Raw genomic sequence first — 62,374 nt, 5'->3', positions numbered from 1 at the left:
GTCCCCAGTATCAAATTTTCTTTTCTAAGGCTAGATTAAATGTGCTACAATCGAGGGAAACTATCTGGCAGGTTTGCAGGGGTCCCTTTTCCTGAGAAGCTTTGTGATTGTGAATCTGGAAGACTTGATACAATTTGGCATTTCGTTATAGATTGTAACACATATGCTACTGCTGGAGAGAAGGTGGATCGCAATGTACATTCAAAAATGGACCCCAGCTATTGTGCTTTGGTCACATTATGAGAAAACAAGCGTGCCCGGAAAAGACAATAATGCTAGGAAAAGTTGAAGGCAGCAGGAAAAGAGGAAGACCCAACATGAGATGGATTGATTCAATCAAGGAAGCCACGCCCCTCAGTTTGCAAGACCCGAGCAAGGCTGTTAACGATCGGACATTGATTCATAGGGTCACCATGAGTTGGAAGCAACTTGACGGTACTTAACACACGCACACACAATAATAAAAAAATCAACTGATAAGAAAGGGATGTTATTAGTTGGCCTGGAAAATAAACAGAGAGAGGAAGGCTCAGGAGGAAAGAGGAATAATTTGGTCTAGGACATGTAGAGGTTGAGAGGGTGATACAATGCCCACATGAAATGCACACCAAAGATCAAAGTTTTCCCTGTGCTCTTGTCTCTTCCACAGGCAGCGGTGCCCACGTCCTGGATCATCTCATTGGGGTGAGGTGGAAAGAATCATCATGCAGCCTGCTCAGGTAAACAGGGTTGCACTGATCTGTAACCACTGTTCATCGAGTTGTCTTCTGTACAGGCACACATTGGGACAGTGCTTGTACAGGCCGGCCAGCGGAGGATTGTTCCAGCATTTTCTTTAAGCTTAGAAACACTGGGTGAGCCCCTTCCCCTTGGAGTGTACCCGTGACTGTTTCCCCGGCCAACGGCCACATGCTCAAGGGTGGGGGGGTTTGCTCCCCTTTCCCTCAGTTCATTCTTCACTGCCACAGTAGCAGGTCGAACTTCCAGCGTTTCTGTCAATCTCCTCAGTGAGTTCTTCACTTTGATCCTTCCAATCTCTTTAAAAGCTCAAGTGCAGTACAAAGATGACGCGATCTGACAAACATTCACTTTATCTTCTGTGCCTGTTTATTCTGTAAATTCTGAACCGGTGTGGTTAAAGTGTTGGAGCTGGGCGGCCCTGTTTCAAATCCCCACTGAGCCACAGAAGCTTGTTGGGTGACTTTGGGGGCAGTCCCTCTCTCTCTCCACCTAACCCACCTCGCAGGGTTATAATGAGGAAGGGAGAATCATGTATATCACCTGGTTCGCTTTAGAGGAAAGGCAGGATGAAAATATGCTCTCCAGGGATTGAATCTGGGACCTTCTGCATGCCAAGTAGATACTCTACCACTGAGCCACAGTTTCCTGTCTCTGCCCTGTTGTTTTTCCTGCTGCCAGACATTAACATTGCCTGCTTGGAAGGCCATGAAATCCACTGTTGTTCTGGCATGAAGAGATGATTGGGGTGCTGATCCGTTTACTACCCGGTTATTATAAATTGCTACCTGTTATTAGATGGCCATCACACTTTGGTAAGCATTCCATGAAGTCCAGGCTGCTGATGTCTGAGGGGCTGTCTGTCTTTTTTCAGAGGAAGGGGCCGCAGCTCAGTGGTGGAGCATTTGCTTGGCATGCAGAAGGTTCCAGGTTCAATCCCTGGCATCTTCAGTTAAAAGAACCAGGCAGTAGGTGGTGTGAAAGACCTCTGCCTGAGAACCTGGAGAGCTACTGCCAGAGTAGACCATACTGACCTTGATGCACCAAGGGTCTGATTCAGTGTAAGGCAGCTTCAAGTATTCATGTCCCATTCAGTCATTTAACAGAGATAGAGCTGTTTGCTTCTCCAACCTTGCAGGAGTCAAGGTAAAAAAAAATCCAGAAGTAATCTGAACTATGTTTTTAATTTCTCCCTTAATGTCTGCATCAAGGAAAATTGTTTGAAAACATGTATCCTTTGATATTTCCCCCCGGTTAGATAAGTTAATAACTGCCATAATAGCCCAGGCTCACCTGATCTCATCAGAGCTTGGAAGCTAAGTAGGGTTGGTTGGATGGGAGACCACCAAAGAAGATGGGAGCTGCTATTCATAGGAAGGCAACGGTAAACCACGTCCATTTGTCTCTTGCCTTAAAAACCCCATGAGGTGGAACTTCATGGGGTCACCATGAGTTGGTTGGAATTTGACAGCACACTGTACCTTAGATGTGCTACAGTCTCTGGTGAATCTAATTTTTTGGAAATGGGACAAAGTTAAGAGGAACTTTGCTGTATGTGTAGTGGAGATGAGCGATAGTCCAGAGTTGAGTTCATTGTAGATTATGCGTTTATGTCCAGTAACACATTTGCTGGGCAGCACATTGCTTCAGTGAAATATCTCCAGAAAAACAACAGTGGTTAAATAGGTTTGGGTTCATAATGCCCATAGGTAAGGTCATTTACCTGCATGTTCATGTGGTCACGGAACATGCTTGGACATATTTTTGTTATATTCTGTGATGTGATTATGATGGACATTTATTTTGATAGAATTTTCTTAGGGTTGTTGGGATGTTCTTAATTGTGTTTATCAGGGTTCTCCAACATGGTGCCCATGGGCACGATGTCACCTGTTTAGAGAAAGTGGGCAGGGCCGGGGGGATTGCCCAGCAGGGCTTCTGATTGGCCATTGGAGAACTGATTGGCTATGCTGATGTCTAAGAAGTTGCTTTGGCAGCAGCTGCCACCACGGCATAAAGATCTTCCCTATATGAATCTTCCCTATATGAATGAAGATAAACCATAAGCCTGAACATGTTTTTAAACAATAAGTTCATTTTAATAGACATCCTGCTGAACAGAGCCTCACTCAGAAATGTTGAAGAGTTATGCATGACCTCATTCCAGAAGATTTTGCAGATGGATCTGCCTCTTATAGCAGAAGTTTTGTGGTTGTGTCCATAACCCCGTGTCAGAATTCCAAAAGTGCCCGGAGGCTCAACAGTGTTGGGTACCCCGGTGTATATTTTATGTGTGTGTGTGTGTGTGTGTACATGCTTTATATAATTATTTACTTTTGAAAATAGTAATAAAAATGGGGGGCAATCACATTTCAATTTAGAAACATAGGGAGAGAGGAGAATAAATTGAACAACGGCATTTTAAAATACAGAGCAAAACATCCTCCAGAAATAAAATCTAAACCAACAAAAATCATTATTCACGTGGAGCCCATTTAGATTACTTTGAACATGGGCGAAGACACTTTTTGTTTTGTTCGTCATTCCCTCAATGATTCTTCCATCCTAACCAATGTTTAATGTTTTATATGTATTTTAACTCTGTTTTTTAAACTATTTTTAAAATGGTTTTAATGACATATGTTTGGATTTTAGAGGTTTTATAATATAATTTTGTCTTATATAATTTTGTCAAGTATAGTTTAAACTGTTAGCTGCCTTGGCGGCCCTTATGTTGTAAATAATAATAACAAAATGGGGGGAGGAGAAGGGGGCATTCTGAGCTGATGCAGGGGCAAGCCAGCAGCAGCGTCGCTACATCCTTCCTTTCTTCTCCTGGCTCCTGCGTATAGACTTGGCTAGCATTTAACTGTCTTCCAGGAAAATGCCGTGTTCTTGCTCCTTCTCCTCTCTTTTATAAATTGCAAGCTACTCTTACGTTATGCGTGTGGTGTGTTTATGTGTGAGAAGGTTGATGCTTTCTTTTTCTTCCAGGAGATTGTGACATTTGAGGAAGTGTACGTGTATTTCACCGATGAGGAGTGGGCTCTGCTGGATCAGGACCAAAGAGCCTTATTCATTGACGTCATGCTGGAGAACTATGGGATCGTGGCCTCTCTGGGTAAGACAGCCAGTGTTATGTAGTGGTTAAGAGCGGTGGACTCTAATCTGGGGAACCGGGTTTGATTCCCCACTCCTCCACATGAGTAGCAGACACTAATCTGGTGAACTGTGTTGGTTTCCCCACTCCTTCCGATGAAGCCTGCTTGGTGACCTTGGGCTAGTCACAGTTCTCTCCAAACTCTCAGCCTCACCTACCTCACAAGGTGCCAGTTGTGGGGAGAGGAAGGGAAGGAGATTGTAAGCTGGTTTGAGTCTCCCTTAAGTGGTAGAGAAAGTCGGCATATAAAAACCAAACTCTTCTCCTTCTTCATTGTCTTTGGCTGATAGATGGTGAAGGCAGAAACCACCCAACTAGCCAGCACAGACATGTGAGAGTCCTTTATAACTGATGTGAATGTAATTGTCCCATTTTCCTCTTTGCTCGATTTCGGGGGTGGGGAACCTTTTTTCCGCCAAGGGCCATTTGGATATTTAAAACATCATTCGCAGGCCATACAAAATTATCAACTTAAAAATTAGCTGACCAAGCCCCAAGCAGGCAGCTGCTCCAGATGACCCCCCCCCCCGCGCACGCGCGGGCAAGCAGGCAGGCATCCAACCAGTGGTGCAGTCGCCCACCTGGTGGCACAGGATGGTCTGTTGCACCAGTTGGGCATAGCCATCCAGCTGCACACATGGTGTGGGGCCGGATTCTATAGACAGCTCCTGCTACCTCCGCCTGCAGGGATGAAATGAGGACACACTGGCTAAGAACACCCCCCCCCCGCTTATTCTGGCCCTGCCTCCTTTAACCCCTCCATTGTCGCCATTTCTGCCCCCAGCCCTCTTGTACAGAGGCAATATGTCTCTCCATAGCCCAGGTGGGAAAGGGTTAATACAGTTTCTTGGGCGGTCCTAGCAGCTCCATAGCTAACAACTCTTCTGCAAGGGGGGAAAAGGTTCATTTTCTCGGCAAAACAAATTCACATCCACCTTGAATAGAGGCTATTCCTGTCCGCAGCAGGGGGCAGATCACCAGTCTTAGATCCTTCTGAGCTAGAGATCTGCCACAACCCATGAAGGGCCAGACCAAATGATTTCACTGGTGGTCGAAGGCTTTCACGGTCAGAGTTCATTGGTTCTTGTAGGTTATCCGGGCTTTGTGACCGTGGTCTTGGTATTTTCTTTCCTGACGTTTCGCCAGCAGCTGTGGCAGGCATCTTCAGAGGAGTAACACTGAAGGACACTGAAGGAGACACTGTCCTTCAGTGTTACTCCTCTGAAGATGCCTGCCACAGCTGCTGGCAAAACGTCAAGAAAGAAAATACCAAGACCACGGTCACACAGCCCGGATAACCTACAAGAACCAATGATTTCACTGGCCTTAAACAGTCCCCAGGCCTGACGTTCCCCACCCCTGCTCTATCTTATCCCATTTTTGTAGCCTGTTAGAGTTAAAAGCTTTGACTGGGGTGGCCCAAGCTAGCCGATCGCAGAAGCAAAGCAGGGTCGGCCCTGGTTAGTACTTGGATGGGAAACCACTAAGGAAGTTCAGGGTTGCTATGCAGAGGCCAGGAATGGCAAACCACCTCTGTTGGTCTCTTGCCTTGAAAACCCCATGAGGGCTTGCTATGAGTTGGCTGCAACTGGACGTCACGTCTCACAAACAAAACATGGTCAAAAGGGATATTGTGAATTTTGACCGTCCTTCCACTCTCCACTGGGAATCTCGATGTGACTTGGCCACATTAACTTATTTCATTTCTCTCCAGTGGCTTACATCATTCTCCTCACTCCCATTTTATCCTCACAACAGCCCTGTGAGGTAGGTTTATGATTGATCTGAGATCTAGTAGCGCTGTTGAGCTTGTGAGGCCCACAAAACCCTATCCTGCTTTTGTGCAGAAACTGCCTTTCTGTCCTCTCTGTGAATGCAAGAATTGGTTTTTTTTAAAGTGCTTTGAATATTTTGTAGCCAAAAGTAATTGGTCTGTCCTTTATTTTTAAAGGGTTAGTTCCAAATCCTGACCTGGTTTTTCGGCTGAAAGAAGAGGAAGATCAGCTTGGTCACCTTGAGGAAGGGGGGAGTTCAGCAGGTAGGTATCTAAGTGTTTGTGGATCTGAGTGTTTTGGATGTTGCTTGGAACACTGAACTTTTCTGATAGGGTTTAATCTTACTATTTTGTCATTGCACAGTATCCCCCCTCAAGTCTCTCCCCCCCCAGAATGCCTTGATATCTTTCCTTCATAAGCAGAGATCATGATGGACACCTGCCTTACTTGTGTGCAAGAATTAAAAGCTTGCCTTTCTGTCCCCTTCCTTAGAAACATAGAACCATAAACTTGGAAGGTACCTCAAGTGTCATCTAGTCCAACCCCCTGGACAATGCTGGAAATGCATAACTACCTCCCCCGCACTCTCTCAGTGACCCCTGCTGTATCCCCAGAGGAAGGCAAAAACCCTCCAGGATCCCTGGTCATGCTGGCCTAGAGGAAAATTCCTTCCTGACCCCAAAATGGCAAACTGCATTACCTTGGGCATGTAAGAAAGGATCCTGAAAGTCAAGCACTAGCTCATCCCTTCCTGCCCTCCCTGTCATGACCTGCCTAAGTTCACAGAATCAGCATTGCTGACAGATGGCCATGTCGCGGTTCGTGCGTTTCAGTGCCTATGCTCTTAGAATGGACCCCTTCCTGAGAAGGAATATGTTATCTTATTCAGATAGACACCTACTAAGCAGGAATCACTGCTTCTTACCGGAGTAAGCTTTCTTGTGAAGTGCGCCAATAAATTATGAAAAGGGACTTAAAAGTATATAAGATTTATTGTACACAACGTAATATATGCAAGAAATGGTTAAAAAGTCTTAAAATGTTACATAGGCTCAGACATTATAAGTCTTGAACATGTTCATGTTGCAAGCAATCTTTAACAGTTTCTATGTCTCTATATGAGAGTTCAAACCTTAAAATAGTAATTATATTTCATTCAGGAAATAAATCAGTTTACAGAAATCTTGTAAAATATGGTTAGTGCAAAGTATTAGATATGAAATATTTAAAAGCATCTTAATTCAAAATACCTAGCACATTATAAAACATACTTTACCTAGTCATGTCTTTTGCAAACCTCCCCAGCAGGGCTTAGAGAGATCTGAAAGGTTCCCAATTAATGTTAAGGATGTTTAAACCTTTGTGTTGCTTTATGTGTTGTTTTAGTATTTTAATGTCTTTGGTGTATGCAGAGGTCAGAGAAATCTCTGGTTCCATGAGTTCATGTCAGAGCTGAAGTTAAGAGCCCTTATAGCAGTCCATGTCAGGACCAATGTCATGAAACCATAGAGAACTCTCTATATGTTACCAGCCTATGAAAAGGCCTCTGATCTTAGGATCAGGGAGGTCTATGTGTGTATGCAAAGCTAAAGTGACAGCTATGCAAAACTGAAGTCAGTCTGTGGCTATGTGAAAGCTTATCTGTGGCTATGTGAAAGCTTAAAGCTGCGTAAATGTTCAAGAGTTCTATGTAAGACTCTGTTCTGAAGTCTCTCTGGTTGTGCCAATCTTAGAGAGATCTGTGTGTGAACCTTTAGTTCAATGTAAGAGCTTAAAAGCTCCATATAGACTACAGAGGTCTGCGTAAGAACTGAGTGCAGAGGAAACCCTCTGACTCATGCTCCAGTGGATATGCTCCTGGTTTCCTCAATCCTTTGAAGGGTTGCAGTAACCTGTGTGAAGAGAGCTATAAGTTTTACAATCTCCATGTCTGTCAAGACTGGGAAGCCAAACAAGGCTAGATAGATCTTTAGTGAGAACCCATTAATCCCTGCTAGAATCAATGAGCTCTCAGTGTTTCCATTTCAAACATGGAAGGATCCAAACTCCTAGACTCCACACCAAGGTTGATGGATTCTAGGAGTCCCCATCTTATTCATAAGATGGAGAAGTCTGCAGGCATTCAGTTCAGACATCCAGTCCTTTCAAGGGCTGGCTATCCTGAAAGGAATCCCCCTTAGGGAGTTCTCCAATCTCACAGGAAGATTTGTAAATGTTGAGGAAATCTGTAAATATCCAGCATCCTTAAAGGCTGAACACTTAGAGAAATCTTTTTAGGTAAAAAGGTCTTGAAGCCTCAGTCCACGCAAGAATCAAGGCTCAAAGTCTTACATCCCAGGTAAGGGATGGAGAGATCCAATTCAAGTCAATGGGTGTCAACTTTTAGGAACTCTGGCTACTGGCTAGGAAGCTCCTCCTTATATACTTTTCAAGATCAGTATCGGTTTCCTGCCCTTGTCACTTTGGCAGGATTTGATTCTTGAGATTGTCCCATTGCCTTTGAGAATTAACCAGCTGCTATTACCTTATAAGGAGTTCCTGCCTTCAGCAGGTCATGTGCTGATAAAGCACTTAAACTAAATAGTCAGTATGATATTTCTTATAATATAACATCTCCCAGCATTTACTTTGTGCTACGAATACAGTAATTTATAATACAGTATAAGCCTTTATAAGACTTTAACTTTAAAAAGACATAAACATAACATTACATTACAGGAAGTATTACATTACATCACTGTTATCAGAGCACTGTTATCGAAATACAGTTATCAGTACAAAGGAAAGTCCGTTACTGTCTTTTTGGAAGTCATCCTGTCAGCCCTCGTTAAGGTCGTTCTGTATCTCTTAAGCATCTTTCTAAGAGGACTCCTTGACTAAAAATAGCTGAAGAGCTGAGACAGGCTGTTAAAAACCTTGTCACTAGCTGTTTATATGGATTTCAAATGGGCAAATGTCATGAATTCCTTCCATTTATGTAGATTTCTGCAACAGCCATCTAACCTTTGCTTAAAAACCTCCAAAAGAAGGAGAGCCCACCACCTCCTAGGAAAGCCTGTTCCACTGAGGAATCGCTGTAACTGTCAGGAAGTTCTTCCTAATGTTTAGGTGGTTCTGGTCTGACCTTCTGAGACAACAGAAAACAACTCTGCACCATCCTCTGTATGACAGTCTTTCAAATACGTGAAGATGACTGTCATATCTTTGGGATTGGGGCACAAAAAAATTCTTTGAAATGCCTGAATTGTTTTCTAGCCAGGTCTTTCTTTTTTCTTGGAAGAAGCTTTCAAACATGACCTGATCTCCTGTCTCAAAGAAGAGGAAGATCCCTCTGTCCTGGATTGCACAGAAGGAGAGACAGGTAAGGGCTCAGAGGTGGATGGTGACCCTATATTTGGGAACTGGGGATGCTGCTTGGAAAACCTGCCTTTTTCTGGTATTGTTTAATCTCCTCCACAATGCACTCTTAACTTGTCAGGCTGCCTGTTCTGATGGTGGGCATCTCACATGGCTTTATTCAACTCCAGTAGCACCTTAAGAGACCAACAAGATTTTTGGGGTAAGATAGAAATAGATAAGAAAAAAAACTTACATTGGTGATTACTGTTATTATTTTCTGACAGTACTTCCCAAGTAATAAAGGTTGATTTTACATATTTTACATCAGGGGTGTCAAACATATGATCTGTAGGCTGGAATCCTGCCCCTTGAGACCTCTTATCCAGCCTGTGAGCCAGCCAAGGCAGCCACACCCACCCCCTGTCCCGATCTGGGCTGGCGAGCCCGCTGCAGGCTCACCAACTGAGGCAGCCACCACTACCCTTTGCTCTCAATCCGGGTTGGCGAGGTATGGCCCAGCCCAACCAAGTGACATTTATGTCATATCCAGCCCTTGTAACAAATAAGTTCAACACCCCTGGTTTACATAATTTACATAACTGATAGCTTAGCATAAATCATAAAATTCCCTACATACATGATAGAAATAGACAAGGAAAAAAATCTATGTAATCGTGATAATTAGGATAATCACCATCACTAATATTTATGTCAACAATTATTGCTAACATCATACAATGCTTATTGCTTACGATACTATGTTTGTTTAGTTGTATGTATAATTTCTATATTTTTCCCTTTTTTGATGTAATTGTAATTTGTGCAGAGATATGGATCTTATTTTCTTCTGTTCTGTTTATATACCAAATAAAATCTTCATTAAAAAAAATTGGGGGGGCAGTATGAGCTTTTGAGAGTCAGAGCTCCCTTTGTCAGATACCATTTCATCCAAAGAGCTTTGACTCTTGAACGCTCATAACCCCTCCCCCAAATCCTGTTGGTCTCTCTGTTGCTGCTGGACTTGAATCTAGCTTTTCTGCTGCAGACCAACACAGCTTCCTTCTGAAAGTGTTGACGTGGCTTTATGGTATCAGCTCATTTCCACATGGTATCTCACAGTATCATCCTCCTGAGGACTTTGTTATTTTCAAGAGAACTTAAAATAAGATGTGCCACTTCAAAGGGTCTCTTCCTCGATGGTGTTGGAGACACATTTTTCTGAGAGACGCTGTCCTTCAGTGTTACTCTTCTGAAGATGCCTGCCTCAGCTGCTGGCGAAACGTCAGGAAAGAAAATACCAAGACCACGGTCACACAGCCCGGATAACCTACAAGAACCTATACACCTTTTTTCTGTTTCCAGCCTCTGGGATTTCCCATCTTCCTTGCTGGAACAGGAAAGTAATTGTCACAATTCTTCAGCCATTGAGTCTGAAGAAGAGGAAACAGACAATTCTCAGTGACTACATAAAAGACTAGCTAGATTTGAGTCCTAGATTTGAGTAGCACCATAGAGACCAACAGGATTTTGGAGGTATAAGCTTTTGAGAGTCAAAGCTAACTTTGTCGGACACATCAGGGACTCTTTGACTCTCAAAAGCTTATACCCCCAAAATCTTGTTGGTCTCTGAAGTGCTACTGGACTTAAATCTAGCGGTTCCTCTACTGACCAACACCATTGCTCTCTGAAATTAAAGACAAGAATGAGGCTTGGCCCGGCAGATCCACCATGAATACTCCATTCATGACCTTGTTCAGGTAAACCTGGTGAATGAGGGAGTGAGGGGTTTCCATGGGTAAAGGTTGATCATTAGGGCTGATTACCTGATTAGATGCTCAGTTTGTCTCCCGAACAGATTTTCTCTTTTTTGTCCAGAAGGTGGTGGGCCAGGCAGTGGAAATTCTAGGGAGCCATTTGTGGCTTCGGTAACCAGAGACAATCCTGGAATGAGGGAAGAAACCTTTGAGAGTCAAACAGTAGCAAGAAGGCAGGATGAAAACCAGGGTGGGGAGAAACCATATAAATGTCTGGAGTGTGGGAAGACCTTTTCTGAGAAATCCAGCCACAAGAGACATCAAACAGTTCATTCTGAAGAGAAGCCATACGAGTGCTTGGAGTGTGGGAAGACCTTCAGGTGGAGCACAAACCTCACTTCCCATCAAAGAACCCACACAGGGGAAAAACCGTATGTGTGTTCAGTGTGTGGAAAGAGCTTCAGTCACAACAGAAAACTTACTTACCATCTCCAAGTGCACACTGGGGAGAAGCCGTATAAATGTTTGGAGTGTGGCAAGAACTTTGGAAAGAAGGACCACCTGGCTGCCCATCAGAGAGTGCACACGGGGGAAAAACCATACACATGTTCTGAGTGTGGGAAGAACTTCAGGTGGAGCACTGATCTGACTTCGCATCAGAGAATCCACACAGGAGAGAAACCGTACACATGCCCAGAATGTGGGAAGAGCTTCAGCCGGCGCACAACTCTGACTTTGCACCAAGTAATGCACACAAGAGAGAAACTGTATCAGTCCTTAGAGCGTGAGAAGAGCTTCAGCCACAGCTCAAGCCTTCCTCCCCATCAAAAAATCCACATGGGGGAGAAACCTCATAAATGCCCAGCGTGTGGCAAGGATTTCCGGAAAAAGGACCACCTCACATCACATCTAAGAATCCACACTGGGGAGAAACCTTATACGTGCCTGGTGTGTGGGAAGAGCTTCAACCGGAATGGTACCCTGACTTTGCATAACAGAATCCACACAGGGGAGAAACCGTACCAATGCTCCGAGTGTGGAAAGAGCTTTAATCAGAAAGTAAACCTTACTTCCCATCAAAGAATCCACATGGGAGAGGAACCGTTTGCATCTAACCAGTCTCCTCTGATCTTACGCCAGCTGTTGGACAAGACTATGTACTTCCAAACTGCTACAGAACCAAGCATGATGCAAACTGAATACCCAGCTGGAACCTTGTAAAGCTGCCAGCGGAGGAAAGAGCTCCTGTTGGTTCAAGGAAGCTAGCTAAGCCACGCTGCATAGGGGAAAGAAAAAAGCCAAGTTCTTGTAACAGTGGACATATTTATAAACCTTTGGGTAAGCAGGAAAGATGGAGTAATGTTCACTTTATGAATCACGTGTACAATACCAGACTCCGAGGTGAAGCTAGGGAAAGGTTGCCATTGTGTTGTATACCATGTATTGTAAATCACTTAGGGTCCCTTTTTGGGGTGGGAGGAGACTGAGTACAAATGTTTTTGTAATAATTGTTATGCCATTAAAGGTCTATGATGATGAGTACAAATGTTTGTTAAAAATAAGTGCATTGAGAGGGCTAGGGCTGCAGAGTCATAGGTTCAAAATTCCTGCTTGACACTCTTTTGTGGAAGCTTGCTGGGTGACCTTGGGCCAGTCACTCACTCTCAGCCTGTCCTACCTGTTCTGGGTGATGCAGGTCAGGCCTGATTCAGATATAAGCAAGCACTTAAGAAGCACTTAGTTGTCTAATTAGCATTCCTTTTTCAGTTCATTTCTCTCTGGGCAAGAGGTACAACTCAACAATGTTTTGCAGCATTGTACACAAGTAATACTACTAGAGAATCTTTGTTTCCATGTCTGTTTTCATCTTAAAATTGACTAACTGAAAAGAAAACAATGCCATCTCTTATTTCTGAGGGAGAGTATTGGTGCTTTAAAAGAAGAAGAAGAGTTGGTTTTTATATGCCGACTTTCTCTACAACTTAAGGGAGACTCAAACCGGCTTACAATCACCTTACCTTCCCCACAACAGACACCCTGTGAGGTAGGTGAGGCTGAGAGAGCTCTTAATAGAACTGTAACTTGCCCAAGGTCACCCAGCTGGCTTTGTGTGTAGGAGTGGGGAAACAAATCCAGTTCACCAGATTAGCCTCTGCCGCTCATGTGGAGGAGTGGGGAATCAAACCCAGCTCTCCAGATCAGAGTCCACCGCTCCAAACCACCGCTTTAGTCCATTAAAGTATCTTATCCAAAGGTAAGCAGGTCACAAGCAAGCAGCCTTTTCTAAGAAGGAGCTGATGATCAATGCAAACTCCCATAATCATATTCCTACAATACCATCATCCTAGCTTGATAAGGGTGCACATTCTTAGCTAGCTGTCTCATGACATCAAACACCATGGAAAGTTAATCAATATCCAAATACCTTCTTAAGAGACACAAAAGATTCTTATCATAACAAAGTGGGTTTTAAAACTGTGGTTACAAGTTTCTCATACATATGAATATTTATTGGCCAGTACACAAACAGACAATATATAAACATGAACAGATAAAACAGGAGTTTTACACAGCACAGTTCTAGTAAGTGGAGAGATGAACCATAAGGTGGAGGCCTTGAAGGACATCATTCTTCCCACTTTAGATGGAGTTCAACTGACCCTTGCTCAGGTAAAAGCCTTGGGGTCATGCTGGATCCAGCTTAATTACTGGAGAAGTTAATGCAGCTGCAAAAAAGGCTCTCTTCCAACTCAACCTAGCCCTTAATACCTTGATACACCTGACCTGGCCACCTGGACCCACGCCACAGTAACACTGAGACTGGACTACTGTAATGCCCTGTACATTGGTCTTCCCTCAGATGCTCCATTGGCTGCCCATTTGTGTGAACATGTAATTTATCCTCATTTATTGTTTACTTTTTTACCTAGAGGACTAAATGTCCCTTTCCCATAACATCTTCCTGGTATCCCAAAACAATATGCCAGTCTGATTTCTTTTTATCAGTTATGAGACTGATCTTGTTTGTCAGACTTGCAGGTGTGTACCTGTGTCCCAGGGACTTTTCACTTTTTCAGCAATCAGCAGTGCATTCTGGGGTCTTCCAAAGAGCAGTTTCAGGCTGCAGTTCAAGGAAAAGTATGGTATGGGGGAAGGGGTCTGTTCCCCCTTATGCTTGGAACCCAGTCCTATGCAATATGATCCTCATGGCATCTCAGCAGTTGCTTATCTTAATGCAGTTGGTGAAGTTAATATTTCACTTGACATGCCAATTTCTGGGCTCCTTCAAATTTCCTAGGCTTCCACAAATTTTCTCAAAGCCATTGGGATAATTGCACATTATAAGATTTTTAAAATCTCACGATCTATACCTCTCCTCATACCACAAATATGTAGAGTCAAACCAAGTTGATGTTGTCTGGTGGGAGGGGTCTTTTGATTGTAAAAATCCATTTGAACAAGAGTCAGTCAAGTGGCTGCCCCCAAATGAAAGTTTCCTCTCAATATTAAGGTTTTTCCCCAGTGTTATACTTAAATGTTCATCATGGAATGCACAACAATCACCCAGTGTTATACTGTAGCAGTCTTAGCAAAAGTCACAATTTAACGCAAATAACACAAAGTCAGGGTCCGCCATCCATTTGGTCAAAGATGGAGACTGTAACTGGGCCAATGAACTACCAGATGAACATGCCAGTGTAGTATTGTAGTATAGCCAGCATGGTTAAGAGCAGTGGTTTGGAGCGGTGGACTCTGATCTGCAGAACCAGGTTTGATTCCCCACTCCTCCACAGGAGCAGCGGAGACTAATCTGGTGAACAGTATTTGTTTCCCCACTCCTACACATGAAGCCTGCTGGGTGACCTTGGGCTAGTCACAGCTCTCTTAGAGCTCTCTCTCAGCCTCACCTACCTCACAGGGTATCTGTTGTGGGGAGGGGAAGGGAAGTTGATTGTAAGCTGGTTTGATTCCTCCTTAAATAGAGAAAGTTGGCATATAAAAACCAACTCCTCCTCCTCTTCTTCCTCTTCTGCTGAACTAGGAAACCCAGGTTTGAATCTCCGCTGGCCTCTCATGGTTGCAGAATGTCTCCCCAGGCAGAATGGCGGGGAATAAACCAAGTAAATAAATAAATGAATAAATATCATTTTAGGCCAGGAGTTGTGGCTCAGCGTTGGAACATCTGCTTGGCATGCACAAGGTCCCAGGTTCAATCCCTGACATCTCCAGTGAAAGGGACTAGTCAAGCAGGTGATATGAAAGACCTCTACTGGAGACCCTGGAGAGATGCTGCCTGTCTGAGTAGACAATACTGGCTTTAATGGGTCTGATTCAGTATAAGGCAGCTTCATGTGTTCATGTGTGTGAACCATAATCTAAAATACCCCAAAGCCTCTGCGTTTAATTGGTATGTAGGAAGAAGCAGAAGAGAGGAACTTGCCTAAGCTGGAGACAGCCAGACCATCTACGAGATAGCCAGGGGCTGCGAAGGGAAGTGATTAGCACAGCAAAACTAGAAACCAGGTTTCCCATTAACAAGCTCAGAGAAAAGGAAAACTGCCATCTTAGTGCAGACAGAGGGAGCCCCATATCCTAGTCCCTCTGATGAAAAAGCTTCATTGGTGGCCCTTGGGCACAACTTCATAAGAACATAAGAAAAGCCATACTGGATCAGACAAAGGCCCATCAAGTCCACTAGTCTGTTCACACAGTGGCCAACCAGGTGCCTTTAGGAAGCCCACAAACAAGACGACTGCAGCAGCATTATCCTGCCTGCGTTCTACAGCACTTCGTATAATACGCGTGCTCCTCTGATACTGGAGAGAATAGGTATGCATCATGACCAGTAGCCATTTTGACTAGTAGCCATGGATAGCCCTCTCCTCCATGAACATGTGCACTCCCCTCTTAAAGCCTTCCAAGTTGGCAGCCATCACCTCATCCTGAGGCAGGGACTTGCACAATTTAACTATGCGTTGTGTCAAGAAATACTTCCTTTTATCTGTTTTGAATCTCTCACTCTCCAGCAGATGACCCCGTGTTCTGGTATTATGACAGGGAGAAAAGCTTCGCCCTGTCCACTGTCTCCATACCATATACATTGTATAAACCTCTATCCTATCTCCCCTTAACCGCCTTCCTTCTAAGCTAAACAGCCCTAAGTGGTTTAACCATTCCTCATAGGGCAGTTGCCTTCCAAGGAGGCTGGATTCTGAATGATGCTGCCTGCCCAGCAGACTCCTGGCTGCTTTTCCTGGCCAGGAAGGCCATGGGCTCCTATCAAGTGAAACTGACTTCTTGAGGAATATTTGTTTTATTTGGTTTGATTTATACCCCGCTCTTTCCAAGCAAAGCCAGGCTCAGGGCGGCTAACAACATATAATGCACACACTTATAATATAAAGTTAAAATATACAAATAAAACAATAAACCTAATCTAAATTTAATAGGTGTATACCTTATAGGCAGATGGTGCCTTACCTCATCTGAAAGGGAAGACGTTCCCATGTGGTGACAGGCCAAAAAGGTCAATGGGAGGCCATCAGCTAGAAGCAGTCCCATTGCTTCTGTGGGAAGGAGGCAGAAAACTAAAAAGGAGGGGGGAAAGAAAAATAGGAAAAAGAAAGGAAAGAGGATAGGAGGGGGGAGGGGAGGGAGGCCAGCGAATATGTAATATCATTGCTACCTTCAACCATAGGCCTGGTGGAACATCTCTGTCTTGCAGGCCCTGTGGAACTGGAACAAGTCCCTTGGAGACCAGGCCAGGGCTGAAAAAGCCCTGACCCTGGTGGAGGACAGCCAGACAGTATTGACTGAAAGACTGATACTCCCATCATGGTGGGTTCCAGGATAGTCCTTGCCCCACTAACTCTCTAACTCTTGCAACTTCCAGGGTGAGACCAGCAAGGCAAAGTTTTTGCAGGCCATAAATATGGTCTGCCTGATCCCAAAGAGGAGGCGGCAGAGGTCCACTAGCTCCCCTGCCCCCAAGAAGTGGTTGCTGAAAACAGCAAAGTGAGTCATGTTCAGCACATTTTCCAAATGGGTTCCCCTCCCTCTTGCCAGCCACTACTCCCATATCATCCATGGTGGTGTGGGCTGTCCAGCATGTCCTGAGCTGGAGTTCAGGCGAGGAGGGCCCTGAAAGCCATTCCAGTTGGACTTCCTTTTCAAGAGAGTGGCCAAGAGGCTTGCCACTCATGTGGCGCTGGTGACCTCTGGACTCAGCATTGGGCAGAACCATCTTCCTCAGCCCAGGAGAGCTGGTTTGCAACAGCAGCAGACCGTGCCTTTGGGGCTTTTTCCAACCTACTTGGGGAGGGAGGGGGCAATTCAGCCACCCGCCACCTTCCTTTCAGACTGTGCAAGCCAAAGCGGACAAGGTCACCCAGCTGGCTTCATGTAGAGGAGTGGGGAAACAAATCCAGTTCACCAGATTAGCCTCTGCTGCTCATGTAGAGAAGTGGGGAATCAAACCCGGTTGTCCAGATCAGAGTCCACCACTCCAAACCACCGCTCTTAACCACTACCCCATGCTGGCTCTCCCAACAAGGCTAAGACTAGGATGAAGCGTCTTTCTTTTTGGCCAGCGACCCACATTGGCAGGCTTCTAGTTGACCAATCAAAGGTATAGCCATGTAACTTAACTAATTAGATATGTTGCTACCCAGGTGACCTTAACCAATCGGGTGTGTTGCCACAATGATTACGTGTACCTTGCAACTGCACGGGACCCAATGAAGCAAGCGCCTTCTCCCACCCAGGGGTCCTTTCATTAACGACATGGAATGTGTAGGTGCAACTCCCACCCAATACCGTTGGCCTGGAAACCGCTAGGCCTTGTGATCTGCCCAGCACCTGCATCCCCCTCCCCATTTCCTTATCTTGCTCTTGAAAGCTGCAGTCATTTTAACCTCAGACTCAGAGAGTAACTTCCATGATTTTTGCTAGGCCTCGGCAAGAACCTAGGTTTCTGCAAAGTAAGAGGCTAGTGGATAGCCACTCTCTTGACTGAAAATTTCCCAGCCTCTCCAATGTAGTGATCATTTTAAGGTAGGTGATGTGAAGGACCTCGGCCAGAGACTTGGACAAGCAGAAGGACAAAGAATTCACTGTGAAGTTTATGGCATCTCTATTGTATAGTAGGGTTGCCAGCCCTCCTGGATTGGCTGGGAGTCTATTGGAAGCCAAGATCACTCACCCAATGTGTATTGAAAGCAATCCAAGACACTGTGGAGATCTGCCCTGAAGCATAAATGTTGAAGCACAGCTGGATTGACCAAAAGTAAACAGGTGATCTGGAGGTTATGGTGACCCCATAATGCTGTGCAAAGTGGGTAATGACCACTGAGCCTCATCCCCTCAGCGGGTGGGGTGGGTATTATCCGGCTTTCACCTGGAACAAACAGGCTGTGGGTGATTTTTGAAAAACCTGCAACTTCTATTTGGCTACAGGGAGAAGAATGAAATGTCTGTCTGCTGTGAAAAGATGAAAACCTCTCAAACCACTTCCTATCCCCTTTTAAAGAATTTGTCTTTCCAGTTTAGACCTAAACCAACCTCCTTTCTAAGAATGACAAGCGGATTTCCCCAACCCCATGCACATCCCCATCTCTGATGTCAGAGGCTACTTTTACCAATCAGAGCCGTATGCAATACAGTCCCACCTCCATCAAGCACAGGGTAATGGCTCTGAACATCCATGACAAATAGATGGCCTGGTCCAAACTACATTGTCCTTTGTCCAAAAGGGGTCCAAGATCCCAAACATTTTAGGTGGCACTCTTCAGCCTTACCAAGTGTTAGGATTTCTGTCACAAGAACACACTCTGTCTTGACTGGGTCCTCATGCCTCCAGCTCAGTTGCAAGCCTGGCAACGCCTACCAATAGAGGCCCAGTGGTTGGGGAGGCCCACCCCAGTTTGAACACCCCCAGACCAGGGCTGGGGCAGCCAAGGAGGGCCTTGACTTCCCTGGCAGAAAATCCCACAGCCAGAGATTTGCTAGTAGACAAGTGGGCATGTCCATCATCGCCACAAAGGAGAAAACAGCAGCAGAATCTGCCGACTTGCATCCCCTCCCAGGTGTGAAGTCAGCATGCAGACTGACGAAGCTGACAGGTCATCTCCCAACCACTTTTTGAGAATCGGGTCCCATTTAAACGTGATGCTGGTGGGACAGAAAAAGTTACCTGTGCAAAATGGGCGTCCAGGAAGAAGATTCTGTCTTCTCCTGCTTGTCTTATTTGACTGTCAATCCCACCACAATCCATGCAGCTGTCTGTACCTACCAGTCATTTGTTACAAAGCAACCCACCTTTTATTCAACATACCACAAAAGACCACCCTTGAAACACGGCAAGAAGAATTACGTATTATCTGTTGAATAAGCTATGAGTATAGCCAAACTTAGGGCAAAGTGGACCCTAGTCAGATGACCCATGACTTCCAATCAGGGATGATGATATGGAGAAGTCTCTAGATGGTTCAGACTGGTTCCGGCCGGACTGGGTTCCTAGGAGTGAAGAGTGAGATCATTCCCCCCTCCCAACTTTCCACAGATGAAACAAGCTCCCAATTAGGCTGGTATTTTGGCTCGTCCTTGAAGGGGTCTTATCGGCCTGGTAACAGGCTGCAGGTGCATCTTGTTATCCGTGAGCTCCGCTAGGCCTCCACAACTACAAAGCAAAGGGCCTTGCTGTACCTGGGCTGAGATGTGGCTGTAGAGGGACCTCTGGTGGCTTCTCTGCGACCCTTTTGTTCTCCTCTGATTCTAGAGACAATAGGTATGCATCATGACTAGCATCAATTTTTACTAGTAGCCACGAATAACCCTCTCCTCCTTGACCATGTCCACTCCCCTCTTAAAGCCTTCCAAGTTGACAGCCATCACCACATCCTGGGGCAGGGAATTCCACAATTTAACTATGCGTTGTGTGAAGCAATACTTCCTTTTATGTGGTTTGAATCTCTCACCCTCCAGCTTCAGTAAATGACCCAGCGTTCTAGTATTATGAGAGAGGGAGGAAAGCTTCTTCCTGTCCACTCTCTCCAAACCATGCATAATTTTATAGACCTCTTTATAGACCATGCATAATTGTATAGTCTCCCCTTAACCGCCTTCTTTCCAAGCTAAAGAGGCCTAAACATTTTAACCTCATACAGCAGTTGCACTTGCCCCATGATCATTTTGGTTGCTTTTTTCTGCCCCTTCTCAAGCTCTGCAATATCCTTTTTTTAGGTGTGGTGACCAGAACTGTACACGGTATTCCAAGTGTGGTCTCGCCATAGATTTGTACAAGGGCAGTATGATAGCAGCAGTTTTATTCAATATTCCTTGCCTAATTATGGCCAGCATGGAATTTGCCTTTTTCACAGCAGCTGCACACTGGGTTGACATCTTCATCAAGCAATCCACTACCACCCCAGATCCCTTTCTTGGTCAGTTGCTGCCAGCACAGATCCCATCACTGTATATGTGAAATTGGAATTTTTTGCTCCAATATGCCTCATGTTACACTTGCTCACATAGAATCTCATTTGCCATTTTAATGCCCATTCCTCCAGTTTGTAGAGATTCTTTTCTCTTAACAGTCTGATTTTGTTTTAACCAGCCTAAATAATTTGGTGTCATCTGCAAACATGGCCACTTCACTGCTCACCCCCAACTCCAGGTCATTGGTGAACAGGTTGAAAAGATGTTCTATGGTTTTCTTTGGGTTTGTCTTGAGCAAGCTGTATGCAAAACACAAATGCCCATGCATTGAATAAAGCTACAAAGAAATAACAATGCTCTGGCTCATTCAACAAATTAATTATATTAGCCAATAAACACTTTCAAAACAAGCACCAGCAGGATATTGTAGTTGCAAAAATGCTCACTGTAGCTCCTTCAAGTGAGTATCTCTGTCTGAGGGGTTGGAGCAGATGTGACTATAGCGTAGGGCTTGGCTATAGACAATGGACAGTTTGATATAGTTGGGGTGGTACCTGGAGGCTTGTAAATCTGTTTGCTGATCTTAATAATTCTTAATAAACACACAAATACATGCTAGCAAACATGAACAACGCCCCGAAGAATCATGGAAATTGTAATATGATACAACAGGAAGGTAGGACAGGACTGTGCTTCAGCTGCCGCTGTAACTGAGCCCCTCATGTGGGCACTGGTTGCCTGGGGAGGCTCAGCCCCCCCTGGCCAAGTTGGGGGGGGCTTGAGCCCCTCAGCCCTGCCCCATAGTTTACGCCTATGGTGGGGATGGTTGGGAAGAAGGTGCTGATGGACCCCGTGGTTGATTGACATGAGGTCCTGAATGAGGAAGGACGTGGTCAGGCTCTCTGCCTGGGGCCCAATGGCTAATCTCTGCCACGTTCTGTGACCATTCCTGTGATGTGGGAGGGGTCCTGGGCTCTTCTTGCCGAGAGCGAAAGAGCCCCAGCCTGGAAGGGCTGTGTTTGGACCAACATGAGACGGCATAGAATCATAGAATCACATGGTTGGAAGGGACCACCAGGGTCATCTAGTCCAACCCCCTGCACAATGCAGGAAATTCACAACTACCTCCACCCCACACCCCTAGTGACTTCGTGCTCAGGAGATGGACAAGGTGTCCTCCCTCTCATGATCTGCCTACGGTCATAGAATCAGCATTGCTGACAGATGGCCATCTAGCCTCTTCTTAAAAACCTCCAGGGAAGGAGAGCTTACCACCTCCCGAGGAAGCCTGTTCCACTGAGGAACTGCTCTGTTAGAAGATTCTTCCTAATGTCTAGATGGAAACTCTTTTGATTTAATTTCAATCCGTTGGTTCTGGTCCGACCTTCTGGAGCAACAGAAAACAACTCGGCACCATCCTTTATATGACAGCCCTTCAAGTACTTGAAGATGGTTATCATATCACCATCGGCAGAGGTGCCAAGGGATGCCCTCTCTGTAGAAGGTGGGGGGGCGGCCTACACGGGGGCTTCCCTCACAGTCTGGGCCTGGCCTCACTGGGACTGAGATATGGCAGTAGAGATAACTCTGCCGCCTTCTCTGCCACTTAGTGATCAGCTGGCATTTCCATCTGACCTGGGAAAAGTATAGGGTCAGTTTCGAGGTGGCTTTGAACTTTTGCATTTATGGGCATGCTGAGGGACCCTCATTTTGTTTGTTTTCCCTATTAAACAGGAGCTCAGATGGCCAAACCTGACCTCATATCCTGGCTGAAAGAGAAGGACGACCTGTTTCTCCTGAACGGTGAAAAAGAGGAAGGATTTGCAGGTAGCCGCTTAGATGTCAGTCTTGGGCCTGCACTTGTTTCCAAGGGCTGGTGGTTCTCTGTGGCCTTGTTTATCCTCACAGTTTCAGTTTCTTCAGTGATTCTGAAGGTTCTAGCAGATATAGAGTGCCAAGGTAGAATCCAGCCTCTTGCAGAGGAAATCCTGGTTTTCCCTACATATCTGAAACCCCAGCCAGGATCCGACTCTTCTGATTAACAGCCAATTGCATGCTGTTTAGATTAGCCACCCAGGAAGCTGATTTTGTACCCCAGGAAATGTGCAGGAGTAGTCTTAGCTGGGGGGGGGGGATGGGAGCCGGGCAATTGTGGATCCATTGTGGATTGGAGGGGCAGCCAGGCTGGGCTAGAGCTGAGGGGGATGTGCCCCAGATTCTGGGTGAACAGCTGCCTTTTCTGGGAGGCAGGAGTGCTTCTCCCTTTGATGTGAACTTTTTGTTAGTCTTTAAGGTGCTACTGGACTCTTGTTCTTTTCTACTGCCACAGACAGACTAACAGTACTACCCATTGTGATTTACCATTATGATGATGTTAAAGTAAAATAAATCAATAGTTTCCAACTTATTGTTCACATCAGACTACCACTTTCTCTGGCTGCCTGGCCACCTCTCTTCAGACACTCTGCCATATGCGTTAAAGCAGAGTTAATGATTTTTCCCCTCTGGTAGATCGTTTTTTCTTTCTTTTTGGAACAGTTCCCCAAAAAAACATAGTAAGATTGAGAGCATTGTTATTATCCAAAGCTCAAGGTTGCAATTATTCAAAGTTTTAGATGTTAAGGCAGGTTCCACAAGAATATTGAACAGATAGGAAATAAGACCTAGGCTGACTTTCACCACAATGTTTGTTTGTGAGCAGAACTCCTAAATGGCTCTAGATGCTGTCTGATCTTCAAAACGGGTGAAAGACCTCCTCACGAAAGCCAATTGTAGACCACTAATCAGTGAGCCTTCTGTTTCAGAAGGGCCTAGGGCTAATCTGATAGCCCTCTCTGGCAATTAATGCCTCCGAACAAGAGCTGCAAGAAGGCACAGTTTGGTAAGCAACTTCACTCGGTCACAATGACAGCTCCTCCTTACAACTGCATCACTATGAGCAGGAGGTCTCTATTGTATATTGTCTCTCTTTGTTCCTCTTGCTGTGTTCATTACTGATTGGCTGTTCTGTCGACTTACCTCCCTTGAAATTTAGAGTGCAAACACAACCACAGTTCCAGAAAATTCTGACACAGATACTTAGGAAAAATGTCCTCTCCTCACAGCAGGTTTTTCTTTTTTTCAATAGGTGGCGTGTGGAAGTCAGCAAAGGAAACATCTGAGCATCCAGTCGTGGAGACAGAAGATACCTATTCAGATGTGAAAGAGAAAGATGACTATTGTGATCTACTGAGGAAAGAGGGGCGGAAACACACACCTCAAGGGAAAAATGCTTCTAGTGTTTCACAGAGGGGTGACTCTCTTCTGCAGAAAATAGACCAAGGAGACAAAAGAAAGGAGCCCGCGTCAAGCAGAGAAAATATTCCTGAAAAAGCAGATATTAATATTCACTGGAGCACCTATAGCAGAAAGGAAAAATATAATTGCCTGGAATGTGGAAAATGCTTCACTCAGAGGGGACACCTTACCGTCCATCAAACAATTCACACAGGGGAGAAACCACATAAATGCCTGGAGTGTGGGAACAGCTTCAGTCGGAGAGACAGTCTAACTTCTCATCAAAGGAGTCACACAGGAGAGAAATCATATAAATGCCTGGAGTGTGGAAGCAGCTTCAGCAATTGTAGAAATCTTACTGTTCATCAAAGAATTCACACAGGGGAGAAACCATACAAATGCCTGGAGTGTGAGAAAAGTTTCAACCACAGAGGACACCTTACTATCCATCAAAGAATTCACACAGGGGAGAAACCATATAAATGCCAGGAATGTGGAACATGCTTCAGTCGGCGAGACAGTCTAACTGCCCATCAAAGAAATCACACAGGGAAGAAACCACATAAATGCCTGGAGTGTGGAAGCAGCTTCAATAATAGTGGACACCTTACTGTCCATCAAAGAATTCACACAGGGGACAAGCCATGTAAATGCTTGGAGTGTGGGAAAAGCTTCAGTGATAGTGGAAGCCTTACTTGTCATAAAAGAATTCACACAGGGGAGAAACCATATAAATGCCTGGAGTGTGGAAAAAGTTTCAGCATCAGTGGGAACCTTGCTCGCCATCAAAGAATTCACACAGGTGAGAAGCCATATAAATGCTTGGAGTGCGGAAGAAGTTTCAATCGGAGAGGATACCTTACTTCCCATCAAAGAATTCACACAGGGGAGAAACCATATAAATGCCTGGAGTGTGGAAAAAGCTTCAGTCACAGTAAAAGCTTGTCTTTGCATCAACAAAATCACACAGGGGAGAAACCATATAAATGCCTAAAGTGTGGAAAAAGCTTCAGTGACAGTAAAAGCTTGTCTTTGCATCAACAAAATCACACAGGGGAGAAACCATATAAATGCCTGGAGTGTGGAAAAAGCTTCCGTCACAGTTCACACCTTACTGTCCATCAAAGAATTCACACAGGGGAGAAACCTTCAAATGCCTAGAGTGTGGAAAAAGCTCCAGTGATAGTGGAAACTTTACTGCCCATCAAAGAACTCACACAGGGGGAAAACCATATAAATGCCTGGAATGTGGGAAAAGTTTCAGCCTCAGGAAAAGTTTGTCTTCACATCAAAGAATTCACACAGGGGAGTGACTGGAGTGTGGGAAAAGTTTCAATCACAGTGGACACGTTACTGTCCATCAAAGAATTCACACAGGAGTGAAACCATTTAAATGCTTGTTGTGTGGAGAAAGCTTCAGTGAGAGAGACTGTCGAATTTCCCATCAATGCATTCACACAACACCAGCTCTAATAGGTCGGGGAAGTTCTTAACCATAATTTGTTCTGTAAAGGAGGTGATATTTTCCACCTTCACTGTCCCTTCCCCAATGTGGACCCAAAACCACTTACATTGCTCTCCTTCCCTCCCTTATATCCTCACAACAACCATGTGAGTTAGATCTGATGACACTGACTGGCCCAAGGACCCTGAGCAGATTCTGTGGCAGAGGTGACATTTGAACCTGGTTCTCCTAGATCCTAGACACACTAATGACTATACCACACTGGCTCTGATATCTCAGGTTTGTTAAATCTCCTTTGTTTTGTAAAGGAGAGGAATATGTTCCACCGTCCCTGTTTGTGCCCCCTTCCTCCACACTGGGGACACAAAGGGGCTTATGTATAGTTCTCCTCCTGTCTATTTTATCCTCACAACAATGCTGTGAGGAAGAGCTGAGTAAGAGTATGTGAATGGGACAAAACTCGTCAGCAACTTTCCATGGCAGAGTGGGGATTAGGGTTGCCAGGTCCCTTTTCACAACTGGCGGGAGATTTGGGGGGCGGAGCCTGAAGAGGGCGGAGTTTGGGGAGGGGAGGGACTTCAATGCCATTGAGTTCAGTTGCCAAAGCGGCCATTTTTCTCCAGGTGATCTGATCTCTCTCGGCTGGAGATCAGTTGAATTAGCAGGAGATCTCCTGCTGCTACCTGGCAGTTGGCAACCCTGGTGGGGATTCAGATCTGGGTCTCCTTGCTCCTACTTCAGCAGTACCATTGCTCCCCCCAGGCTCTGATAATCAGGGAGGTGGTTAAGCCCCCTGAATGTGAACAGACTGCTGGACTTGATGGACCTTGGTCTGATCCAGCATGGATTTTCTTAGGCTTTTTCATATAAGGGATATTTTCCACCCTCTCTGTCTGTGCTGCCAGCACTTTACTGGCTTCTCCATGGTAAACAGCTGAGGGATGATGTGTGTGTGTGTGTGTTAAGTGCCATCAAGTCGCTTCCGACTCATGGTGACCCTCTGAATGAAAGTCCTCCAAAAATGTCCTATCTTTGAGGGATGATGTAGAGCTTTATATATGCCAGGATATTCCAGTTCTCTTCATGTTTGGCACTTCAAATCCCATTATCCAAATGTAGGTGGCCAGTTTTGAAACTCTTAATGTTCTAATGAGGTATGGCTGACACAGACAGAAAGTGTTTTAATAAATAAATACCCCCTTGAATCATGTGGAAAGGAGGGATATGATTTTACATAAACAAACAAACAAATCTTTAGCTTTCATTGGAAATAGCACATGGAGAGGGGAGTGTTCTGGAGATAATGGGGGCCATTATGTTCCCTTCATTTTTAGCATTGCAACTGCCATGATTCTGCAGCTGGTTGCCAAGTTTGAAAGGCCTAGGTTCTCAAAGATGGCTAGTAGAAGTAAGAGTGTGTGTGTTAAGTGCCGTCAAGTCACTTCCGACTCATGGCGACCCTATGAATCAGTGTCCTCCAAAATGCCCTATCTTTGACAGCCTTGCTCAGATCTTGCAAATTGAGGGCTGTGGCTTCTTTTATTGAGTCCATCCATCTCTTGTTGGGTCTTCCACTTTTCCTAGCATGACTGTCTTTTCCAGTGACTCTTGTCGTCTCATAATGTGATCAAAATACAATAGCCTCATTGGTTCTTGTGGGTTATCCGGGCTGTGTGACCGTGGTCTTGGTATTTTCTTTCCTGATGTTTCGCCAGCAGCTGTGGCAGGCATCTTCAGAGGAGTAACACTGAAGGACAGTGTCTCTTTCACTGTCCTTCAGTGTTACCCCTCTGAAGATGCCTGCCACAGCTGCTGGCGAAACGTCAGCTAAGAAAATACCAAGACCACGGTTACACAGCCCGGATAACCCACAAGAACCAATGAACTCTGACCGTGAAAGCCTTCGACAATACAATAGCCTCAGTTTAGTCATTTTAGCTTCTAGGGTCAGTTCAGGCTTGATTTGATCTATAACCCACTGATTTGTTTTTTTTTGGCAGTCCACGGAATCCGTAACACTCTCCTCCGACACCACAATTCAAAGGAAGCTATTTTCTTCCTATCAGCTTTCTTCACTGTCCAGCTTTTACACCCATACATAGTAATAGGGAATACGATGGCATGAATTAATCTTGTCTTGGTGGCCAGTGACACATCCCTACACTTCAAAATCTTTTCTAGCTCCTTCATGGCTGCCCTTTCCAGTAAGAGTGCTTGCTACTTATTTTACCTTCAGTGTATTCCAAGAGATGCTGGTAACTCCCTGCCCCATATCTACTTAGTTCCATTGGCACTGAATGTTGGGGCAGAAGTATGTGCATTAGTTGACTAGCCAGGTCCTGGCGAGATATTGTAGGGAAGGATTGTTAATGGTTTTCAATACATTTATGGTTAAAAGGTATAGATTATCAACAACCTACAGCATTGATCTAAAATCCAAGTTAACACTTGAGCCGGCAAATAGAGATAGACACTTGAGCAAACCATGTTGTTTGTGAGACAGCTGGATTGACCAAAAGTAAACAGGTGATCTGGAGGTTATGGTGACCCCATCTTGCTGTGCAAAGTGGATAATGACCACTGAGCCACATCCCCTCTGCAGGTGGGGTGGGTACTATCCTGCTTTCACCTGGAACAAACAGGCTGTGGGTGATTTTTGAAAAACCTGCAACTTCTATTTGACTGGAGGGAGGAGAATGAAATCTGTCTGCTGTGAGAAGATGAAAACCTCTCAAACCACTTCCCATCCCCTTTTAAAGAATTAGCCTCTTTCCAGCTTAGACCTAAACCAACCTCCTTTCTAAGAATGTCAAGCAGATTTCCCCAACCCCATGCAAATCCCCATCTCTGATGTCAGAGGCTACTTTTACCAATCAGAGCCGTATATAATACAGTCCCACCTCCATCAAGCACAGGGTAATGGCTCTGAACATCCATGACAAATAGATGGCCTGGTCCAAACTAGATTGTCCTTTATCCAAAAGGGGTCCAAGATCCCAAATATTCCAGGTGGCACTCTAAAGCCTTACCAAACGTTAGGATTTCTGTCACAAGAACACACTCTGTCTTGACTGGGGCTGCAGCTCAGTTGCAAGCCTGGCAACGCCTACCAATAGAGGCCCAGTGGTTGGGGAGGCCCACCCCAGTTTGAACACCCCCAGACCAGGGCTGGGGCAGCCAAGGAGGGCCTTGACTTCCCTGGCAGAAAATCCCACAGCCAGAGATTTGCTAGTAGACAAGTAGGCATGTCCATCATTGCCACAAAGGAGAAAACCGCAGCAGAATCTGCCGACTTGCATCCCCTCCCAGGTGTGAAGTCAGCATGCAGACTGACGAAGCTGACAGGTCATCTCCCAACCACTTTTTGAGAATCGGGTCCCATTTAAATGTGAAGCTGGTGGGACAGAAAAAGTTACCTGTGTAAAGTGGGCGTCCAGGAAGGAGATTCTGTCTTCTCCTGCTTGTCTTATTTGAGTGTCAATCCCACCACAATCCATGCTGCTGTCTGTACCTACCAGTCATTTGTTGCAAAGCAACCCACCTTTTATTCAACATGCCACAAAAGACCGCCCCGAAACACGACAAGAAGAATTATTATCTGTTGAATAAGTCCCCACTTTTACAGCTGCAGAAGTTAAAAGGTATTGTTATTTATCAAAACAAAGCAAACCTTGGGACAGGGTTTCTTGCCAAAGGCCAGGAATTCTTGAGCTTTTAGATGACTTGGCATTGATTTATTTGTGGAACTGACCAAGGTTACTGGCAGAGACGTCTGAAACTGCCCAGACACAAGAACACGTGTCCTTTCCTTTTGGGGCCAAGGGGGCCCTTTGAGTGGGAAGGCAAAGCCCAAGTGGAGAAAAGCAAAGCAAAAAGAGAGGGGTAGGAGTCCCGCCCCTCTATTAAAAGGCAGCTAACGGGCTCCCAAAAGCAAGACATCTGTCTACGTTGTGGCACCCCTCTCCCCCCTCCCCTGATTATTTTAGGTTTTGGGGAGATGTTTCCATTTCGAGCTTCACACCTTCCCATTAAAAGAGGCACAATATAGATCCCTGTGGGATCTCGTGTGTCTCTATTGGATGCTGGGGGAACATCTTCCCTTGCCCTTCCGTCAGATGCCCTCTGCCTGCCTGCCTGGTCTCGCCTGGGTCTCTTGCACGGCTCTCAAAGGTTTAGGGGGGGGGCAATCCTAGAGAGTCACGTTGGAAGGGGCGGGTGAAGCCATTTCCTCCCCCCCCCACCTCCTTTGTCTTCCCAGGACTGCTGCATGGATGGCTGCAGGGGATCTGGTGAGTGCAAAAAGGAAGGGCTTTGGAGGGGGAGAAGGGGGGACATGATGGGTCGGGGGCTGCAATGCAAGACCTAAACACCAGGGAAAGGAAGGGGAGAAGAAGCGGGGGGGGGGATAGAGGGGAAAACCTCCCCCCCTCGTTTTGCCCCCCCCCTTTGGCCCCAGGGAGCACCCCTTTATGCAGAACCACGAGTTCCCTGTCTGGGCTGGAGGGCAGGATCCGAACCCGGCGCCTTGGGAGCATCAGAACATCAGAAAAGGCCCTGCTGGATCAGACCCATAAGAACATGAGAAAGGCCCTGCTGGATCAGACCCAGGAGGCCCATCAAGTCCAGCAGTGTGTCCACACAGTGGCCAACCAGGTGCCACCAGGAAGCCCACATGCAAGACGAGTGCAGCAGCACCATCCTGCCTGTGCTCCACAGCACCTAAGAGAATAGGCATGCTCAAGTGGCCTGAGGTTCCGGGGGCGCTTTTAGGCAGGAGAGGCAGGAGAAGGAGGGGGCGAGGGGCTGCGAGACTTTTGACAGTTTGTTCTGGGCTTGAGGTTTCCGGAAGTATAGTTTGGTTCCTGCTTCCCCCCCCCCTCCCCAGTATTGTGGAGTATTCAGGCTCCTCCTGGAGTTTCCCTCCGATCTTTCCCAAACCTGCTTTGCTGTGGTGCTGGATTTCGCACCCAAGCCCCGTGGCTGCCTTTTCCCATTCCACTGCCCACCCCCACCCCAGATAGCATCCAGTTTCCTTTCCCCTGTCCTGGAAAGGTGAGGGGGAGATGTATTTTTTGGTGCTCTAACCCGCAATTGAATCTTGTGGTATCCACACAACCAGGCGTCTATTATCACAGAGGTCCCCACCCTTCTGGTGCCTGCGGGCAAATTTGGAATTCCGGCACGGCGTGGAGGCTGCCCCAGGGGGAAGAGCTGCAGTTTAACTTTGTTACGTTGAGTTTTGAGGTACCAGGATCGTGCCTTGGGGCCTCTTGGACCAATAAGCCACTACTGTTGCGTCTAAGTAATGCATTCAGACATACCTGCATCTCACAGGCAATCATGCTTGCAAGAGCTGGTAAATTAGCAGAAGCTGCTCCTCAGTAGCCCTTTCCCCCCACTTGGCTGCATGATCAACCCGCTCGGACTAAACACAGCCTGGTCAGAAAGATAACACACACACACATTCCAGAGGCTGGAAGACCTTCGTTTTCCTTGGTCACGATCTGATCTGCATAGAAGGGCTATTCATTCAGATGGTGCAAAGTAGAATACTGATGCGTAGACTCTTGACACCCACAATGGGCTGTTCTGAGAGAGCATCTCCTGATGCGTGGAATGTGAAATGTCTGTATAATGTTTACTGTAACCACGCCTCGGGGTGACACAGATCTCAGCAATTTCGGATGTGGACCTGGTGTCACCGGCTTGCCTTATTGATCAATAAATCTGCTGTTAGCTTATCCAACCTCCTCTTAATTGTCTGATTGGACTTAAGGTAATTAAGTGGACACATCACTACAAGGGTGAAACGGTATAAAACTTTGGTTCTTGTAGGTTATCCGGGCTGTGTGACCGTGGTCTTGGTATTTTCTTTCCTGACGTTTCGCCAGCAGCTGTGGCAGGCATCTTCAGAGGAGTAACACTGAAGGACAGTGTCTCTCAGTGTCAAGTGTATAGGAAGAGTAATATATAGTCAGAAGGGGGTTGGGTTTGAGCTGAATCATTGTCCTGCAAAAAGTAACAAAGGTAATGTGCTAATCGTTGTCCTGTAAGTATCCAGATAAGGTGCTAATGAGGGTGTGGTATGTTAATATGGAACCATTGTATCCTGAAGTGATCTGTTAATGTGTGAAATCCAAAGCTAATCTGCATGGCTATTGTGGACTGTAGCCTTTGTTAGTCTGAAGGTTTTCAGGACGGGAAGCCAAGCCTTATTCATTCTTAAACTCTCTTCTTTTCTGTTAAAGTTGTGCTGATGTTTATGAATTTCAATGGCTTCTCTGTGCAATCTGACAAAATAGTTGGTAGAATTGTCCAGTCTTTCAGTGTCTTGGAATAAGACCGTGTGTCCTGTTTGTGTCAGTCCATGTTCAGCCACTGCTGATTTCTCAGGTTGGCCAAGTCTGCAGTATCTTTCATGTTCTTTTATCCTTGTTTGTATGCTGCGTTTTGTAGTCCCGATGTAGACTTGTCCACAGCTGCAAGGTATACGATATACTCCTGCAGAGGTGAGGGGGTCTCTTTTGTCTTTTGCTGATCGTAGCATTTGTTGTATTTTCTTGGTGGGTATGCTACAAATGCTACGATCAGCAAAAGACAAAAGAGACCCCCTCACCTCTGCAGGAGGTGGCATCTCCCATCTTCAGCTCTGAGTCACAAAGCCCAGAATGAATTTGTAGAGTTGGGGAGAAAGCATTTCAAAGAGCGGAAGGGACCTCCCCCTCCCCAGAGAATGGCTGTCAGAGCAGAGAGAGGCTGGGGAAAAAATTTCATTTATCCTTCATTGATCAAATCCAGTTTCTTATATTGTGTCCCCAATCCAGCCTGGATAGATGTTCCCTACAGAATGGCACAGAAAATGGCACAGAAAATGTGTCTAGAAAAACGGGTTTCCCATCCTTTTCCTTCCTCTCCTCCCAGGCAGCACCGGAAAGACTCTCTTGGTGGCTTTCTCTGCCATCTCCTCTGTGTGGTGAAGGAAGAAGAGCAGCCATGCAGCCGGCTCAGGTAAGGGAGTGTCCCTGGGGAGACGTGCAGCGGAGGGCAGGGAGGCTTCCTTCTCTGTGGGGAAGCTTAGAGGAAGGGGCTCCTGGCCCTTGGCTCTGGCGCAGCAAGAAGTTCAGTCTGCCCACTGAGGAGGCAGGAAAGTGGCCACCGGCCTGTCCAAAATGGCACCTGCTGAGAATCCTACAAAAGAATCATAGAGCTCGAAGGGATCCCAGGGGTCATCCAGTCCAACCCCCTGCACAATGCAGGAAATTTACAATTCCCACCACACACACCCCTCAGTGACTCCTGTTCTATGCCCAGAAGATGACAAAAAACCCTCCAGGATCCCTGGCCAATCTGGACTGGAGGAAAGTGCCTTCCTGACCTCAAAGTGGTGATGGACATGATCCTGGGCATGTAAGGAAGGGCCACCATGAGAGCTGAGCACTGGCTCCTCTCTCCCTCCCCTCGCTCTGACCATGTGCCTAAGTTCTCAGAACCGGCCTTGGTGTCAGATGGCCACCTAAACTCTGCTTTAAAATGGCCAAAGAAAGAGAGTCCACCACCTCCCGAGGAAGCCCAAGCAGGGACTGTGAAAGAATACTGGCCCAAGAATATCCCACAGAAAACCATTGGGTCCTCCCTTCCCTATATGGACATCTCTGGCCACAAGAAGCACCCAAGGAAGACCCGCTTTCTAGTCATGTAAAGAAATGCCTCCCTCTTTTTCTTCTTGCAGGACGTGGTGTCCTTTGAGGAGGTGGCTGTGTACTTCACCCAGGGGGAGTGGGCCCTGCTGTGCCCCGCCCAGAGAGCTCTGTACAAGGAAGTCATGCTGGAGAATTTCGGGAACGTGGCCTTTCTGGGTGAGGATCCTTTTCTCCTGGGCTATTTCTCTCCTTGTTGCTGTGGGGAGTGACTGTGAGGAAGGTGCTCATGAGCCCTATGGCTGATTGTCATGAGGTCCTGAGTGAGGAAGGATGTGGTCAGGCTGCCCAGGGCCCAATGGCTGATCTCTGTCACTTTCCATGACCATTCCTTTGTTGTGGGAGGGGTCATGGGCTCTTCTTGCAGAGAGAGAGAGCCTGCCTGGAAGTGCTGTGCTTGGACCAACGTGAGAGGGCATCGGAAGAGTTGCCAAGGGGTGCCTGGTCTGGAGAAGGTGGGGCAGTTTAAGCCGGGGCTATCACGACTGGCTGCCCTCTCCTGAGCAATTAACTCATAAAAGAAGGTAAAGGTCCCCTGTGCAAGCACCGGGTCATTCCTGACCCATGGGGTGACGTCACATCCCAACATTTACTAGGCAGATTTTGTTTTATGTGCACCAAGAATACTTACAATTGTGTTCTTTTTCCTGATAGAAAGACCTCTGATTGCCAAACCTGACCTGATATCCTGGCTGGAAGAGGAGGAAGACCTGGTTCTCCTGACCTTTGATGAAGAGGATGGACTGGCAGGTAGTTGCTTAGATATCTGTCTTGGGCCTGCACTTCCTTCCAAGGGCTGGTGTATGTCTGTGGGCTGAATCAGGTTATCATCATATGATGACATTCATTTGCTGATTTTATAGGCCAATTAAAAAAGCCCCAATAGGATATTGGGAGGGGGTGGCCACTGCTGGGATTGTGGGGCAGGAAGAAGGTGGGGAAACCTGCCATGCGAAAACCTTGTTGTCCCTGGATTGTCCCTGCACGACAGCAGCAATGGGAGAATCCCACAAGCCCTTCGTCTTGTGGAGAAGTCCTGAAATGGTGCACCTGTACCCCCCTCCTCTCCTTCTCCCTCGTTCTGCTCAGTCTCCTCATTTGGGGGCTGTTTCCCCACTTCTTTGCTGGGCATGCGTGAAGGGGAGTTTTTCTCCTGCTGTTTCTGTATCTGGATTCAAGGCGGCTACACTTGAGACTGTGGGTGTAGGAACATGTTTTCCCACTGAAAATCTCGCAGCAACGGAAAAGCATAATGGCCGGCACAAGCAAAGCAGGCAGGGAATGTATCCTGGGAGGGCTAGAAAACAGCAAGTGTTCAAAATTTCTGGCCAGGTATGAGCCTTGAGCTTCATTATTAGTTATAGTTCAGCAATCTCTCTTTTTAGTCTCCACATCTACTGCCCCCCTGCATAACACACCTAATTCAATCACGCCTGCTAATGTCATTTACTTGCTTTTGACATTGACATGCTGTTGCCATTGAGTGTCTGAATTCACTCTTCTTTACTTAAAGATAGATGGACTCACATTCTAGCTATATCAGAAGAAGTGAGCCGTGGCTCACGAAAGCTCATGCCCTGCCAGAAATTTTGTTAGTCTTTAAGGTGCTACTGGATTTATTAAATCCAGTTTCTTACATTCTGCCCCGAATCCAGCCTGGATAGAGGTTCCCTCCAGGGGCTGGCACAGAAAACGTTTCTAGAAAAACAGGTTTCCCATCCTTTTTCTTCCTCTCCCTCCCAGGCAGCAGCGGAAAGACTCTCTGGATGCTTTCTCCACCATCTCCTCGGTGTGTTGACGGGAGAAGAGCTGCCATGCAGCCAGCTCAGGTAAGGGGGTGTCCCTGGGGAGACCTACAGTGGAGGGCAGGGAGGCTTCCTTCTCTGTGGGGAGGCTCAGAGGAGGGGCCTCTGGCACAGCAAGAAGTCGAGTCTGCCCACTGAGGAGGCAAGGATGTGTTCACCGGCCTGTCCAGAATGGCCTCCGCAGAGACGCCTAAGCAGGGACTGTGAAAGAATACTGGCCCAAGAATATCCCACAGAAAACCATTTGGTCCTCCCTTCCCCATATGGACATCTCTGGCCACGAGAAGCACCCAAGGAAGACTGGGAGAGGAGAACCAAATGTCCTCAGGGGGGTTTCTCTCCCTTTCTTTGTACTGCTCTTCCTATATCAATTGACTCTATGTCCCCCCCCCCGACCAGTTTTTTAGTCATATAAAGCAATGCTTCCCTCTTTTTCTTCCAGGGTGTGGTGTCCTTTGAGGATTTGGCTGTGTACTTCACCCAGGCGGAGTGGGCTTTGCTGCATCCCGCCCAAAGAGCTCTCTACAAGGAAGTCATACTAGAGAATTTTGGGAACGTGGCCTCTCTGGGTGAGGATCTTTTTCTCTTGGGTGGTCTCCTTGTTGCTGTGGGGAGCAGGGGCGTAGACTTTCAAATTTCCGGGGCTGGGGGCTGGGTCTGGGCCAGAGGCATTGCTGTGACATCACAGGGAGGGGCCTCCGTTGCCACTATATGGAGGCAGGGCTATGGGGGATTTAGGGAGGGGCTTCCCAGAAATGTAGGGGGGCTTCAACAAATGATCTTTAGACAGCTGAAATACAACTTTAACATTTAATTAACAATACAAACTGTTTATTTACATTTTTAAAATTACAGTAAAATCAAATATTCTATTCCCCTATTACCCCTTCTGCTGCTCCCATATGCATCCTCTCCTGCCAGATCCCACCTATCCTTCCCAATTTCCCTTCCCCATCCCAATAGTTGGCATGCATTGGTATGATTAGTGCAGAAGCAAGAAGAAGCTCTGCTTGATGGAACTGTAGATTAATTTTTTGAACAGCTGGGTTTAATATGTCCAAATGACCAAACACGAGCAGCAGTAACTATAGCATGAAGTATGTAGCAAATCTCAACAAGCTTTGTGCAAAGCCATCGGCTTTTGCACCAGGATCTCCTCTCTCCATGCTGGCCATAATTAGACAAGGAATTGAGAATAAAACTGCTGCTATCATACTGCCCTTGTACAATTCTATGGTGAGACCACACTTGGAATACTGTGTACAGTTCTGGTCAACCACACCTAAAAAAGGATATTACAGAGCTTGAGAAGGTGCGGAAAAGAGCAACCAAAACGGTCGGGGTGTAGTAGAATTATAATGTGGTTGTCTCCAAGCCGAACATGAGTTTAAGAATGGAATCAGAGAAATCTGAGTTCTAGGCATAACAGCTTTAATAAAGAAGCAATGCATATCCAGGAAAGACATTACCGTTAACATTCAAAGCACACCTATAGGTGGGAAGAAGAGGGACAGACCCCAAGTAGATCTGAAACCAATTCCCTCCTCCATGGCAGGGGCTCAGCCTTTTTATAAGAATGGATAAACAGCATTCCATTTACTATGTAACTCTTTACTCTCTCCCAAAGTTATGATTAAGAGTGTTTAGAACTAGAATGTCAGGCTGACCCTCCAGCACAGGGGTGGGTAACCTTTTTTCTGCCAAGGGCCATTTGGATATTTATAACATCATTCACGGGCCGCGCATTCTGGCCCTGCCCCCTTTAACCCCTCCATTGTCGCCACGTCCGCCCGCAGCACTCTTGTAGTACAGAGGGAATAGGTTTCTCCACGGCCTGGGTGGGCAAGGGTTAACACAGTTTCTGGGGCTGTCCTAGCAGCTCCATAGCTAACGACTCTCCTGCAAGGGGAAAAAAGGTTCCTTTTCTCAGCAAAACAAACTCACATCCGCCTTGAATAGAGGCTATTCCTGTCTGTGGGAGAGGGCGGATTGCCAGTCTTAGATCCTTCTGAGCTAGAGATCAGCCAGGACCCACGAAGGCCCAGACCAAATGATTTCGTAGCCTTATACGGCCCCCGGGCCTGACGTTCCCCACCCCTGCTCTAGCAGGCCTTTAGCTCTGCCCAGTGCTGCCAAGCACATTTCCCATAAATGTGCTCAGAATCGTTCCAACAAGGATATCCTTATATGGGTTGTTACAGACTAGAGTCTTAGAGACGCTCATGGATATACTTTGGTTCACGCGAAGCATTCTGGGAACAAACATAGATACTGGAATATGGGGATAGATTAGACCTTAATATTAGACTTCTTCATCAAGGGGACTAGAGCAAATGCCCTATGAGGAGCGGTTAAAACACTGTGAACAGACTGCTGGACTTGATGGGCCTTGGTCTGATCCAGCAGGGCTTTTCTTATGTTCTTTTTCACACTTAGGGCTGTTTAGCTTGGAAAGAAGGCAGTTAAGGGGATAGAGGCCTGGCTTTTGCTTCACCTTAGAAGCTGTCTTCTCTGAAGAGGGAAGTGGCACAATCCAGCTTTGCTTGTAGGTTGTTAATAATACATTGGACTGGTTTGAGTTGTGAGGTGTATGTGACCACCAGAGGCAAGAACATAAGAAACATAAGAAAGGCCATGCTGGATCAGACCAAGGTCCATCAAGTCCAGCAGTCTGTTCACACAGTGGCCAACCAGGTGTCTCTAGGAAGCCCAGAAACAAGACGACCATGTCCACTCCCCTCTTAAAGCCTTCCAAGTTGACAGCCACCACCACATCCTGGGGCAGGGAATTCCACAATTTAACTATGCGTTGTGTGAAGAAATACTTCCTTTTATCTGGTTTGAATCTCTCACCCTCCAGCTTCAGTAAATGACCCAGCGTTCTAGTATTATGTCTACTCTCTCCAACCATGCATAATTTTATAGACCTCTTTATAGACCATGCATAATTTTATAGTCTCCCCTTAACCGCCTTTTTTCCAAGCTAAAGAAACCTAAACATTTTAACCTCTCCTCATTCAGCAGTTGCGCTAGCCCCATGATCATTTTGGTTGCTTTTTTCTGCCCCTTCTCAAGCTCTGTAATATCCTTTTTTAGGTGTGGTGACCAGAACTGTACACGGTATTCCAAGTGTGGTCTCACCATAGATTTGTACAAGGGCAGTATGATAGCAGCAGTTTTATTCAATATTCCTTGCCTAATTATGGCCAGCATGGAATTTGCCTTTTTCACAGTAGCCGCACACTGGGTTGACATCTTCATCAAGCTAAATCCACTACCACCCCAGATCCCTTTCTTGGTCAGTTGCTGCCAGCACAGATCCCATCATTGTATATGTGAAGTCGGAATTTTTTGCTCCAATATGCCCCATGTTACACTTGCTCACATAGAATCTCATTTGCCATTTTAATGCCCATTCCTCCATTTTGTAGAGATTCTTTTCTCTTCACAGTCTGATTTTGTTTTAACCACCCTAAATAATTTGGTGTCATCTGCAAACTTGGCCACTTCACTGCTCACCCCTAACTCCAGGTCATTGATGAACAGGTTGAAAAAATGTTAGATTGTTTTCTTTGGGTTTGTCTTGTAGCAAGCTGTATGCAAAACACAAATGCCCGTGCATTGAATAATTCTTAATAAACACACAAATACATACTAGCAAACAGGAACAACGCCCCAAAGAATCACGGAAATTGTAACATGATACAACAGGAAGGTAGGACAGGACTGTGCTTCAGCTGCCACAGTAACTGAGCCCCTCATGTGGGCACTGGTTGCCTGGGGGGGGGCTCAGCCAAGCCCCTCAGCCCCCCCCCCAGTTTACGTCTATGGTGGGGAGTGACTGTGAGGAAGGCGCTGATGGACTCCATGGTTGACTGTCATGAGGTCCTGAATGAGGAAGGAAGTGGTCAGGCTCTCTGCCCGGGGCCCAATGGCTAATCTCTGCCACTTTCTGTGACCATTCCTCTGATGTGGGAGGGGTCCTGGGCTCTTCTTGCCGAGAGCGAGAGAGCCCCAGCCAGGAAGTGTGTGCTTGGATCAACATGAGACGGCATAGAATCATAGAATCACATGGTTGGAAGGGATCACCAGGGTCATCTAGTCCAACCCCCTGCACAATGCAGGAAATTCACAACTACCTCCACCCCACACTTCTAGTGACTTAGTGCTCAGAAGATGGACAAGGTGTCCTCCCTCTCATGATCTGCCTACGGTCATAGAATCAGCATTGCTGACAGATGGCCATCTAGCCTCTTCTTTAAAACCTCCAGGGAAGGAGAGCTTACCACCTCCCGAGGAAGCCTGTTCCACTGAGGAACCTCTCTAACTGTTAGAAAATTCTTCCTGATGTCTAGACAGAAACTCTTTTGATTTAATTTCAACCCATTGGTTCTGGTCCGACCTTCTGGAGCAACAGAAAACAATTCGGCGCCATCCTCTATAAGACAGCCCTTCAGGTACTTGAAGATGGTTATATCACCATCGGAAGAGGTGCCAAGGTCTCTGTAGAAGGTGGGGGGCGGCCTACACGGGGGCTTCCCTCACAGTCTGGGCTTGGCCTCACCGGGACTGAGATATGGCAGTAGAGATAACTCTGCCGCCTTCTCTGCCACTTGACTTAGTGATCAGCTGGCATTTCCATCTGACCTGGGAAAAGTATAGGGACAGTTTCGAGCTGGCTTTGAACTTTTGCATTTATGGGCATGCTGAGGGACCCTCATTTTGTTTGTTTTCCCTAATAAACAGGAGCTCAGATGGCCAAACCTGACCTCATATCCTGGCTGGAAGAGGAGGAAGACCTGTTTCTCCTGAATGGTGAAAAAGAGGAGGGATTTGCAGGTAGCCACATAGATGTCAGTCTTAGGCCTGCACTTCTTTCCAAGGGCTGGTGGTTCTCTGTGGCCTTGTTTATCCTCACAGTTTCAGTTTCTTCAGTGATTCTGAAGGTTCTGGCAGATATAGTGTGCCAATGTAGAATCCAGCCTCTTGCAGAGGAAATCCTGGTTTTCCCTACATATCTGAAACCTCAGTCAGGATTTGACTCTTCTGATTAACAGCAAATTGTGTGCTGTCTAGATTAGCCACTCTGGAAGCTTATTTTGTACCCCAGGAAATGTGCAGGAGTAGTCTTAGCCCGGAGGGTGGGGAGGAATGGGAGCAGGGCAGTCGTGGATCCAGTTTGAGGGGCAGCCAGGCTGGGCTAGAGCTGAGGGGGATATGCCCCAGATTCTGGGTGAACAGCTGCTTTTTGTGGGAGGCAGGAGCACTTCTCCCTTCAGCCAGAATTGATGACTGACAGCTGCCACTCTTTGTGGGACTCCAGGTGAATGGAGAGAGAAATCATTTCCCAGGTTCAGTTGTGTTTTTGAATGTAATTTCAATGCTTTGTTTTTAGTTATTTTTCTGGATTTTTTCCTGCGCCTCCTGGACTTACGTTTCTAGACCACAATGAGGAATTGGGGTTTACTCTCTGGCCCTAACTGGCTAGAATTATATTTGCAGTCTGTCAGCTGGTAGAAGGATCAGCCGATGCTGGGCCAGTCCGTCCACTAGGTGGCCCTAGGCAATCTGTTGAGGTGCCGGTGGTGGAGGGGTGACAATTAACTTCATCTCCTCCCACCCTCTGCTCAGCCATCTTCCTGCTTGGCTGCCCGCCAGGACATTTGGACATAGACAAAATCAAAAGGTAAAAACACATCCCTCTTTCCCGAAAGGTGGGGGGCTGTGGCTCAGTGATAGAGCCTCTGCTTGGCATGCAGAAGGTCCCAGGTTCAATCCCCAGCATCTCCGGTTAAAGGGACTAGGCAAGTAGGTGATGTGAAAGACCTCTAGCTGAGACCCTGGAGAGCCTCTGCCGGTCTGAGTAAATACTGACTTTGACGGATTCAGTATAAGGCAGCTTCATGTGTTCATGTGAGATCTAAAACATACCTCTGTGATGAGCTTTTGTGAGCCATAGCTCGCTTTTCTTCAGTGGCTCATGAAAGCTCATACCCTGCCAAAAAACTTTTTGTTAGTCTTTAAGGTGCTACTGGACTATTGCCACAGACAGACTAACAGTACTACCCTTTGTGATTTATCATTATGATGATGTTAAAGTAAAATAAATCAATAGTTTCCAACTTATTGTTCACATCAGACTACCACTTTCTCTGGCTGGCTGGCTGGCCACCTCTCTTCAGACACTCTGCCATATGCGTTAAAGCAGAGTTAATGATTTTTCCCCTCTTGTAGATCGTTTTTTCTTTCTTTTTGGAACAGTTCCCCCTCCCCCCCAAAAAAATAGTAAGATTAAGAGCATTGTTATTATTCCAAGCTCAAGGTCGCAATTATTCAAAGTTTTAGATTTTAAGGCAGGTTCCACAAGAATATAGAACAGATAAGAAATAAGACCTAGGCTGACTTTCACCACAATGTTTGTTTGTGAGCAGAACTCCTAAATGGCTCTAGATGCCGTCTGATCTTCAAAACGGGTGAAAGACCTGCTCACGAAAGCCAATTGTAGACCACTAATCAGTGAGCCTTCTGTTTCAGAAGGGCCTAGGGCTAATCTGATAGCCCTCTCTGGCAATTAATGCCTCCGAACAAGAGCTGCAAGAAGGCACAGTTTGGTAAGCAACTTCACTCGGTCACAATGACAGCTCCTCCTTACAACTGCATCACTATGAGGCTGGAGGTGTCTATTGTATATTGTCTCTCTTTGTTCCTCTTGCTGTGTTCATTACTGATTGGCTGTTCTGTCGACTTACCTCACTTGAAATTTAGAGTGCAAACACAACCACAGTTCCAGAAAATTCTGATACAGATACTTAGGAAAAATGTCCTGTCCTCACAGCAGGTTTCTCTTTTTTTCAATAGGTGGCGTGTGGAAGTCAGCAAAGGAAACATCTGAGCATACAGTTGTGGAGACAGAAGATACCTATTCAGAGGTGAAAGAGAAAGATGAATATTGTGATCTACTGAGGAAAGAGGGGCGGAAACACAAACCATATAAATGTCTGGAATGTGGAAAAAGTTTCAGTCGGAGTTCGCAACTTACTATCCATCAAAGAATTCACACAGGTGAGAAACCATATAGATGCCAGGAGTGTGGAACATGCTTCAGTCGGCGAGACCGTCTAACTGCCCATCAAAGAATTCACACAGGGAAGAAACCATATAAATGCCTGGAGTGTGGAAGCAGTTTCAACAACAGTAGACTCCTTACTGTACATCAAAGAATTCACACAGAGGAGAAACCATATAAATGCTTGGAGTGCGGAAGAAGTTTCAATTGGAGAGGACACCTTACTTCCCATCAAAGAATTCACACAGGCAATAAACCATATAAATACCAGGAGTGTGGAAAAAGCTTCAGTGACAGTAAAAGCTTGTCTTTGCATCAACAGATTCACACAGGGGAGAAACCATATAAATGCCTGGAGTGTGGAAAAAGCTTCAGTGACAGTGGAAACCTTAAGTCTCATAAAAGAATTCACACAGGGGAGAAACCATACAAATGTCTGGAGTGTGGGAAAAGTTTCAATCACACTGGACACCTTACTATCCATCAAAGAATTCACACAGGGGAGAAACCATATAAATGCCAGGAGTGTGGAACATGCTTCAGTCGGCGAGACAGTCTAACTGCCCATCAAAGAAATCACACAGGGAAGAAACCACATAAATGCCTGGAGTGTGGAAGCAGCTTCAATAACAGTGGACACCTTACTGTCCATCAAAGAATTCACAAAGGGGACAAGCCATGTAAATGCTTGGAGTGTGGGAAAAGCTTCAGTGACAGTGGAAGCCTTACTTGTCATAAAAGAATTCACACAGGGGAGAAACCATATAAATGCTTGGAGTGTGGAAAAAGCTTCCGTCAGAGTTCGCACCTTATTGTCCATCAAAGAATTCACACAGGGGAGAAACCATATAAATGCTTGGAGTGCGGAAGAAGTTTCAATCGGAGAGGACACCTTACTTCCCATCAAAGAATTCACACAGGCAATAAACCATATAAATGCCTGGAGTGTGGAAAAAGCTTCAGTGACAGTAAAAGCTTGTCTTTGCATCAACAAAATCACACAGGGGAGAAACCATATAAATGCCTGGAGTGTGGAAAAAGCTTCAGTGACAGTAAAAGCTTGTCTTTGCATCAACTAAATCACACAGGGGAGAAACCATATAAATGCCTGGAGTGTGGAAAAAGCTTCCGTCAGAGTTCACACCTTACTGTCCATCAAAGAATTCACACAGGGGAGAAACCATACAAATGCCTAGAGTGTGGAAAAAGCTTCAGTGATAGTGGAAACTTTACTGTCCATCAAAGAATTCACACAGGGGGAAAACCATATAAATGCCTGGAATGTGGGAAAAGTTTCAGTTTCAGGAAAAGTTTGTCTTCACATCAAAGAATTCACACAGGGGAGTGACTGGAGTGTGGGAAAAGTTTCAATCACAGTGGACACGTTACTGTCCATCAAAGAATTCACACAGGGGTGAAACCATTTAAATGCTTGAGTGGAGAAAGCTTCAGTGAGAGAGACTGTCGAATTTCCCTTCAATGCATTCACACGAGAGAAACCTTAAAAATGCCTGGAGTATGGGAAAGGTTTCAGTCCTAGTAAAACCTTGTCTTCTCATTAATGAATTCACATAGTGGAGAAACCATTTGTGATCGTGCCTTCAGTATTTCATTTTTAAGAAACTCCCATCCCTCTTGTACTCCCTTCCCCTTAAGTATTTCTGATCATGGGATTCTACCCAGCATAAGTTTAGGTTTGTTAAAATTTGCTCTCCTTAAGTCCAACTGATATGTCTGACTACGTACAGTTTTTCCTTTCCCCAAGATTGTAAATTCTAAAATTACATGGTCACTATTACCCAGGGTGCCCACTACCTTAAGCGCATCATCCAGTTCTTCCCTACTGGTGAGAATCAAGTCCAAGATAGCAGACCCCATGTTTCCCTTTCCACTTTCTGGAAAATGAAGTTGTTTCAGTAATGCCTATCAGGTCAAAATCCCCTTCCTGTATTAGGACTTTGAGTTCCTCCTGCTTGTTTCCCATTCTCTGTGCATTAGTGTAGAGTCATCGGAATTCATGGTTTATGTGCCCCAAAGCTTTTGTTTCTGTACTTACCCGTGAATTAATGTTTCCTCGCATACATGCCACTTCCTGCAAATCTTCATTGTTTTCATATCCAGTTATTGTTATCATGCTAGGCTTTACTTTTTTTTTGTCTTGCTCCCCCATAGGATTTAGTTTAAAGCCCTCCTCATCAGGTTTGCAAGGCTCTTCCATCTCGAAAGCATAAGCCAGTCAGTACACTTTAGACCTTACTCCTTTCAGTAGGGAATCCCCAATTACCAGAACATACCTCCTCCTAAATTGGGGAGGACTTTAACACCTTCCCCCATAGTCCACTGGGGAAGGGTGCCATGTATCAAGGGGAATATATGGGTCTGAGCCAATAGGGGCACGCAGGGATGGTAGCTCAAAGACCATGCCTGGCAACGGCCTGAGTGGCAGCAAAACCCAAAGCAGAGCCTCAGCATGAATCCCTGCTCACCAGGCCCTTACCACCTGGCCAATCAAACACATGCAAAGGAGGGATGGCATCAGATCTTAGGCAGCCCTGGCATGACCCCCCAGCAGATGGGGCCTGGCAGGGACCTTGCAAAGACAGCAATGTCCCATGGCTCAGTGCTCCCCACCCCCTTGTGAGTCTTCTGTGCAACAGTGGTGGAGGGAGCCAAAAGGCTGAAAGAGGTCCCCTTCTCCCTAATTGATTGCCATTTTTCAAGGGGCAATTTGTGACAGCTTAAACTGTTTTATCACACTGCTTGCACACTTTGCCAGTTTACCCCATCACATATCCTACAGCAGAGGTCGGCAAACCGCGGTTCGCGAGCTGCATGCGGCACTTTGGCCCCTTGAGTGCGGCTCTGCCACTTGGTTTGGAGCCCCTGCTCTCGCTCTCACTCGCGCCGGCAGCCGGACTGCACTTGCTCTCTTTACGCCGGAGCCGGCGCGCCTGAGAGAGAGAGAGAGAGTAATCGAATCCTCCCCAGCGTTTTCCCTCTCTCCTCCTCTTATCCTCCCAGGCCATGAGGTCCCGCCCCGCCCCAATTCCCTTCCCGGAAGTTCCCCCCAAGTCTTTGGGAGGCAAAAGCCTCCGCCTTTGGCTCGGCCCAGGTTGACGAGCGTAGAGCACGGCAGTTCCGGCTCCAGGCCCGCCTGCCGATCAGCTGTTGGGCGGGCCGGTTTCCTTCTGCCCGCGCACTCACTGTGGCGCCCGCCAGGCCCTGCTCCGTTCCCGTCGCTGCGGCAGGGCCGTCGTGCCTTCGGGGGAACAGCGGGTCCCGGACATGCCAGCTGCCCCCCCCAGGAGGCCGCTGGCCTGGGGCGTCTTCGCCTTGCCCTGGCCCGCCTTGGGCTTGCAGCCAGCCCCCTCCGAACGCTCCCGGTGTGCCTCCGCCACCAGGGAGAGGCCAGTGCCGGGCTCCTTTACGCCGAGCCCTCCTATCTCCCGGCCAAGTTCCAGCCACGCCGGCCGGCCGCGGCCGCTGCGCCTCCCGCCCGGACTCGTCGCTCCGGCCCCCCCTCGGAGTTCTCCGGGGGATTCCGGTAAGTGGGGTTCTGCTTCAGCGGAGGGGGCGGGGTTTAGTCCCGAGGTTCAACACCGGGCCTCGGCCTCAGGACACATTCCCAATGAAAATTCACACAAAGCCAGCCATTCCAGGTCAAATCCCTTCAAGACTTGAAACAATATGCCAATATATACATGACCAGAACTCTTCCCTTACTAAAACATTATCTACTTGATGTGGGTGGGGGGGAGAGAGAAGGGAACCAGAATTCCATCCAAAGAACACAGCCACAAAACAGTTTTGATTCTCCCAAAGCAGATGAGGGGTTAAAGCAGAAAAGTAAAATAGTGCTAACAGCAGCAATTTGTTAAACTGTGATTTGTTAAAAAATGATTTAATTTTATGGATCCCTTATTTACAATTTAATTTTTATCAATAAATAAGATCATTATTAAGTATGATATCAAGTTTTATTCAGTGTACCTATAGTTTAATTAAGACTTAAAACTTTAATTAAAGTTTATTAAGTTAATAAACAGTGTACCTACCTATATAGTTTAAGTTTAAGAAATTTGGCTCTCAAAAGAAATCTCAATCGTACTGTTGATATTTGGCTCTTTTGACTAATGAGTTTGCCTACCCCTGTGAGCATACACTACCTTCCAGCCTCAGCTGCAGTCTCCCTGCTGCTGCTAGTGTTTTGCACAGACACTCCTTATTCACCTCTCTTTTTTTTCTTCCCCATTCTCCTCTTGACATACTGATCTCCATCTGTAACATATATACGCAGTCTGGCTATGAGATTCTCCTCTGTTACCTTTTCAGATTTCTTTGTGTTCACAGACTTCTCTCCTTTTCCAAGCTTCAGTCTCCATCAACTTTGAATGCTTAGTCAGGAAAGGAGCCACAAGAGACATTTTCCGGTCTTTATTATGCACCCTCCTTTATTTTCATCTGTTCCTTCCCTATAATGCTCACCCTCTTTTCAAATCCTAAAGTCATCCCATTTACTTTCCCCTTACTCAGACCTCATCTGCTTCCTGATCTCTTGTTATCGCACACACCAATCGTCTTCCCACACTGTTCTCTTCCAGGATTTGCACATCTTCTGGAAAGCTCATTTTCTTTGGAAGCTGTTCTGTTTGCAAAACCTGTTCTGTTTTGGTCCTGTTTGACCAAAAATAAGGCAGCAAAAAGGGGGGGTCTCCCCTTTCAGTAAATATATTTCTACTCATAGGAGGTCTTGAGCGCACAAACACTTAAAACATTTGGAAATGGGACATATTGGAGCTCCTTCTGTTTGTACTAAGTGGCCAGTCAGTTTCTCAGTTTAGTTTTAATCTTTAGGTTTATAGCCCATTCCTTTTTTAATATGTTTATTTCTCTAGCTTCTCTTTTCTTATTTCCTAAGACTCTGCTTTACTGTTCTGTTGTAATGGGGCTTATCGCTCCTCACATAATGGTAACATGTCCTATCTCTGGTAATGGGCTTCTGTAGTAATGGTCTGGTCGCTCAAACAATGGTAATAGTAACAAAAACCTAATGAGCTCCTGTTTCCCAGACCTCCAGGCCTACATTTCCAGATCTGGGGGTCAGTAGCCCCATTTCCCTGGAACGGATGTTACATATTTGTGATTTTAATCATATTTATGCATATTGATTTACCTATGTGTTGCTATGTACTTTCATAACCTCTGTAAAGTTGAGTCACTCGTCAGGATAAAGTTGAGTCACTGGTCAGGAAAAGTACCAAAAGTTCAGGACCGCCTCTCAACCTGACAGTTCATTAGTAAAGCTGAAGAAATAGCCGATTTATTGCTCTTTAATTGCAAATAAGTTCTATTTTTAGCATTATAACTTTGTTTTGAATATTGAATGACACTTAGCCAGACCTATTATAGCCCACAAATCACTCATTGGTATAATCAGTTATTTTGTTTAGAAGACAAACATATGTTTAAGATAGAAATGTTTATTTCCATTCCGGACTGTCACCTTCTGTATAAGAAGCATCCTGTGAACTTCTCATCTGGCTTTCTGCTGGTGGTTTATGTTCTTTATCCTGAGTGAGCTTATGATGTGTGGCGGGCGTCCTGTTTTACCCAGCATCTTCCAGTCAGGTGAAAACCTGGTTTGCCTTAATTTTAGAGAACAGTCATGCTTATGCATTAGCTAAGTTTGATAAATGTTAGGGGACCTGATTTTTATTGCACGCATTTCTTTCTGTAGTTGTAGGATTAATTTGCCCCGTTTATATTAATCAAATTCTTGCCTAAGAAAAGAAGACTTCTGCTTTATTAAAAATAAAATCATTCAACACCAAGGAGATCTGTTAGTTATTTGGTAAAAGATGAGCTCTAATATTTCACACTGCTGAAAGAAAGAAATCTCTGCCACAGAGTTTGTCTTAAACAGAACTAAGAGGTGATTTTGCAGCTGAGTTCAGCTAAGGAGGCTTTAACTATCCAAAAGCTGAGTTTGCTTCCAATCCCAAGATTGGGTACAAATTTCAAAATCCATCAAAAGGACTTCAGCGCTGGATAGGGAAATGAACATTTTTTGGGGAAACACCAAACCCCTTACAGGGTTTTTGTCTCCAACTGCTTCCATTGTCACCTGTCGTTTCTGCCTATACAGCTGCTGCCATCCTTTTTCCTCAACAGCAGGGAGCAGCTACCACAGGGTTACTTTCTGAACAGGTTTTCACAGTCCCATAAGTAGTGAGGGTGAGACTGCTGTATTTATCTGCTTCTCCCTTCCTCCCTGGCCACTGGAGGGCAATGGGAGGGGGGCATTGGTTTGTCAGGTCACAGATGGGAAACTCCTGGAGATTTGGGAACGGAGTCTGGGGAAGACAGGGACCACAGAGTCGTCCCCCCACCCCCCAAAGCATCCATTTTCTCCAGGGGAACTGATCTCTGGTCTGCAGATGAGCTGCAATTCCAGGGGATCCCCAGGTCCCCCCTGGAGGCTGGCATCCCTTGTGACTCTTTATGGGTTTTTTCAAGGCAAGAGACTAACGGAGGTGCTTTGCCATTGCCTTCCTCTGTGTAGTGAAGAAGAAAAATAAGCAACCAACATTGCTTAGCTTTGTCCTTAGTGTAGGAAATCTCACAACCAGAGATTTGCTAGCAGACAAGCAGGCACGTCCATCGCTACGGAGAAAACAGCAGTGGGATCTGCCAACGAGCATCCTCGCCCAGATGAAGCTGCCAGGCTTATCCCAACCTGCTCTTTGAGAATCTGGTCCAATTCATAGGTGATGGTGATGGGACAGAAAAACGTACCTGTGTGACTTTGCACATAAGACAGAGTCTGGGAAGAAGACTATCTTCCCCTACTTGTCTTCTTTGACTTTGTCAATCCCTCCCCAATCCGTGCAGCCACCTGTACCTCTCACACATTTGTTACAAAGCAACCCACCTTTCATTGAGCATGACAACAAAGACAGCTCTTGAAACATGACAGGAAGAATTGTCAGTTGAATAAGCCCCCACTTTTACAGCGCAGAAGTTAAAAGGTACAGTTATTTTGTAAAACAAAGCAAACATCTAGACAGATTTCTTGCCAGAGGTGAGGAATTCTTGAGCTATTCGATGACTTGGGATTGATTAATTTGTGGAACTGACCAAGGTTACTGGCAGAGGGATCTGAAACTGCCCAGACTCAAGTACACCTGTCCTCTTCTTTTGGGGCCAGGAGTCTAGACTGGAGGGCCTTTTGAGTGGGACGGCAAAGCCCAAATGGAGAAAAGCAATGGAAAAAGTGAACTGAGTCCTGGCCCTCTGATCAAAGGCAGCTCACAGGCTCCTAAAGTCAAGACAGAAACGTCTGTTTACATGGAGGCAACACCACCCCCACGATTGTTTTAGACTTTGGGAGATTTTTCAGTTTCGAGCTTTTGCATCATCCCATTTAAGAGGGTCACAATATAGATCCTGGCCCTCGCCTGTGGGATCTCTTATCTCTGTATTGGATGCGGGGGGAACATCTCCCTGCCCTTTGGCCAGAGATGCTCTCTGCCTGCCTGGTCTCGCCTGGGTCTCTTGCCCAGCTGAAAGGCTCTCGAAGGGTTAAAGATGGGAGGTGGGTCAATCCTAAAGGGGCACATGAGGAGGAGGGCGGGGAACCCATTTCCTGTCCCCTCCCCCTCGCAGGAGCCACCTTTGTCTTTGCAGGGCTGCCACTTGAATGGCTTGGAGGGGTCCGGTGAGCACAAATGCCTGGAGTGTGGGAAAAGTTTCAGCATCAGTGGAAACCTTGCTCGCCATCAAAGAAATCACACAGGGAAGAAACCATATAAATGCCTGGAATGTGGAAAATGCTTCACTCAGAGTGGACACCTTACTTTCCATCAAAGAATTCACACAGGAGAGAAACCACATAAATGCCTGGAGTGTGGGAACAGCTTCAGTCGGAGAGACAGTCTAACTTCTCATCAAAGGATTCACACAGGAGAGAAACCACATAAATGCCTGGAGTGTGGGAACAGCTTCAGTCGGAGAGACAGGCTAACTTCTCATCAAAGGATTCACACAGGAGAGAAACCATATAAATGCCTGGAGTGTGGAAGCAGCTTCAGTAAAAGTGGGTACTTTACTGTCCATCAAAAAATTCACACAGGAGAAACCATATAAATGCCGGGAGTATAAGAAAAGCTTTAGTCATAGTACAGGTTTGTCTTCCCAACAACTAATTCACAAAGGTGAGAAACCATATAAACGTCTGGAGAGTGGGATAAGGTTCAGTCACACCAAAAGCTTGTCTTCCCATCAGATAATTCACACAGGGGAGAAACCATATAAATGCCTGGAGTGAGGGAACAGTTTCAGCAAGTGGAAATCTTGCTCGCCATCAAAGAATTCACACGGGAGAAACCATATAAATTCCTAGAATGTGGAAAATGCTTCACTCAGAGTGGACACCTTAATTTCCATCAAAGAATTCACACGGGAGAAACCACATAGATGTCGGAGTGGGGGAACAGCTTCAGTTGGAGAGACAGTCTAACTTCCCATCAAAGGATTCACACAGGATAGAAACCATATAAATGCCTGGAGTGTGGAAGCAGCTTCAGTAAAAGAGACACTGTCCTTCAGTGTTACTCCTCTGAAGATGCCTGCCACAGCTGCTGGCGAAACGTCAGGAAAGAAAATACCAAGACCACGGTTACACAACCCGGATAACCCACAAGAACCAATGAACTCTGACCCTGAAAGCCTTCGACAATATTTACAAGTCTTCCTGTTAGGCTGGAGAACTCCCTAAAAGGGGGATTCTTTTCAAGATAGCCAGCCCTTGCTAGGACTGGATATCTGAACTGAATGCCTACAGACTTCTCCATCTTATGAATAAGATGGAGACTCTTAGAATCCATCAACCTTTGTGTGGAGTCACAAGGGGTTACCGCACTTTGTATTCCCAGCAATGTATAAAGAGTTTGAAAATGTTATAAAAAACATCTCGCTTTAAAGGGTTTTTGGATACAACGGCTAATAAATGGTTTGAAGACGACTTCACAGCTAAAGAGGCCAAACAAAGTGCGAACACTATTTTTTACAACGTTTTCAAACTCTTAATACATCGCTGGGAATACATAGAAAGTGCAAACAGTCTTTTTTACAACATTTTCAAACTCTTAATACATCGCTGGGAATATAAGTGCGGTAACAGCTTAAGAGTTTAGATCTTTCCATATTTGAAATGGCTTTGATGAGTTCTCACTAAGATCTATCTAGCCTTGTATAGGCCTCCCAGTCCTGACAGACATGGAGATTGTAAAACCTATAGCTCTCTTTACACAGGTCTCTTCAACCCTTCAAAGAGTTGAAGAGACCAGGAGCTTATTCTCTGAGCTTGCGTCAGAAGTTTCTCTAGCTAACAGAAAGAATTCTGAACATTCTCTGAGCAGGAGCCAGAGGTTTCTCTAGCTGACTGTGAGACCTCTGCCCTCAGTTCTTACACAGAACTCTGACATTCACATGGCTTTAAGCTTTGCATTGCTTTCTAGTTCTGACACAGCTAAAGATGGCATGCACATACATATAGATCTCCCTGATCTTAACATAGATCAGAGGCCTTTCATAGGCTAAAAACACTTCGAGATTTCTCTATGGTTTCATGAACTTAGTCCTGGCATGGACTGAAAATATGCTTTAAGGGCTCATGACTTTATCTCTGACATGAACTCATGGAACCAGAGATTTCTCTAACCTTTGCATACACCAAAGACATTTAAATACTAAAATAACACATAGAGAACCAAAAAGGTTTAAATATCCTTAACTTTTCAGATCTCTCTAAGCCCTGCTGTGCTGGGGAGGTTTGTAAATGACATGACTAGGTTTGTAAATGACATGACTAAGTATGTCTTTTGTTTTATGATGTTCTAGGTACTTTGAATTAAGATTCTTTTAACTAAATCAGATCTTATTTATTGCACTAACCATATTTTACAAGATTTCTGTAACTGCTTTATTTCCTGAATGAAATATTATTACTGGTTTAAGGTATAGAGATTGCTCAAGATTGCTTGAGTACATGAACATGTTTAAGACTCATAATGTCTGAACTTTATAACATGTTTTAGAATTTTGTAACCATTTACTTGCATATATATTATGTAAAATAAACTATATACATTCACATCCTTTTCATAATTTTTTGGAGCATTTCAAAAGAAAACCTACTTCGGTAAGAAGCATAGAGTCCTGTCTAGTAGGTGTCTAACTGAATAAGATAACATACTTCTTCTCAGGAAGGGATCCATTCTAAGAGCCGAGGCACTGAAAAGCATTGACCCGCTTCATACCCATCGCAGATCCTTTGGCTTACCACTCACCAGCCTCAGGAGCAATCTCCCTGCTAGTGTTTGGCGCAGAAACTCCTTATTCTGTTGAACCCACTGCTTCTGGAGGAAAAACATTTACCAACAGCAACGTAAATACTATGCATATTCTCCATTTCTCTTTCTGTCTCCCTTTCTCATTTTTACCCAGTCTGCCTTTTTCTCTATTCTCTCACTTTTCTCTGTTACTAACCAAGTTTTTGTGAAATCCAAATCATTTTTGTTCTCCCCCCCTTCCTCTTTTCTGTCAACATACTGATCTCTATTTGTAACATACATGCATGAACTGGGCTCACCCTCTCATCAAACCCTAAAGCCATACATTTCCCTTTCACAGCCCACGTCCACTTCCTCATTTCTTGTTACTGCACTCATCCTTACTGTTTGGCAACATGAAATGGCAAAAAATGTTATTTAAGTACTGGGAAGCTCCTTTTCTTTGGGAGCTGTTCGGTTTGCAAATATCTATCCCATTTGACCAAAAATAAGACAGCAAAAAGGGGGATCTCCCCTTTCAGTTAACTTTTTTTCTACTCCTAGGAACCCTTGAGCACGTAAACACTTAAAACATTTGCAAACTGGACATATCAGGGCTCCTTCCCTTTGTGCTAAATGGCCAGTCAGTTTCTTAGTTTAAATTTAATCTTTAGTTTTATACCCCATCTCTTTTTTAATCTTTATGATCTATAGTAATGGGCTTATCGCTCCTCACAGAATGGAAACTTGTCCTATCTCTCGTAATGGGTGTCTATAGTAATGGGCTGATCACTCAAACAATGGTAATAGTAACAAAAATCTAACAAGCTTCCATTTTCTAGGCCTCCATACCCATGTTTCCAGGCCGGGGGGTCCCTAGAGATGATTTTAATTATATTTATACACATTGATCTATCTATATGTTGATATGTCATTTCTTAACATCTGTTGAGTCGCTGGTCAGGAAAAGTACCAAAGGATCAGAACTGCCTCTCAACCTAATACTTCATTAGTATAGCTGAAGAAATAGATTTATTGCTCTGTAATTGCAAGCGATTGGTCTTTTTAGTATTATAACATTGCTTTGAGTATTGAATGACACTTAGCAAGATGTTGTATAGCCCACAAGTTACTCGTTGGCATAATCAGTTTTATTTAGAAGACAATCTAGAAGACAATTTAGAAGACGTGTTAAAGATAGAACTGTCAACTTCTGTATAAGAAGCATCCTGTGAACTTCTCATCTGTCTTTCTGCTGGTGGTTTATATTCAGAGAAGACTTTCTCCTGAGTTAGCATCTGAGGTGTGCCGGGGTTCCCATTTCACCCAACAATTCTTCCAGTCAGGTGAAAACCTGGTTTGCCTTAATCTTAGAGAACAGTCGTGCTTATGCATTTAGCTATGTTTGAAAAATGTTTGGAGACCTGGTTTTTATTGCAAGTATTTTTTCTGTACTTGTAGGATTAATTTGCCCGTTTATATTAATCAAGCCTAAGAAAAAAAGAGTTCTGCTTCATTAAAAATAAAATCATTCAACACAAAGGAGATCTGTCTGATTTTCTGGCAAAAGATCTGCTATCTGAGCTCTACCATTTTGCTGTGCTGGAAGAGATATATCTCTGTCAGAGTTTGTCTTAAACAGAACTAAGAGGTGATTTTGCAGCTGAGTTCAGCAAAGGAGGCTTTAACTGTCCAAGAGCTGAGTTTTCTTCCAATCCCAAGGTTGGGTACAAATTATAAAATCCATCACAAGGACTTCAGCACTGCACAGGGAAATGAACATGTCTTTGGAAAACTCGACCCCCTTACAGGGATTTGTCTCCAACTGCTTCCATTGTCACCAATGGTTTCTGCCTATACAGCTGCTGCTATCCTTTTTCCTCAACTGCAGGAATCAGCTACCCCAGGGTTAATTTCCTTAACAGGTTCTCACAGACCCATGAAGTAGTCATTTGCTGTAAGAAGTGGCTTAATTTTTAGATTTTGTATTTCACTGAAAAATAAGTTATCTAATTTAACCAACCATCCCAAGCAATGATATAAACTTTGAATTAAAAAATTCCTTTTTATTGTAAATACTTCAGTAATAACAATAAAGTAAAATAATGTAAACTGTAAAAAACACAAAAATATATGTAAAATATATGAGAGTTACATTATATGGAAAAACTCTTAACAGATTCTAGCAAATCACTATAGATCTGGATACAGGTACACAGTAAAAAAAATCATATATACCCTCAAAGAGTCATGTTGGGGAGCCTTACTCAGGCAGCATGACAGCATACAAGCATGCCTGAGAAAGATCTCCAACTTGTTACAATGTCGGCTTAATATATATACCTTCTCTGTGTGTTAAGTGCAGTCAAATCGCTTCCAACTCCTGGTGACCCTATGAATCAATGTCCTCCAAAATGTCCTATCTTTGTCAGTCTTGCTCAGATCTTGCAAACTGAGGGCTGTGGCTTCCTTTACTGAGTCAATGCATCTCTTGTGTGGTCTTCCTCTTTTCCTGCTGCCCTCAACTTTCTTAGCATGACTGTCTTTTCCAGTGATTCTTGTCTTCTCATAATGTGGCCAAGATACAAAAGCCTCAGTTTAGTCATTTTAGCTTCTAGGATCAGTTCTGGCTTGATTTGATCTATAACCCACTGATTTGTTTTTTTTTTGTTTTTTTGGCAGTCCACGGTATCCATAACACTCTCTTCCATCACCACATTTCAAAAGAATCTACTTTCTTCCTATCAGCTTTCTTCAATGTCCAGCTTTCACACCCATACATAGTAATAGGGAACACAATGGTATGAATTAACTTGATCTTGGTGGCCAGTGAAACATCCTTACATTTAAGAATCTTTTCTAGCTCCTTCATGGCTGCCCTTCCCAATCTCAATCTCCTGATTTCTTGGCTGCAGTCTCCCTTTTGGTTGATGATGGAGCCAAGGAATAGAAAGTCTTCAACAATTTCAATTTGCTCATTGTCAAGCTTAAAGTTGTGTAAGTCTCCTGTAGTCATTACTTTTGTCTTCTTGATGTTCAGCTGTAGTCCTGCTTTGGCACTTTCTCTTTTAACTTTGAGCCGTAGTCGTTTCAAATCTTCGCTATTTTCTGTAGTATCATCGGCGTATCTCAAATTGTTAATGTTCCTCCCTCCAATTTTCACTCCACCTTCGTTTAAATCTAATTCAGCTTTCCTAATTATATGTTGTGCATATAGATTGAAGAGATAGGGAGATAAAATACATCCTAGTCCAACACCTTTGCCAATTGGAAACCATTCCATTTCTCTATATACTGTTCTAACTATGGCCTCTTGTCCAGAGTACAGGTTGTGCATCAGAATGATCAGATGTAGTGGCATACCCATTTCCTTTGTGATCCACACATTCAAAAGCTTTGCTGTAATCTATGAAACACAAGCTGATTTTCTTCTGAAATTCTCTCGTATGCTCCAGTAACCAACGTAAATTTGCAATATGATCTCTAATGCCTCTTCCTTTTCCGAATCCAGCTTGAATATCAGGCATTTCTCTGCTCTGCTCTCCTCTAGGGAGCTTATCGCTGGAAGTTGTACAACCAGTAGCAAGTCTGGGCAAACATTTGAATTAGCAAGAGCAATTTGGGGAGGGGGTACAATTTAGTTATGCATGAGGGCAGATCCAATGAAAAAATTCTGTAAAAGTAGCAAGGTTTATGTCTATTTGGATTAATGCCACCTGTGAAAATTCTGTATTGGCACAGCATGGTTGCCTCATGTTCGTTTACCTGATTGATGGGAGCTCCAGGACAAGTTCAGGCTTGAATTTACTTTTGTCTATATTTGGAGCCTTAATAATGAACTGTAAGTAGCAACCTTGAAAACCTGGTATCACAAAGTTTTGAAATAGGGGAAATAAGCCCTAGGGGAAATAAGCTTTAAAAGTGTTCCTGAAAGGAATAATGCGAGATTTTGTAGTCTGTGTATGTCAGGGTATATCTCAGTAGGGAAAGCCAAAAATACAATTTAAAAATGCTGAAGTGATTGTAAAGAATCTACAGTAAACACCTCAGAGCGGATTCCCTAAGAAATACCACATTCCCTAAGAAATACCACATACACACACACATGGACACACAACTAAGAATGGGAAAAGGAATGGGGAAACAGGCAAGGATAAAGAGGAATGAGGTCAATATTACCTGATCCAAGGTAAGATACTGAAAATTCCTGAGAGTCTGTGCAGCAGACGTCCAACAAGAGAGCGGGGGTGGGGGGTCCTGCAAAGCAGATGCAGAAGTTTTTAGGTAATGGGGGAACCCTGGCACACCCTTTCCTCAGAACTGGGCTTTTCCTTTTAGTCCCAAAGTTTGGCATGGGACCTGACTCTTCCACGATTATGATTGGTTCAAGAAATAAAATATGAATTTGTCTGCACACTTTGAAGTAACTCCCCTCAAAATTCAGGGGAAAGAGTTGGAAATTACACCCAACATTCGAAGAGGAGGTTTTCGAAGCACCGGATGTGCCTGAGTAGATTGATAGTAAAGGCTGCTAAGAGCTGATTGCCCATTAACTGGAAATTTTCTTGCATTGCTTTGATGAAATATGCTTGATGTAGAGATACGGTCGTACACAGGCCATGGAGCTGGGCAGGGGGGATATTAAAGCTGTGGTAACATCCTGCCTCCATGATGGAAATGTGCTCTGGACATATAAGGTGGATGTGCTTTCTCAAATCTATGCCTAAAATCCGCTCATTGTATTTTAGTCTTCACAAAAACTAAAAGATTTGGGATCAATCTAGGGTGTCTCAAATGAAGAGGGGACAGGGGACTAAGCATTCAAAACGTCTTTTCTTTGCATGAATTTTTACACGCTGTGCCAGATTGCTAGTATGAATGAATCTCTTTCCATAGTCTGAGCATTCAAAAGGTTTCTCCCGTGTGGGTTCTTTGATGTATTTGAAGATGGCCAATCTTACTGAATCTCTTTCCACACTCTGAGCATTCAAAAGGTCTCTCCTGTGTGGGTTCTTTGATGCTTTTGAAGACTGCTACTCTGAATGAATCTCTTACCACACTCAGAACATTCAAAAGGTTTCTCCCCTGTGTGGGTTCTGTGATGCTCTTGAAGGGTGCCACAGCGACTGAATCTCTTTCCACACTCCAAGCATTCAAAGGGTCTCTCCCCTGTGTGGGTTCTTTGATGTATTTGAAGATTGCCACTACGACTGAATCTCTTTCCACACTCTGAGCATTCAAAAGGTTTCTCCCCTGTGTGGGTTCTTTGATGCATTTGAAGATCGCCACTGCGACTGAATCTCTTTCCACACTCTGAGCATTCAAAAGGTCTCTCACCTGTGTGGGTTCTTTGATGTATTTGAAGATGGCCACTGCGACTAAATCTCTTTCCACACACTAAGCATTCAAAAGGTGACTCCCCACTGTGGATTCTTTGATGCCCTTGAAGAGCGCTCCTCTGACTGAATGTCTTTCCACACTCTGAACATTGAAAAGGTTTCTCCCCTGTATGGGTTCTTTCATGCTCTTGAAGAGTGCCACAGCGACTGAATCTCTTTCCACACTCCGAGCATTCAAAAGGTCTCTCCCCTGTGTGGGTTCTTTGATGTATTTGAAGATTGCCACTCCGACTGAATCTCTTTCTGCACTCTGAGCATTCAAAAGGTTTCTCCCCTGTGTGGGTTCTTTGATGCATTTGAAGATCGCCACTGCGACTGAATCTCTTTCCACACTCTGAGCATTCAAAAGGTCTTTCCCCTGTGTGGGTTCTTTGATGCATTTGAAGATCGCCACTGCGACTGAATCTCTTTCCACACTCTGAGCATTCAAAAGGTTTCTCCCCTTTGTGGGTTCTTTGATGCATTTGAAGATCGCCACTGCGACTGAATCTCTTTCCACACTCTGAGCATTCAAAAGGTCTCTCCCCTGTGTGGGTTCTTTGATGCATTTGAAGAGCGCCACTGCGACTGAATCTCTTTCCACACTCTGAGCATTCAAAAGGTGACTCCCCACTGTGGATTCTTTGATGCCCTTGAAGAGCGCTCCTCTGAGTGAATCTCTTTCCACACTCTGAGCATTCAAAAGGTTTCTCCCCTGTGTGAGTTCTTTGATGCTCTTGAAGATTGCCACTGCGACTAAATCTCTTTCCACACTCCAAGCATTCAAAAGCTTTCTCCCCAGTATGCGTTCTTTGATGCTCTTGAAGAGTGTCACTGCAACTGAATCTCTTTCCACATTCCGAGCATTCAAAAGGTCTCTCACCTGTGTGGGTTCTTTGATGTTCCTTAAGATTGTCACTTTTACTGAATTTCTTTCCACACTCTGAGCATTCAAAAAGTTTCTCCCCTGTGTGGGTTCTTTGATGCTTTTGAATATGGCCTCTTTGACTAAAATTCTTTCCACTCTCTGAACATGCAAAAGGTTTTTCTCCTGTGTGTATATTTTGGTGCACAAGGAGCTGTGATCTGTATCTTAAGTACTTTCTACACTGAATGCATTTATGTGCCCCCATTATACTGTGCTTTGGTGAAAGCTCATTACTTTTCCGTCCACAAGAGAACATCCTTCCACTTTCTGTGCTGATAAATGGTTTCTCTCCTGAATGAATTCTTTGGTGTTGAAAACAGTCTGATTTCTGTGAGAAGCACTTGCCATAGTCTGAGTGGTTATAAGGTTTCTCTTGTTTATGCGTTATTTGATGCCTAAGGAGCTCTGCTCTACAAAGGAAGCCCTTGCCACACTCCAAGCATTGATGGGTTTTCTTTCCGCTGTGTATTTGCAAATGGATACCATATTGGGCCTGATCTGAGAAGTTCATTCCACACTCCAAACACTTATATCCTTCCTCCACCATGTGACTTAGTTCATGGAAATCCAGTCCTTGGCCATGAATTGGTTTATCTTTCTTCTCGACCATGTGCCTTCCTTTCTGCCTCTTAGGTTTGCCTTGATTCCTGAAGTTTCCTTTCAAATCTTCACTCTTCACTTTATCTGGCAGTAGCTGATGCACTTTCTCATCACCCTCATTCCACTGATCATCCCCTGCTGGAACGAAAAGAGAGAGCCCGTTAGCACCCACACAAGGAGGTCTGATCATCCACATGCAAAACATTTCAGCAGTTTTTTCCTGCTGTGCATTGAAGGGTACATCAATAGATACTTTAAAGGGACATGAAAGCCAGCTGCATCAGAAAGGGTTTGCAGTCAAACGATTTGATTTGAATTAAGGGCTGATTTCCGACTGAAGGTCTTTCCGCATTCCACACAATCATAAAAAAAGATTAGCAACATAGGTGTTGTGGGTAGACATAGTGCCGGAGGCCTGAATTATCATTCCTAAGTATTAAAATCAGGCCACCTATTCCAGCCTTTGTACCAAAGGCTATCCCTTTTGTTTTTTCGTAACTGATCATTAAGCATTCCTTCTCGCGGAACGCAGCCACCCTGGCAACTGTTCTTCTAAGCCCAACTGGGGTCCTGGAAAGGTACGGCGTCATCAAGTGTAGTACTTGAATTATTAGTTCTGTCCACTCATTCCCCCCACCCCAAGTTAAGTTGGACAGCAGACACTGTAGAAACCGCTCTCCCTACAAGGAATTATATTGGTGTTATTGAATTAAGATGATCTTCAACTCAGCAGTATTTAAACTGTTTTAATACGTTTTATGTTTGACTATGTTTTAATTAATTTAAACCTGACGTTAACTGCCCTGATCCCCGCTTTGCTGGGGGAGGGCAGAATATAAATAAAAGCTTATTAATATTATTGTTATTATACTTGCCCCTGGGCCAGCCAGGCTGTTTGGGTCCCTCTACCTGGCCATGCTGAATATTGCTTTTGCTGCCACCCCACCATCTCGAGGCTCCCAAAAGGAAACAAGTAACAGGACAGGTCTCAAAACAATGTATTGCTGTTCAAATTTTGATTCCCACATCAGCCCAGTGTCACAATTGCAATGGCAGCAATTTGCTCCTCTGGCACCTATGAAAGTTCCTTACCCAGAGAGGCCATTACACTCCCGTAGTTCTCCAGCATGACTTCCCTGTGAAGCGCTCTTTGGTCCGGATCCAGCAGGGCCCACTCTGCCTGGGTGAAATACACAGCTACCTCCTCAAAGGAAACCGGAGACTGAAAGAAAAAGCAGATACCCTCGTCAGAGATCATGCCAGGCACAGGTAACACTCTGGAGGGGGGGGGGCGTGTTCTGGGAGGGTCTAGGATGGAGAGCTTGGCATGTGTAATGTAAGAGTTCAGAGCCTCTTGCCTGGGCCCCTTAACAACAACTGCAGGAGAAAAGCCCCCCTCAGAAAGGAGGGGGGACCCAGGCTGCCCCCCCCCTGTTCATCTCCCCTACCTGGACTGGAGGTGCAGCAGCTGTTCCCACACCTCCACAAAGAGAATGGATCAACACTGTCTCTTTACTGCCTGCGAGGGAGACAAAAGTAGAACTCAACTTCCTATCTTGTTTGCTTGCTTGAATCGTGCTTCACACACACCCGTTCCCAGGGCTGTGAAACTTTGCCCTATGTACGCTTAAAACATTTGTAACACTTTGTAGTAAGTTGTGGGAGAGGTGAGAGAGAAGCACAAGGGACCCATCAGCCTCAGGCAGGTCTAAATGCTGCTGCCACATTTGACTTCTGTGATATTTGAAATCTGTCCTGTGAATGGTGGAGCTAAAAAAAGTGACAGCATCTCAGCTAGATCAGAGTAAAGGCCCAGGCAAACTATTCACCCACCAGCTGGGCCCTCGCACTGTTATGGCACCCTCACAGGTCCGCAGCTATCCTGGGACATCCCACAAGGGTCCAGGACCAGAAGCTGGTGCCCAAAGGATGGGAACACTGCTATATAGCCAGTGACAACGGGGGTCTCCTGGCGTTCATCTTGTTTGGGCAAGGCTGTAGCAAGCTGACAGGACTGAAACCGCCTGAGGTGTGTCATACCCTCCCCGGAAGGAATGATGTAGCTTCTCCAAGAAGACAAAAGAAAAGCAAGATTACATTTCTATGTCCTTCCTGCAGTAGATTTCATTCACCCAGCCAAATCCTTTCAGTCCATTCAGATGTACCCTTAATTCCATCCTGTCTCCAGCCAAGCCCTCTGACTCACCTTCCGGACCTCACCTTAATTTCCAATTCTATCACTCGATGCTGGACGCACCCAGCCATCATTTTATGAGTTTCTTATTCTCTGCATGCTATTAATCCAATCACTAGCAATCAGGCCTTTTGTTGCTAGCAGTGTGCAGGCATTGCCAGTCATACCCTCCAGGTACATTTTGGGGTATAAGGATAGCCTCATTGGCCACAGTAAATTGCTACCACTTCCTGGATCCAACATGTGAGCCACGGTACTTTCGTGTGTGCCGCATTCCTAGCTTATAGTGCTGGTCACTGTTAGCTCCCTTTTGCAGCTGCCTCTATCTGGGACTTCACTCTTTCTGCAGGAAGGTAACTATATACCCACTTGGGACCCTCAAACCTTTATTTTTTTAGCTCTGTAAGTGTTGGGAATTGTGTGTGTGTGTCTAATTTTGAACATTTAATAAAATCCTTAAAATTCATAAAGTGTTTCTTTATTGGGTTCTTCCATTTGGTTTTCTCACCTGGAGTGGGATTGGTTAAGAGATCCCCATACCAGCCTCTTGCAAGCTCTATTTAGTCTCCACCAATTTCCCCAATAAAAGGAGAACCCCCTGGGTATGGCGTAACAGCACATGCCCTTGAGTCCAGGCTGGAGGGAGAAAAAGAGGGAGGCGAAAATGTCGTATGGCACCTTTCTGTCACATCTGGCCAAAAACCCAGATGTGAATTGAGTGCATCTGGAAACTCAGGTAATGTCAATGAGTGTTGAGAGCATCTACTCACCCACTAATGTCACATCCAGGTTTTTGGCCAAACGCAATATTAACGTAGCATCACATCCGCCACAAGCCCCTCCCCAAAGCTGAAGGGCATGCCTGACCACAGCCTGGCATCCCTATTCTGGCATTCTATTGCTTGTAGCATTCTGTCAAATGTCCCACTAAGCATGAGCACCAAACACATTTCCCCGCTATTCCTGGCCCCTAGTAACTGTTCTTCATGTGCAGCCTCCAGTTATTCGCAAGATTGAAGAGCTCGAGCGAGATTTGTCTGCCTTTTCTTCTGAGCCACCTTGAGTCTCTCTAATGGAGAAAAGGTGGGATATGAATATAATCAATGTGAGGAATTGCCTCCATGAATTTGTCGAACCCTCATTTTCAGGCATCACAGTGATGAGTGCCACAAGTTGGGTGAAGAAGCATTTGGTTTTTCCCCAAATCAGAACTCACTACCCATCAAATTCACTGGGTGCCCCAATCCCATCCAAGCACTGAGTCCTTACCGCGTGAAAGGGCATCTTGGACATGCTCCTGGTCCCAAGCCCACTGCCCTTCCTCCAACGGAGCTCTTTCCGTCTCACAGAACTTAGCTTCCATCTTCATGGATGGACCCCACCTCTGAAACAGCAGCAAGGAAGGTGGGTAAGAGATGGAATGGAAGACACCA

The 62,374-nt window shown here is 45.3% G+C and overlaps 4 protein-coding genes across 4 annotated transcripts; 3 read left to right on the top strand and 1 right to left on the bottom strand.

Annotated features, from left to right (window-relative positions):
• Nucleotides 1-10,927: 10,927 nt before the first annotated feature.
• On the top strand, nt 10,928-12,053 carry LOC130481831 (zinc finger protein 239-like). Its single transcript, XM_056854617.1, has one exon. It carries the CDS (start codon nt 10,959-10,961, stop codon nt 11,985-11,987), a length of 1,029 nt encoding a protein of 342 aa, XP_056710595.1. The 5' UTR covers nt 10,928-10,958; the 3' UTR covers nt 11,988-12,053.
• Nucleotides 12,054-18,786: 6,733 nt separating this feature from the next.
• LOC130493426 (zinc finger protein 501-like) lies at nt 18,787-24,617 on the top strand (the record flags this gene model as incomplete). The annotated part of the gene is made up of 4 exons (XM_056867161.1): nt 18,787-18,850; nt 21,936-22,028; nt 23,329-24,474; nt 24,532-24,617. Coding segments are annotated over exons 1-4 (1,389 nt in total), but the record flags the coding sequence as incomplete, so codon positions are not given.
• Nucleotides 24,618-31,935: 7,318 nt separating this feature from the next.
• On the top strand, nt 31,936-45,058 carry LOC130493425 (zinc finger protein 345-like). The gene is made up of 6 exons (XM_056867160.1): nt 31,936-31,950; nt 32,672-32,798; nt 39,191-39,283; nt 41,303-42,849; nt 43,314-43,356; nt 44,532-45,058. The coding sequence occupies exons 1-6, from the start codon at nt 31,936-31,938 to the stop codon at nt 45,056-45,058; spliced, it is 2,352 nt and encodes a 783-aa protein (XP_056723138.1).
• An 11,752-nt stretch (nt 45,059-56,810) lies between these two features.
• LOC130481852 (zinc finger protein 180-like) lies at nt 56,811-58,085 on the bottom strand (the record flags this gene model as incomplete). Its single annotated transcript, XM_056854640.1, has 2 exons — nt 56,811-56,926; nt 57,179-58,085. Coding segments are annotated over 2 exons (1,005 nt in total), but the record flags the coding sequence as incomplete, so codon positions are not given.
• Between the last annotated feature and the right edge of the window lie 4,289 nt (nt 58,086-62,374).

This window comes from Euleptes europaea, chromosome 1 (assembly GCF_029931775.1).
Source record: "Euleptes europaea isolate rEulEur1 chromosome 1, rEulEur1.hap1, whole genome shotgun sequence".
Classification (NCBI taxonomy): Eukaryota; Metazoa; Chordata; class Lepidosauria; order Squamata; family Sphaerodactylidae; genus Euleptes; species Euleptes europaea.
This window is presented reverse-complemented; position numbering and strand designations above follow the sequence as displayed.

Coding starts and splice junctions, on each gene's coding strand:
- LOC130481831 (XM_056854617.1), top strand. CDS start 10,959: ATGAGGGAAGAAACCTTTGAGAGTCAAACAGTAGCAAGAAGGCAGGAT.
- LOC130493425 (XM_056867160.1), top strand. Junction 32,799..39,190: donor CGGGAACGTGGCCTTTCTGG/GTGAGGATCCTT, acceptor CCTAATAAACAG/GAGCTCAGATGGCCAAACCT. Junction 42,850..43,313: donor CACATCAAAGAATTCACACA/GGGGAGTGACTG, acceptor ACTATTACCCAG/GGTGCCCACTACCTTAAGCG.